We start from the raw sequence: 72,089 nt of genomic DNA, 5'->3' as shown, positions 1-72,089 counted from the left end.
TATGCCATTTCCAGGGATATAATGGATAGGAAGTGCATTGTCACCTTCGCGGTTTCGGCGTAGGAGCGACGTTATGTCTTACGACTGGGGCCATCCGAAAATTTTTGTAACGTAACGCGACAAAATGTGTGACGGATGTGACATCAAATTAGTCGTTACGGTAGGCCTTGGTCACCAAAGATGTTGCTGCTACAAGTTAAGTTCATCTGACGTAGAATTCCAGTTCTCCTTGATACAATATTGAGTTTCATTTATTGAAAGACTTGAAAAATCTACAACCTGTTTTCCAGTCAGTGACCGGGTCAGGGATGGAATGAATGAAGCCCCCATCTTGCGGCGAGGATGGGAATTGTGCCGACTGCCGAAGCCTGTCACACACCTCTGGGGCAATGATTAATTATTGACGGATGAAATGATAGCGGGGAGTGTTACTGGAATAATAATAATAATAAAGACGTATGGCCTCCGGAGAGGCCTGGTGCGGGTCTTTTTTCTGGTAGACGGCCTTTTAGGCGACCTGAATGTCTGTGAAGATGAGAGCCCTACCTAGGATGATTTCTAATGCTGAATATGTCATACACACCCAGCTCCCGAGCCATTGGAATTAACCAATTAACGTTTAAATCCCCGACCCGGCCGGGAATCGAACCCGGGACACTTTGAACCGAAGGCTTGTACGCTGACCATTCAGCCAACGAGTCAGACGTTGCTTGAATTAATTATGACAGCGAAAACCTGCACCCCGATTAAAACCTGTCCTGCCTCCGCTTTGTCCAGCAAAAACCTCACATGAAGAGACCGGGGTTTGAACCACGGAACCCAGCAGTGAGAGGCCGGCGCGCTGCCGTCTGAGCCACGCAGGCTTCTATTGAACGGCTTATTCATGATCATTAGCTTTTCGCAATGAGAAGCGTTTTTAAAAAACCAGTTTCTGCTGTCTTTCGTTTCGTCTAGGTCACAGCAAAGCCCCTTACACACGGAGACGTCACCGAAATCGGAATAATTTTTCTCATAATACGCATCTCGCGAATATTTATGGCTATAAAATTGTGTGGTAAATCAGCGACCATTTTGCTGGACGTTGATCTCGATAGATGAGGCTTTCTTGTAACATGACATGGGAATGTTGTGTACTGGATCAGCTGCCATGTTGTTGGACGTACAGTAGGTAATGATGCTAAATTTTTCTTTTGATTTATCAGAACTCTTAATCTCCTCTGTGGGTGGAGTGAAAAGATACATTATATTATCTGTACTCTCTACATGTCGTGAAAGGCTACTAAAAGGGAACAACCAAAGAATCTGTACTTGCTCTCTGTTCTTCTAAACCCAAAAATAACCATGATTCTATGCGTTTGCGTGTAGTGGAGATATTTACATATAATTTTCTTGTTTTTCATACAGCCATTCAAAAAGTTTCATTTTATTCCTGACGTGCCTTCTGAGAGATTTTACAGAATATTACAATGAATTTGAGTATTATTCAGTCATAGAATATTCTCTTCCTTCTTACCCTCAACTGCTACAACATAATGACAAATACTGTACGATGCCAGAGCCAGGGCGACTTTCACCACAGCTGTCATAACCGGTCCGGTCTCTCTATATTAAGCATGCAGGATGGAAGCAGTACCAGTCATCAAATCCGACAAAACATTTTCTAATTTACTATATTGTTACTGTTACAAGTAGGGAAGGTAATTTTAAATTAATAGGGCTCTTTCATATCTAATTATACGGTCTGAGGTAGTAGGTCTCTAGATCGATAGACATCTTAATGATGGCTGCATGACCTAAGTAATAGTAGGTTTAATAATAATAATAATAATAATAATAATAATAATAATAATAATAATAATAATAATAATAATAATTTGAAATAGAATATGGCAACATTAAATCAGTACCATAATTTAAATACATTGGTGAAAAATTCAGAAAGATCGAATGGAAAGAAAAGTCACCGAAATTAGATGTCAAAGAATGGAAACAGAATCTCATCTTAACCCCCACCCCGTCAAACAAATATGGGCGGGGACAGATGAAGGCTGTCCCGTTGAGTTTTCGTGACGTCACCCGGCGCAAGTGCGACTCCGGGTAAAAGTGAAGGACACATTAGATAGTCTATTCAATCCAATTTTATTTATACGTGGCCAATTATAACTACAGTGAGAGACGGCTGGCATTATAGTAGCACTTTGCAAGCCAGTAAGCAAATACATTGTAATGAATAAAGCCAGATTAACTTTTTTATCTTTACGGTTGATATGTTATTGAATTTACTTTCTGCGAACTACTGTAGCTTATCTGACCGGACGTAGGGGTCGCAGTCAAAGGAAACATTCTTGGCTGAGGAACTTACGGGATTGGGCAGAGGTGTGCCTGCGCCGGAGTGTGGTAGAGTGGCAAGTTCCTTTCCGCTGCTCCATTCCCTTATCCCCACTATCCACCCCACCAACAGCGTGTGGTAACCCATCCAAATCTTGACCACGCCCAATGTTGCTTAACTTCGGAAATCTCATGGAAACCGGTGTTTCAACACGGCTTCGGCCGTTGGCAAAGAAGAATGTGTTAGAATATTTGGTAAATTTCAAAATTTCCTACACAATCTGTCGTCTGAAGGGGATGCCTAGCCGACGTGGTAAAGGCGTGCTGAGTTCGACTTCCAGCCAGAAAGTAAAAATAAATAAATTAAGAAACCAGATTTCTACGTCTGGAGAGAGAGCTCAGCTTACACTAAAAGTGAGGGCGAAGACCCGACATGTCTATCCCACTCAGTGCCTTCCACTCCTCCATGGTCCTCAATGGCCTAAATGGAGATGGCTTTTGCTGTGCTGGCCCCACGGTCTACGTGTAGTGAGCTGGCCTCTAATCTCTCCCCTGAGAGTGGGAGCGATTGAATAATTGACATGGAATCCCCCACCTGGCGTAAGAAGCGACTGAAGGTTGCAGGGGATCTTAATTTGGAGCGTTGGTTGGCGGTCACGGGGCCCTTAGCTGTGCCCTGGCGTTGCTTCCACTTACTTGTGTCAAGCTCCTCATTTCCGATCTTGTTATTTTCGGACCCCGACAGTATCAGGTGTCTAGATCTAGGGAGTCTTTCACTTTCACACCCTTTACGGCCCTTGTCTTTCTTTGGCCGATACCTTCATATTTCGAAGTGTCGGATCCTTCCCATTTTCCCTATGAGTACTGTTAATAGAGGGTGGCAGCCAATTGTACTTCCTCTTAGAGCAATAAGTAGCAAAATGTTAGGTTGGGGAAAAGGGGTCACATAATCCCGCGCGCGAACTCGCCAACTCTCTCAGGGCCGTTTTCCCCAAATGAGTTTAAACTAGGTTTATTATAATCAGGTTTAAGTCTGAGTTTAAACTAAAATTCATTTTCCCCATGTTGGTTTAAACTTTGAATCAAGTTTAAACTTGGTTCAAAGTTAAACCTTCTATACTGTAGGTTTAAACTGCTGTTTATATACAACCTTCTTGACATTTTATTAACGTATCTGTTATTTTCCTAGTAGAAGGGTTAGTTTTGACTACCAGTACTGCAGCACTTTAATAGAAAACGTACTAAAATTAGAACGTAGTATTAGCATTAGAAAAAAGGAAGAAATTATTGAAGTCTTTGGTTAAGTAGGAAATAATTTTGATATTCAAGTGAGGTTAAGAAGCCGCATTCCAACAAATGTCTACAATCTTGGAAAATCGGATGTAACGGAGTATTTTGATGGATTTATAATTCATAAGCGAACAGCAAGGATTGTCTAGTATCAGAGGATTTATTTAAAACGTCAACTGCACGAAATAATGCTGTTCCGCTAGAAGCAATGATTCTGGTTTTTTAAGATATTATGCAGCAGGCAATTTTCTCATTAACAACGGGAACCACAGGCCTTAAATTGCAGTATTTTTATAATATTATTTAAAATACCGTTGATGGTATAAATACTGTAATGTGAGGCATAAAAATATTCGTACATAAGAGCTGTAATACGCCCGCTTCCCGTGCGGTGTCTGGTGGTTGTGGTCGTTAAAACGCTAGGTCGGTATCGTCCGAAACTGTGATTAGACGGTTCGAATCCAGTTCGTCAAGGATATTTTTACCATCAGAATGTTGGCCGGCACGGTAGGAGAGGTGGTGGTATAGAATTTCTAATCACTAGATCATATATTTATAGGATCAGAAAAGTAATAAAATGTTTCATCGTAACTATTGCCAGCAAACCAGCAATAGAAATATTATTGCTATAGAGAGAAGAGTATTATGCAAACAGCACGACATACCGCGAACTTGGTTTAGTTATAAACGAATATAGAATCAAGTAATACATCTCCAAATAATACATCCTCAGTGGTCTGTCTGCTGGATCCGAGGTTTGCGAGATTGATCCCGGCCGAATAGGAGATAGATCCCGAGCATGCTTGGAATTTGTTTACTTGAAATTCACATAAATGCTGATTTTCTGAGGAAAGGAAAACCGTATTGCAGAAAGACTAGGATTTTAATATCTCAACGTTCCCGTGTGTTCCGTAAGACAATACAGACATCAAAAGACACGTATTAGGCCCACGGTAGGCCTAAAGCATGACAGAGAAAAATAAGAAATAAAAGTGCATTCCAAGAAATTGTAGACAGCAATGGCTAAAATACGACACAACACTTTGCATAAATGTAAACAAGTTATTTATCAATAAAGCTAATATCCCGCCGAATTTGTTCTACGTACCACAGCATTAATTCGCCACAAACAGCTGATATTAATACAAAAATGTCGGTCATTGAATCACTTCGCTCTGATTGGCCAATTCCAATCGACCATGCCTTCGACTATTCCTTCAGTGCAGCCAACGCTAGCGCAAACTTGACACCATTAATTTAAACGGGCGAGCTGTCGTTTAAACTAAACGAGTGTCAGAAATTGGTGGAGAAAATGGACTCACGTTTACACAAGGTTCTAAAGTTAAACGGGCTTAATTTATCCCAGGTTTAACTCGATTTGGCGAAAATGGCCCTCAGCAGGTAGCAGAGGGTTAAATCATCCAAAAGATCGATTCTCTGAGGCGACCTTGAGTTATTGCAATGCAGGCAGGAGACAATACCGTTCCAGGGGTTACTAAAGACCTGTGGGCCGGTTCACGGCTCTAACCTGAACCTTTTGCCTGGCCCCAGCACAACAGTCTCGTCGCCTGTCGGATTTAATCAATCCAGCCCAATGGTCTTGTCATTAGCCGGACTTAATTTCCTAAGTTGGCTGCCTCGTGTAGCGCACTGTGACGTCATGTGAGCCTTGCCATGATAGATATCGTCGTTACGCCTGCGAAAACCGCACTGTGGTAACATTTTTGGAGAAATATTGACCCGCAATACCTACATATTCAGTATACCAGGCGGTACGGCCTCGCCGTACTTTCTACTTATAAATCCTCCGCATGCACAAATGATGAATGCGATGTCTACTAATTGATTTTCACAGGGACACTACTACCAGTAGGCAGATTACGTCAGAATGTACAGAGATAACAACCGGGCAGTCGCTCGAAGCATGTTTCTCAGCTCTACTCGGCCAAAGCAACCCTTTTTATTAGTAATCCTACTTTTCGACTGCATACTACTAGTCTGGTGCTTGGTAGAGCAGCACTACACTTGCTGTCAGCATATCGGCAAAGGCTAGCGTGTTCAGCAACACAGACATCATTTTAATCTATGAAGAATTTGGTCGGAATGCAGCCGAAGCTCGTAGACGGTATGCACAGGTGTGTTTCCAAACAGATGTTTGCCTTCTACACACGTATTTCGCCGAACGGTTTTAGTTTTTGTTTCATACAAACAACTCTTTTATGTAGTCTATAGAGTGGAATGTCTGCAAGTGTATAAATTAATGTTATTAATTTTCCTTTTCTGCATCTTTGGCGTATTTACAAATGAACACTCCACTTCCAAAACTGCTTCATTCCACTTTAAAAAGAAAATAATGGCAGTTTCAGTCTCTCAACAAACTCTTCTAACAAATCTGTCACTCATTTCATGGCCGAACTTGTTCTTTCTCTGCGTAACTTGACTTTAAAAATTATGCATTTTTTCAAAATTCTCTCCTTCCACCATGTAGGCCTATAGGGCCTACTGCTCCCAATCTATCCCTTTTCCTACATGAATTATATTTAGAACTTCTTCAATCCATAAGCAAGTTTACTGCTATTAGTTTCACAACATCCGAAATACAGCACGTTGTAGCGCTCCTTCGAAAACAAGTTATTAGGCATCCCATACATCGCTAGTGCATGCGGGACACTTGTAAGTACAAAGTACGGCGCTCATGGGCCGCCTGGTATATTATGAAGAGCGAGAATTCTTTGATAATATTCGCACAGTATTGAACCTTAGATGACAGAACATTAGCAGCCAAAGTTTTAAGGTAAAATATTTCGTATAGCAGTTTTTCCTACGACGGCATCTAAGTTGCCGAGCTCGTGCGTTTGCTCAGGGGATGGTTTTGGAACAGTTGTCGAATTCGTGCGTTTGATTTTACCAGCTCAAATTCATAAGCGAACAATACAATCCCGGAAAAAACTGGAAATCAAGCAATATACACACATCCATAATTACATTAAAATACAGTTTAAAACTAAGGACGCGTAAAAAAGAACCACTCAGCGAGTTAGCTGCGGGGTACGCGGCAGGTAGCTAGGCGGCATCGCTCCTTTTTCCTTATGTAGGCCTACTATTTCGGTGCGGTTTCGTTAATAGATTTCTCTACTACACAAGACAAACCCACGGGAGTTTACTTGAAGTTCAACTCCTGATAACACGATAAGCCCGCTGTGAGCATAGCCTTTTACTGCAACGATAAGCACGCTGCCAATTAACGTCGTACAATTACTTCTACCGGCATGTGCAACTTGAAACGTTTAAAAATTGTTTTCCTTTACTAAGTTCATTTCAATGAAAAAGCAAAGTACAAAACATTGAAATATTGAGAGGTTGTCCTATTGTCATTTGGTGACACATTGTGCTATGAGTGGCGCCCACCAACCAGCGTGGTGTTGTTTGAGAACCAGGCACGTTACTGGTAATGACGATTTTAAATGCTACTAATAGGTACGTCAATTTCCTACCGATTGTGAAGACCCCTAGAGTGGAGGAAAGTAAATGCTTTCGCTACGTGTAACCTCGGTACCCTTTCACTCACTTTGGTGAGATAATTTCGTGTGGAGTTTGCTAGACTGTAAGACAGACAACCCGACGAGGGTGGGTGGCATGTGCTGTGTATAGGAAACTGTGCATTGTTGTGGTGGAGGAAAGTGTTGTGTGTGAGTTGCAGGGATGTTGAGGACAGCACAAACAGTCAGTCCGCGATCCAACGGAATTAAGTATTTAAGACTGAACTCGCCGATCCAGCCGGGAATCCAACCTGGGGCCCTTTGATCCAAAGGCATTACGCTGGCCATTCAGTTAGTTACCGCAACACTAACTTCTTTGGAGGCTGGATGAATTTAAGGGTGCTAATTCGTCGTGTTTGGGCATAAGGTTATATCTCACAATTCTCTTCCCATCCATTATTTCCCTTAACACTGGTCACGCCTCCCAGCCACATATGGATATTTAGTCCATCAGAACAATATTCGTTGTGTTCATTTTCCTATGCGTACGTGTAAAGAAAGATGAACCTTACCGTACTGCACTCTATGTATGTATGTTTGCATCACTTATTTACGCACTCCTACAGTATGATGTACTGAAAGTTCATTTTCCTTTACACGCTAGCATACGAAAACGAACACAGCGAAAATTGTTCTGATGGACTGCACATTCATGCGTGGCTGGTAGGCGTGACTAGGCTCAAGGAACGTAATGGATAGGAATAGCATTGTGAGATATGATCTTTTGCCCGAACAGCGACAAATTGGTCTCCGGCTCCCAAGACAATTAGTTTTATCGATTGTAAATGTTAAAAAGATAGACAGGCACTTATACAAGTGGAGGTACATATTTCCCCCTGGTGCACTGTCATTGCATTTTCCTACATAGGAGGCTTGCACCGGTGTCTAAATGCCGCTCTAGAGCCAAGCGTCATGGAAAGATATAGGAGTCCAACTGACGAGCCTACTGCAACGATTGAAAGTGCCTGAAGTGCTTGAATGTTTTAAGAAATAATTAATTTTCTCTTTATTTACAAATTAGATAACAGACCGACCCCAGGATGTTTAGAGCCAGGCTGAGTGGCTCAGAGGGTTGAGGCGCTACCGAGCATGTTGGCCGTGCGGTGAGGGACGCGCAGCTGTGAGCTCGTATCCGGGAGATAGTGGGTTCAAATCCCACAGTCGGCAGCCCTGAAGATGGTTTTCCGTGGTTTCCTATTTTCATACCAGGAAAATGCTGGGGCTGTACCTTAATTAAGACCACGGCCGCTTCCTTCCCATTCCTAGGCCTTTCCTCTCCTATCGTCGTCATAAGACCTATCTGTGTCGGTGCGACGTAAAGCAAATAGCAAATAGCGATAGCAAGGTTGAGGTGCTGGCCTTCTGAACCCAACTTGGCAGGTTATATCTGCCTCAGTTCGGTGGTATAGGCTAGACGTAAGGTGCTCAGATACGTCAGCCTCGTGTTGGTAGATTCACTGGCAAGTAAAATAACTCAAGCGGGACAAAATTTTGGCACCTCGGCGTCTCCGAAAACCGTCAAAAGTTAGTTAGGTATTATTATTATTATTATTATTATTATTATTATTATTATTATTATTATTATTATTATTATTCAAGAGTTTTAGAGTACCCTTACACTTTTATACTTCTTCTACTACCACTTTCCCCATACCTGTGTGATCGCGGGTGCGAACTGTGTGACACATATATGGATATGGCCCTGTTTTACGGCCTGATGCCCTTGTTGACGCCAACCTTATATGAAAGGATGTAATCACTATTGCGTGTTTCTATGGTGATTGGTAGTGTAGTGTGTTGTCTGAATATGAAGAGGAAGGTGTTCGAACAAACAAAAATACACAGCCCCCGAGCAAGAAGAATCAAGCACGATTAAAATCCACGACCCGGCCGGGAATCGAACCCGGGACCCTCTGACCTGCAGGCCTCAACGCTGACCATTCAGTCAGTGAGTCGGACTACTCTTACACTTTTATACGAGGGCTGTAAATAAAGTAGTGGCAGTATTGATAGAACACAGTGTTCAATGAACTAACAAATACTATTGCATTGCATTCCTTCAGTCTAGTCACCAACAAAGTCACCTTTTGCCAAATGTCGGGAAGCCGTTGCGAGCCGTTGGCAAGGAGTTCTCTGTTGATGACAGCGACAGAGCGCGGCACTGTGGTGAGTACACTTGCCACGTCAGGGAATCGGCGGGCTCGGAGGAGTTCGTTCAACTTCGGAAACAGATCGAGTCACAAGGGCTCATGTCCGGTGAGTACGTAGGGTGTTCTAAGATCTCCCAATGCCTAATTCCGACCCGCAAGAAACGCCTTTACCCATTGAGCAATCGTCCTATGCGATAATGCATTCTTGCCACACGCTTCACGTAATCCTCGATAACATGTTTTATTCATTTTTTCCACGGGCCACCTCTATTTTAATCCACGAACGCTGATCACTGTTTGAGAACATACTTTAGGGCGGTGAAATCGACACTCCTTACTTCAATGCCACACAGCAACAACACTCCCAACTGGATGCCTGTCAAATGCACGCTACACATCGACAACAGCGCCACTGACCGCTCCCATATCCCATTTCTGCAAGTCCAATCTACGGCGAGTGTCTGGACTACGTTGCCACTTTACAGCCCTCGTATGTTTTTCCCTTCTGGTATAAAATCCGAATTTTATCCTAACGTGATGCTGGTCCTTAAGCGACGATATATATTGAGTTCAGAGTAATTTGCCATTCGTAAATCGTTATTCTATATTAATGTTATAACCTGGGGAACTAAACTTGTTCCAAAATATTTGAATAATGACTTCCATGTAATTTCACTGTGTTAACAAAGAAAATTATATTAATTTATGATTAGTGATGATGATGATGATCATCATTGTTGACCATCTCCAGTTGCCCGGGTGTGGTGTACGAGCCCCCTCCATCTTTGTCTGTCCATGAACCATTGTTCTCTTCTAACCTTCTCCCAGTCTTGTCCTCTCTCCTCGACATCTCTCTTCACCAGATCTGTCCATTTCCCTCTGGGTCTGCCCATTGGTCTCTTTCCTTTTACTTCTCTTTCATATTCTCCTCTTGCAGTCCTGGTTGCACTCACCCTTCTTACATGGTCACACCACTTCAGTCTTGCTTTCTGAATCCTCTGTAGTAGGGAGTCTCCTATTCCCACCTCCTCTCGGACTTTTTCATTCCTGAACTTGTCCTTCCTTGTTTTCTGTATCATGGTGCATAGGAACTTCATTTCTGCAGCTTGGAGTTTTGAGCTGTCTTGTCAGCGTGGTAGTTTCCAAGCAATATGTGAGGATGGATGTATAATATGATTTATATAATGTCATCTTTGATTTTAATGGTACTTGTTTACCCCACAGAAGTTGTCTTACTTGGTGGTAAAGTTGAGTTGCCTTGCTAATTGATTGATAAAGTGGATGATAGTTGAAACAATTTTTCTCACTCATAACACTGAATAAGAAAATTGCAAGAACTCGAGTCTTAAGAACAATTCTAAGACACTGAGAGATACTGACGGGACATGGGAGAAAAGGAAGAAGGAGGAACTTCAGAGACACACTGAAAAGCATGTCTCAATGTGGAAGCGAAGGTTGAAATCTATGGACATCTGGTTAGAAAGGAGGAGAACCGATTGACGATCTTTATGATGCGACCAAAACTTTTAACGACTAACAAGCACACTTAATAACACATTTTCGTTCTCAGCAGCAGAAATTGGTGACTAAAATGTAATTTTATGAGCACAATGTACAATTCCTTCTACTATGAGAAATATTCTTTCAATCAATTTTGGAATTTCGTAGATATATATAATACTTTCCATTATGTGCAGGGGAGTCACTCACCGTAGCCATTTCAATGTCACAGAGTGCAAGTCATCACAGAAAATCAGGTATTCAAAACAGTGGTTGTATAATGTACACGCATTTGACATGTTCCTTATAAAATTTATGAATATCAATATTTTTCAATGATTCCTTCTAAAATCTACTTATGCTGGTTATGTCTACAATCTCTAGGATAATAAGAAGTGAATTATTTGAAGTATTAATATATTTATTTTCCAGTTGTTTTTAAGCACAAACATTTTGTTCAAATTTCCATCAAACATATTTTTAAAAAATTAAACTTTAAAAGACAGGTCCTCAGTTCTACTACGCGTTGTTATTTTCTACGCACTTCAGAAGAGTAAAAAATTCACTGAGTATCTAGAAAACTCCGGGAGTTATCAGGGAAACAACTTTGAAAAACACATTCTACAGAAAACGAGTGACAACCTCACTGAAGTGTTGGAAAGCTTCTAGAATTCAAAAGGCTAAGGTGAGTGACTGCCCTGCACATAATGGAAAGTATTATAGATATCTACGAAATTCCAAAATTGATTGGAAGAATATTTTTCATAGTAGATGAAAAAATAGAAAAATGAAAATTTTGGACCCCAAAGGGGTTTTGTCCCGTCTTAAGTACATCGTAGTATTGATGGCTACAACGAAGTGGGTGGAAGAGTTCAAGGGGGATGCTGAAAAAATTAGACGTACAGCAGATGTGATCAAATACAGAAAGGAGTTCTCAAGCCTAAATTGACAGCAACAAGGCATTCGAAGTGAATCCACCAAAATGTAGGCATCACCACACCGTATCACAACATAGATTATGTTTTTGTTGCTGGTAGTGATGACGCGATTTTGTGGAAAACAAAGCAATTACATAAAGGGATAGCTTACGTTTCACTCATCCCAAGGAAAAATCAGATAAGTAATTTTTTTCAGTTTTATTTTTTGCAGTAACCTATTAAGTGTCCGCCTCTGTGTTGTAGTGGTTAGCGTGATTAGCTGCCACCCCTGAAAGTCCGGGTTCGATTCCCGGCTCTGCCACGAAATTTGAAAAGTGGTATGAGGGCTGGAACGGGGTCCACTCAGCCTCGGGAGGTCAACTGAGTAGAAGTGGGTTCGATTCCCACCTCAGCCATCCTGGAAGTGGTTTTCCGTGGTTTCCCTCTTCTCCTCCAAGCAAATGCCGGGATGGTATCTCACTTAAGGCCACGGCGGCTTCCTTCCCTCTTCCTTGCCTATCCCATCAAATCTTCCCATCCCTCCACAAGGCCCCTGTTCAGCATAGCAGGTGAGGCTGCCTGGGCGAGGTACTGGTCATACTCCACAGTTGTATCCCCCGACCAAGAGTCTGAAACTCCAGGACACTGCCCTTGAGGCGGTAGAGGTGGGATCCCTCGCTGAGTCCGAGGGAAAAACCGACCCTGGAGGGTAAACAGGTTAAGAAAGTAACAAAAAACCTATTAAGGACACTTATAAGGTCGCCACATTTTACTGCCAGATTATTCAAAAATACAAACAAGTTGCGGATAAGAACCAGATAAATTGAGTTATCTTGTTAATATTCTGAATATTGTAAATAACAGTTGCTTCAACCAGATAAATTAGGTGGTGCTGATTAATGTTTAAAGAGGAAGTACAACTAGGCAACCATCCTCTATATAACACTAATCAGAGGGAAACAATTGGAAGGGATCCGACACTTCGAAAAATGAAGGTATCGGTGAAAGGAAGACAAGGGCCACGAAGGGCGTGAAAATGAAAGACTCCCTAGTATTCGCAAACCTAATACCGTCGGAGTCGAAAAGAACAAAGAGTTGACCAAGGGAGGTCGGATAGGACAGATGAAAGTGACGAGCCTGACACAAGTAAGTGGAAGCAATGCCAGGGCACAGCTAGGGGCCCCGTGGTCGCCCACCCACGCTCCCAAGTTCAGAGCCTCTAGGGTCAAAGTCAGTTTTGTTTTATGTGCACTATATTTTCTGTGGTTATTGTGAGCGTGGACATTATTTCCTTGTAAATTAACTAATGACAGTGAATTTACAGAGCTACTTCTGTTAAGGAAAACTTTTCAACCTTACCAGCTTCTTCTTTTCCTTCTTCTTAATCTGTTTACCCTCCAGGGTCGGTTTTTCCCTCGGACTCAGCGAGGGATCCCACCTCTACCGCCTCAAGGGCAGTGTCCTGGAGCTTCAGACTCTGCGTCGGAGGGTACAACTGGGGAGGGTGAGCAGTACCTCGCCCAGGCGGCCTCACCTGCTATGCTGAACAGGGGCCTTGCGGAGGAGGATGGGAAGGTTGGAAGGGATAGACAAGGAAGAGGGAAGGAAGCGGCCGTGGCCGTCAGTTAGGTATCATCCAGGCATTTGCCTGGATGAGAAGTGGGAAACCACGGAAAAACCACTTCGGGGATGGCTGAGGTGGGAATCGAACCCACCTCTACTCAGTTGACCTCCCGAGGCTGCGTGGATCCCGTTCCAGCCCTCGTACTACTTTTCAAATTTCGTGGCAGAGCCGGGAATCGAACCCGGGCCTCCGGGGGTGGCAGCTAATCACACTAACCACTACACTACAGAGGCGGACTACCTTACTAGCTAACAATACAGAAATGTGACTTACAGGCTTTGGCTTATTCTAGTCCACATCAGAAAGCGCCTGGTCAATATCAGTTTCATTCACGATACAAAGCAGATACTACATTCGTTTTTGAATTAAACAAAATACACTGACTGACAGAGCAAATGCAACACCAAGAAGGAGTGGTCAGAACTTTATGCCAATTGCAGGGTAGACTGACGTCACTGAGGTATGCTCATGATGTGAAATGCGCCGCTGTGCTGCGCACGTAGCGAACGATAAATGGGACACGGCGTTGGCGAATGGCCTACTTCGTACCGTGATTTCTCAGCCGACAGTCATTGTAGAACGTGTTGTCGTGTGCCACAGGACACGTGTATAGCTAAGAATGCCAGGCCGCCGTCAACGGAGGCATTTCCAGCAGACAGGCGACTTTACGAGGGGTATGGTGATCGGGCTGAGAAGGGCAGGTTGGTCGCTTCGTCAAATCGCAGCCGATACCCATAGGGATGTGTCCACGGTGCAGCGCCTGTGGCGAAGATGGTTGGCGCAGGGACATGTGGCACGTGCGAGGGGTCCAGGCGCAGCCCGAGTGACGTCAGCACGCGAGGATCGGCGCATCCGCCGCCAAGCGGTGGCAGCCCCGCACGCCACGTCAACCGCCATTCTTCAGCATGTGCAAGACACCCTGGCTGTTCCAATATCGACCAGAAGACCAGAACAATTTCCCGTCGATTGGTTGAAGGAGGCCTGCACTCCCGGCGTCCGCTCAGAAGACTACCATTGACTCCACAGCATAGACGTGCACGCCTGGCATGGTGCCGGGCTAGAGCGACTTGGATGAGGGAATGGCGGAACGTCGTGTTCTCCGATGAGTCACGCTTCTGTTGTCAGTGATAGTCACCGCAGACGAGTGTGGCGTCGGCGTGGAGAAAGGTCAAATCCGGCAGTAACTGTGGAGCGCCCTACCGCTAGACAACGCCGCATCATGGTTTGGGGCGCTATTGCGTATGATTCCACGTCACCTCTAGTGCGTATTCAAGGCACGTTAAATGCCCACCGCTACGTGCAGCATGTGCTGCGGCCGGTGGCACTCCCGTACCTTCAGGGGCTGCCCAATGCTCTGTTTCAGCAGGATAATGCCCGCCCACACACTGCTCGCATCTCCCAACAGGCTCTACGAGGTGTACAGATGCTTCCGTGGCCAGCGTACTCTCCGGATCTCTCACCAATCGAACACGTGTGGGATCTCATTGGACGCCGTTTGCAAACTCTGCCCCAGCCTCGTACGGACGACCAACTGTGGCAAATGGTTGACAGAGAATGGAGAACCATCCCTCAGGACACCATCCGCACTCTTATTGACTCTGTACCTCGACGTGTTTCTGCGTGCATCGCCGCTCGCGGTGGTCCTACATCCTACTGAGTCGATGCCGTGCGCATTGTGTAACCTGCATATCGGTTTGAAATAAACATCAATTATTCATCCGTGCCGTCTCTGTTTTTTTCCCAACTTTCATCCCTTTCGAACCACTCCTCCTTGGTGTTGCATTGTCACTGTCAGTCAGTGTACAACCAAAATTGTTACTCAAAAAGCTTTTTCATATAACGCAGAAGGGTTTGATAGATTTGGTGACTCGGTGATGTACTGTTTAAAAACAAAGAATGCTTCCCCTGAGAAATTTAATTTTTTGACTTATCTTGCTATTACCTGGGATGAGTGATTTAGCAGAGACAGGAACGGACTCGGCCGGATCTTCTAAACTCGCTTGTGGTATACAATACTGTTCCACACGAACGTTTGTTGGTTTGCCGCTACAGTCAGGCGGAAGACTATTTAATTTAACCTACCCCGTTACGCAGTTTGAATGGGTGCAACTATCACCCCTCACTATCGACTTTAATGTCCGACTCGTTGGCTGAACGGTCAGTGTACTGGCCTTCGGTTCAGATGGTCCCGGGTTCGATTCTCGACCGGGTCGGAGATTTTAACCTTAATTGGTTAATTCCTACGCCACCAGGGCTGCGTGTATGTGTTGACTTCATCATCATTTCATCCTCATCACGACGCGTCAAATAGAAAGACCTGCACCTGGCGAGCCGAACCCATGCGTGGATATCCCGGCACTAAAAGCCATACGACATTTCATTTATCGACTTTAATGTAGGGCCTGCAGGTTATGTGAAATCGAAATAAGTATAGTCTCGGAGGGTTAACCGGGCGTCTTATATCACAACTAGAAGTATTCTCTAAGTGTGTCAAAATGGCTGTCACGTAAGCACGTATTTGAATATTTCGATAATCTGCCTTCTAATAAAATATTTAAACTGATGCCTAAAGTGACTTTGAAGATATTACCAGTGGATTAAGCACGTATGATGCTGGGTTCTGCATGGAAAATTTGATTTTACAAAATTTTTCATTTCAACATTACTAAAAGACAGTATTACACAAACGTGTTACAAATAATACAGTTGAACCTGACTTATACGTATTTCAAGGGGAAGAGAAAAAACTACTTGTAACTCAGAATTACTTAGAAATCAGACTTACGCAATACATCACATATTTACTTAAAAAACCAATGGAATAGACCTACATGTCCAAATCGTTGCAAATAATAAACACATTAAGACAGAAAATATTATTTTGAACTTAGTCCAGCTTTAAAGAAATCAGATAGTTTGGCTTGTTTCACTTTTTTTGCATTAAGAGTATAAACCCCCTTTTGCAAACTTAGTAATGAATTCAAAACATTTTCACTACAAATTTTCGCATTGATGTAACTCCTACACACATCGATTGCACTTAACACTTCACTCAGTTCAGGTGTTTCAAAATTCAAGATGTTATCTCCATCTCCAATGTCACTATCGCTTGTAGCTGGTCCATCACCGCCGCGTTGTTGGCATACATCAGCAATAATCTCTTCATCCGGTAGTTCTCCTCATACAGCCAGATTGTCATCGAAATGTACAAAAGTATCGACTTCTACGCCTTCCGGTAGCGTTAGCCCATTGCCAGACAAAACTTCGTCCCCATAATCATCATTAGAGGCAGCCTCTTCTAGTAAGACAACAGCTTTGCGGAAACAGTTGCTGGTTGTGGAGGATGACTCCTGCTTCCAGGCAGCCGAAATAAAGTCCATGGCTTGTAGCAAATTAATGGAGAGAGGTTCATTTCCTGCATCAATCAGTGTTATCGAATGTTGAACCAGCATTTTTCTATAATGCACTCTGAAATTTGCAATGATACCCAAATCAAGCGGTTGTAGAACACTGCTACAGTTAGAAGGGAAAAATTCAACTCCGACATTCTCCAGAACGATTTGAGGTGTATGTGCTGCACATCGATCCATAAGAAGAAGGATCTTCTACTGTTTCTTTTTCATTTTAATGTCCAGTTTTTCAACCACTGTGCCATTGGATTCATATTCCGTAAGTTTTGTTTTCGCACCCTTAAAACACCTCGGATTCTTCGATTTTCCTTTCACAAGTGGAGGAAGTTTGTCAGATCCATCTGCATTGGTGGCGAGAAGTACTGTTACACGAATTTTACTTTTTTTCTTCCCTCCATGGCATGAGTCATTTTTTCAGCTAATGTTTTATTAGGAAAGAGATTGTAGAATAGGTCGGTCTCATCACAGTTGTAGATGTTTGGAGGCTGATACTCGCTTACGATACCCGGCAGAACCTCTTCTTTCCAGTGTTGCACAGTGACGTCGTCCGCAGATTTTGAGTCGCCGCAAATTGTTCTCCCTGTGATTCCTTGATAATCTTTAAATCCTTGCAACCATCCTGATGAAGCCTTGAAATCATCAGTGATACTCATCATTTTAGCTAAATCTATCGCCTTTGCCTTCAGCATGTTGCCACTAATTGGTAGAGCTGCAGCTCGTTTTTGCCGGAACCATGTGAAAAGTGATTTCTCGAAATCTGCCTACCATCCTTCTTGCTGACGGCTGCGCTTTGCTGATTTTGAACCCAGTTTTAGGAACTCATCCAAAATAGCGTTTCTTTTACTGATGAGTGTACATAGCGCGGTCTAAGCAATTTCCGTTTTTGTTTTGTGTGGATTAGCGTCCACTTCTCGTATAACTTTTCCTTTTTCTGTTCTCCATGGCTAATCAAAAGCAACTGGATGACAAAACTATTGTTCAACAGTGAACACCAGATACTGGCGCCGTGGATATTTTACTTCACCGTTGTTCCCACGAAAGAAATTCTCATATTCAAACAAATTTACTGTATTTTCTTTGTTTCCGCACCGAAACCGCCCACTTTGTTTATAATGTATCTTAATCTTTGGCGGCGTGTCAAAAACGACGAAGGTAGAGGAGGAGTGAAGAGGACTTGCCTTTGTTAAGCCGCCAGTAAGTAAGGGTCAACAATGTCACTCGGCGAAACTCTGTGTGTTCTGTTTCAGCACCGAAACCCGATCGCTCTACTTCCGCCTATGCCGGCAAAGAGGAAACTTCGTAAATACAGTAGTTTCTTTTTAAAAAAAAGCACGCTCTCTTTACAATTACGCAAAACTCAGTTATATTTCACTGGCACTTAATACGTATAAAACCGAATTACGTATAAACGGATTACGTATAAATAAGGTTTAATTAACACGCTTTTAAATTATATTTTGCCGGGACCTAAAGGAAATTACGTACAAATACGAATTACGTAGAACAGAGTTACGTATAAAGCAGGTTCAACTGTATATGCATCATGTCGAAGTTAACTCAGATATAAATCAAAGTTACTTAATTACAAAATGCAGCAATTAAGTTGTAAATGTGTTCAAACGACTCAAAGCTATGATGAGCCACACTGTTGCGAAAATAAATCAGCATAACATTATTTATGTCACATCGACTCAGATTTTACGGCGGCCTGGGATGAGAAAGGGCTACGAGGGGGACCGAAGAGGCCTTGGCCTTACTCAGTGTATAACTCCAGCATTTGCTAGTGTGAAAATGGGAAACCACGGAAACCATCTTCAGAGCTGCCGAAAGTGGTGTTCGAACCCACGGTCTACCAAATGCAGGCTCACAGCTACGCGACCCTAATCGCATAGCCAACTCGCTCGTCCATAAAATTACTATCTGGAAATGTTTAGCACACATAGCTCGATCTTGAAACCCTTTTTGTTGAGTTAATGAAGAACTGAATACAACTTAAAACTCCTGAGCTGTCTTGGTTGGTCTAACAACTACACTGAAATGGATCACAGTAATTTGGACTATGGACTGTATGAGGGTAATGGCCCTATGTTGTACCATTACGTGATCATCAAAATGCTGGAAACATGCTAAATGCTATATTATTGCACGTCTGCAACAGTCTGTAAACTCCGTGACAGCGGTAATTGGACTTTCGTGCAGGTTCTTTGTTCCATGAGACAACTGCGGCCAAGAAACTCGCCTCTCGTCACCAAGCCGTGGCAACAATGACCATGAGACCGTTTCTGTAATCAATTACTTTCTTTATGTAGCCAGAGGAATTCGGAGGCCAAACGGTTTTTTGATTACTTAATGAAAGTCTCCCCAAAGTGCTGTGCACTGCTTTGCTAAACTCATTGTAACGCTCTAAAAAGCCAGGTCCTGTAGCACATGCAGCCTATTAAGGGTGCTGGTATGCGAGCTTCAGTTACCTCGACGTCTCTAAAAACCGTAAACGTAGTTAGTGGGACGTAAAATCAATAACATTATTTTTACGCTTCTTATTCTTCTTCCCTGACTGTATATGTGCCCGCAGTGTGCGGATTTCTGAGAATCACTCACGGTCATCTCTTTTAAGGCGACACTCCCGAGATAAAAATCGATATTTTGGCTATTTTGGTAATTTTTTTTAATGGCTGAAATTGAAAGGATTGAGTTATTCCGCTGAATTCAAACAATTTATCACTTAATAATGCTTTGTTTGCCAATTGTAATTTTACTTTTATATCCCATTTTCTCCCATAATATTCTGCCAAATGTAACACAATTTCTATGGTATATGTATCACAGCTATATTAAGAAACCTGTGTATGGAATTTTTGATTGCAGAATTGTTTTTCAAGTAGTAGGGATTTTTAAGTCCAGAATTTTAGAACGTAAAATTAACCAACTTTGGTACGATATGAAAATTAAAACCTACAACCTTTTTTCCAGTCTTTGTCCGGGTCAGTGATGTAATGAATGAACCATATATAGGCTATTATTACAATGGGGTCGCCAGTCCCAAAGTGATTAATGACTGATAAATGCTATGAAATGACAATGGAGAGTGTTGCTGGAATGAAAGATGACAGAGATGAAAGATGAGAGAGCATTCTCTCCGCTTCTGTATCTAGGCTACTGGGAATGTCCTCTTTTTTTCTGAATGCGTTTTAAGCTATTCGCCTCCACGCTGTTTTAGGACGTCTTTGTACTTTCCTTGGTTGAGCTGTGGCAAGCAATTTCCGTGCGGGATGATCTCCACGTTGGCGGATGCAGAGTGGGTCTCTGCCCTCGTAGTCCGATGATAGCTCTGCACTCCGACCGGCCAACCGAGCAGAGCAGGGGTGGACACGGCTCTACTGTGGTTTTACGCCTCTGTATTTGGGAGACGGAGAGGGGCAGGTCCCCACCGTCGGCTGTCCTGAGAATGGTTTTCCGTCGTTTTTCATTTTCCTGTACTAAGACGAATGCCAGGACAGTTTCTAGTATAGGACACGGCCGTCAACCCTCTCACCTTCTTTGCACCTCTCCTCCTCCGACACAAATCTCCTGGCCTAAAGGACGGCGTCACCGTCAAAGAGGCCCGCCTCACCCCTCAGGGGAGAAAGGAAAATGTTTAGTTGTCTCTCGTTCAGATTCTGCTGAAGTATTTTCACACGTGCTCATTACGCACTCAGTCCGCCGAAACAACAACCCCGCAGCATTCGAATCTTTGTGGAATGCATAACTTAGGGTACGTCCAAGATGCACGCTGGTTTTCTGAGTCAGACAGTCGGCGCCGAGTCGACATAAGTATGTCCTGTGTTTTTAAGCGGGACTGGCCATAATGCACCTGCGCGCAGGAAGCCTGCGTACTGGTAGTCTGACTCAGATATTTACCGGAATGATTCGTTCATTCTGGTTTCAGACAACCTGCCGCGCAGGCTGTTGATTTTCATGTTGAGTGTGGTAATTCGCCCAGTTCTTCGTAAGCCTGTGTTCAAATTTTAACAAAATAAAACAAAACGTATCCGAACTCATTCTGAAATATTCAAAAATCTGTTTTCTTCGACAAGTAACTGTGGAAAAAGGTGTTTGTACTCCCAGTAAATATATCTTAATTCATTTATTGGATGTGTATCACTTCTCATTCGTTTTAACTTGGTTGTAGCATTGTCACTTAGCAGCAATAGAGCTGCAGCCTGTTCTCTTGTTAGTTCCATGCTACACTGATCAGTTGTATTTCATAGCTTTTCTTTTGTGGCAGCTCTGTCTGCGCTGACAACCAGCTTTCATAATGGCCACATCCCACCTGCCACTCGGAGTCAGACATTCAGCGCCGACTGTCTGACTCAGAAAACCAGCGTGCATCTTGGACGTACCCTTACGCTCATTGTGCTTCTACCTTGCTCGGCATTCGGAGCCATACATGAGGGCAGGTCTGATGACCAACTTGAAGACTCTTCCTTAAAGTAAAATTGGCATCCGTCTGTCACGCAGCGATCGCCAACATTCGCGTGGTGTTTCTCATTGTCATCGATTATGGTGTTGGCAGTAATGATAGAACCGTACCTCTCAAGAATAATTACGTGGCCTACTTTTTAAACTTGTGTATGATATTTACTAATTTCTTGTATTTTACAAGTAATGAATTCAGAAATAACTTTAATTTTGTCGAGTGATATTGTCGGCAGCCCTGAAGATAGTTTTCCGTGGTTTCTCTTTTTCACACCAGGCAAATACCGGGGCTGTATCTGAGTCAAAACCATGGTTGCTGACTACCCACTCCTGTTGTCGCCATAAGACCTATCTGTGTCGGGGCGACGTAAAGAAAATTGTAAAAAAAAAGGAAAAATTGTGGAATAAACTCTTATTTTTGTGATTAATTTTTCCGAGTTTATGGTTTTACCCCCCAAAATGCGCTATTTTATCAATCTTATTCAATCATTGTTTTAAATATTTGTCCATGTAAATGTCTGATAAAACTTCCTCATTCTCTTTTCTATCAATCAATCAATCAATCAATCAATCAATCAATCAATCAATCAATCAATCAATCAATCAATCAATCAATCAATCAATCAATCAATCAATCAATCAATCAATCAATCAATCAATCAATCAATCAATCAATCAATCAATCAATCAATCAATCAATCAATCAATCAATCAATCAATCAATCAATCAATCAATCAATCAATCAATCAATCAATCAATCAATCAATCAATCAATCAATCAATCAATCAATCAATCAATCAATCAAATGCTTTCATTCCCCACCCTGAAGGGGTGGGGCGGGCCACCTAGAGGGTGTCTCTTTTCTATTAACATTCCGAAAATCATTTTCTCGCTGCATATATAGTAGGAGAGATGAAGCAATTTATTAGGGCACTGAACAAACCAAATACATTTCTAGATTCTTTCCTGGAATTATTATGGAAAAAATTAACGCAGAAATCGTCGATGGCCCTCGAATTCTTAAACTCAACAATTTAAATTTCACAAGCTGCATGACCGATATTGAAACTTATGCCTGGCGCATCTTTGTCCATAGTTGCCGAGAATTTGTCTGATAATCATAAGGAACAAATTACTAAGAAAGTTTACAGTACATGTTCTGATAATTTTACAGCCTAGAGGCTGATATGATTAGAAAGATAAACTACTTCCATAGCCACATACCAATATTTCCTGAGAATCTGATTTGGTTGAGGAACAATGAAGGACCACCATCCCCATACGGTGTAAAATATTATCCTATGACATGTATCTGTGGTGGGCAGTCAGTGTGATGTGTTGTGAGTAGCGGGCAGGTACTGATGATGTAAAAATCAATTAGAATGTCCTTATATTTATGGAAAAGTGCTCTAGAATTAATAAAAAATGACTTTAAAATATTTTACCAAATTAATTCTGCTGACTGTGTAGCAATCCCTGATCTATTCACTGCACTGTTATTGTTTTAGTGCACAATTTGCAAAATAAAACCCGCCCCACCTGTTGTAAACACGACTTTTCCAAATTCATTCACTAGCTGATTTAAAAGTACACTTGGTGTTGGTTTCAATTTTCGCGTTTTCCTTGCAGACGATAATAGGGACGATAATTCTGTACTAAAGCGGAAAGTTAACTTTTGTTTGTTTACAAACACTTTTCCTTTGCACATTTTTTTCTTTTTTTCTTGCTAGCTGCTTAACGTCGCACCGACACAGATAGGTCTTGTGGCGACGATGGGAGAGGGAAGGGCTAGGAGTGGGAAGGAAGCGGCCGTGGCCTTAATTAAGGTACAGCCCCAGCATTTGCCTGGTGTGAAAATGGGAAACCACGGAAAACCATCTTCAGGGCTGCCGAAAGTGGGGCTCGAACCCACGATCTCCCGGATGCAAGCTCACAGCCGCGCGCATCTACGCGCACGGCCAACTCGCCCGGTAGTAGCACTTTTTCTTGGCTTTGGGGTGAATGACTGCCTGTTGGGCGGGTGCAAAATCTGGTGTAAGCTATTCCTTGTGTTTGCGACACGTTAGGAAATTTATCAGCGTTCTATACTGTCTTCCTGGATGCACCTCAAAAATACAAGACTCATGTCGTCGGTGAAGAAACCGAAGCTCGTATATTTTCGTTGTGTTCATTTTCCTTTACACACCAAAATTGTTCTGATGGACTGCATATCCATATGCGGCTGAGAGGCTTGACCAGTCTTAAGGAAAATAATGGGTGTAAAGAGCATTGTGACATTGGTCAGATAGACTGTATTGTTTCTTAAACGACGATATATATAAATACATTGCTTAACCTTTCAGAATGCTAGTATATCCAAACCAAACCAAACCAAACCCCATGGCACAACAGCCCTTGAAGGGTCTTGGCCTACCAAGCGACCTCTGCTCAGCCCGAAGGCCTGCAGATTACGAGGTGTCGTGTGGACAGCACGACGAATCCTCTCGGCCGTTATTCTTGGCTTTCTAGACCGGAGCCGCTATCTCACCGTCAGATAGCTCCTCAATTCTAATCACGTAGGCTGAGTGGACCTCGAACCTGCCATCAGGTCCAGGTAAAAATCCCTGGTCTGGCCGGGGATCGAACCCGGGGCCTCTGGGTAAGAGGCATGCACGGTACCCCTATACCACGGGGTGGCCAATACTAGTATATACTGACCTTAAACCGTCTTAAAAGATGAAATAATGACTGATCAGCTCAAATCGGCAAAGCATGCAAAATAAAAACACGTAATTGAAAACAAAAGACCACAGGTTGTTTCCAGTTTCAACCAGGTCAGGAATGGAAAGAATGAAGTCCCATATTGCGGCGAGAATAGGAAATGTGCCGACTGCCGAAGTATGTCGAACTCCTCTGGGGCAATGATTAATGATCGATAGATGAAATAAAATGTTAGTGGAGAGTGTTGCTGGAATGTAAGGTGATAGGGAAAACCGGAGTACCCGGATAAAAACCTGTCCCGCCTCCGCTTTGTCCAGCATAAATCTCGCATGGAATGACCGGTATTTGAACCACGGAACCTGGCGGTGAGATGCCGGTGTGCTGCCATCTGAGCCACGGAGGCAATAAAATCATGTAACTATCCTTCGATATATCGTAGAATGAATTTCTGTACTACTGAGCAACGTTCAAATGTAAAGGGAAAAAATAATTATTTCGAGAACATTCGCCCCCTATGAAAAAGTCCGTCCTCAAGGTTGAGGAATTTACCAAACTCGGCTAAAAGCTCATCCCAGTCAATATTCGATCCAGGGGCTCACTATCCTGACCATTCAGCCAAGGAGCTGGTCAGAGATGGATGCAAGTTATGGAGCTAAGGAAAGTGGTTTACGAGGTATAGATACAATGTTTTCTTGTCGAAGTGTAGCGAAGCAGGCGGGCCGGCCTGACCACTTTCTCGCTCAGTAATCGAAAGGTCACTTAGACATGTCATAACTTAAAAGACTACATGTGTAATTTAATTAGTAGACGTGAAATGTGTGACAGGTGAGAATGATTCTGGGTTCGAGTAGGTATGGGTCAAAGACCAGTCCTGTGTTGGAGTTAATTTTTTGCTAAGTTGAATTTCTACCTGCCAGAGTTTACAGGTAGGAGAGCCATAACTTAGTAGTAAGAAGATGGGGGGTGGACTAGAAATGTTCAATAACCATCACGTGTTCAGCACTCTCACGAGCTTACAATACTGTGATTCCGAGCTCGATAGCTGCAGTCGTTTAAGTGCGGCCAGTATCCAGTATTCGGGAGATAGTAGGTTCGAACCCCTCTGTCGGCAGCCCTGAAAATGGTTTTCTGTGGTTTCCCATTTTCACACCAAGCAAATGCTGGGGATGTACCTTAATTAAGGCGCTTCCTTTCCACTCCTAGCCTTTCCCTGCCCCATCGTCGCCATAGGACCTATCTGTGTCGGTGCGACGTAAAGCAACTAGCAAAAAAAAAAAAAATATATATATATACTGTGACTCAGAAATAATGTTACTGTTGAAGATTTTCATCAGAGACTTGGATCATATTTGGTCTGTGTACTTGAACGCGTAATTGTGACATCTATAGGGCCTAGTGGTTTAACTATCTGTATATTTATTACTATTATTATGATGGTTATTAATATTATTAATAAATCAATATATATATATATATTACACTTGTGATATATTCCGGTGACAATGTCTGTTCAGAGTAGCAAGGCAGTGAAATTAAATGAAAAATAAATTATTCTGTTTAGGGTCATTAGTCCATAGACTGTTTTGATGCTGCAGCCCATGTCACCCTACCTTATGGTAACATTTCTATGTAACCACTGCATCATACATCTACTATAATCTGTTTGTCATATCCATGCCTTGCTCTACCTCGACAGTTCTTACCGCATACGCTTCCCTCACAAACTAACAGAATAAGTCCTGGGTGTCTTTAAATGAACCCCGTCAAACTATCTATTCTCCTGGTCAAATTTCACCAAGTCGTTCTCCTCTCAACAATTCGATTCATTACCTCTTCATTCGTGGTTCAATCTGCTCATCTCGCCTTTAGCATTCTTCTGTAACACCACATTTCAAAAGCTTCTATTCTCTTTCTTTCTGAAGTAGTTGCTTTCCGTGTTTCACTTCCATACAATGCCACGCTATAGGGGAAGTTCCTGAGATACATCTTTCTAATTCCTATATAAATCTACAAAACGAGCAAATTTATTTCCTTAAGGAAGGACTTCCTTTTTGTGCTATTCTACATTTTATGTCCTCCTTACTTCTGCCGTCGGTTTTATTCCACAACTCGCCTTCTTCCTTTAATATTTCGTTTCCTAATGTAATATTTCCTGCTTCACCTGGCTTCGTCCAACTGCACTCCACTCTTTATTTATTTACTTTCATCTTGTACTCCTCCTACAACACTGTCCATACCATTCAGCAATTTCTCCTGATCTTCTGTAGACTCAGATAAATAAGAATATCATCGGCAAATCTCAGAGTTTTCAATTCCTCTCCTTGGATTGTGCTCCTCTTTCGAAATTCTTCTCTGACTTCCATCCCGCCTGTTGTGTATAAACATATTAAAGGAGAGAGGACAAACTGTAATCTTGTCTCACTCTCTTCTGGATTACTGCTTGTTTTTCATAGCCCTTAATAAATTATATAATAACTACATGAAAACAAGATATTAGAAAAAGATATCGAATCAAGAACTTCCCTGATAACGTAAGAAGGGGAATAAAAATGGAATGTAAGAAAACATGACAATTACAATTAAAAATGACTTACGTTTACTGTACAGAGAATAAGTTGAAATACCCACTTTGCATATCGCGTAACGTAATTACAACGCAGTCACCCTAAAATCAAGCAATGTCCTTTTTTACAACTATGTAAGCATCAAGTAACAATACATTTGAAGACGTTATTTTTCAAAGCATTGAACCCCCAGATATCCTATCTACCCCCCCCCCTCCGGGGAGAGAGGTTCAGACGATTAAAGCGCTTGCTTTCTGAGGCCAAGTTAGCAGGTTCGACCCTGGCTCAGTCCGGTGGTATTTGAAGGTGCTCAAATACGCCATCCCCATGTCGGTAGATTTGTCGGCACGTAGAATAACTCTTGCGGGATAAAATTCTCCGTCTCCGAAAATCGTAAAAGTAGTTAGGGTGCATAAAACCAATCATTATTATTATTATTATTATTATTATTATTATTATTATTATTATTATTATTATTATTATTATTATTATTTTAACCTACCGCCACTGCCTAATGACATTCATTCCTGTCCTCTTATACAACGTATTTTATTGCTCATCCGCTAAGCGGATCAGATAGGAAGAAAGAACTGCGCCATACTGAAGTTCATTCCCAGGATTCGTACAATAACGCTGATAAAATGGTCAGTCTAAGTCCAACTTTCGTCTTGTTTAACTTCAAACTTCACTGCAGGCAGAAAGTGAAATTATATCTTTTACTTTCCATTGCTATAAATAAATTGATAATTTAACTGAACACAACAGTTATGTAAAGAATGTCCATACGCACGAAGTTTTCGGAGCTTATAAGCGGACAAGCAAGACTTACGGTCAAAAACAGATCAGACGTAAGGCTTTTCAGGCGTTTGCTCTATTAACCAGCGTTTTGTCTTAGGTCTGATACTAGACTCATCAGAGTGGGATGTGTCATACCCTACCCACTGACGCTGGGGTGTATGCAGGTGAACTTATCAGAAGCCCTTATAAGAGGTACAGTCTGATAACAGCATACGGGTGATAAATCTCCACAATGGAATTATTGCCCGCCTAGCAATTCGGAATGGAAAATTCTAAATTCCCATGGAGGGAATTAGATATTTTTCACCTAGACATGCTCTATTGATGAAAAATATCTAATTCCCTACATGGGAATTTAGAATTTTCCACTAAGATTTACGGTGTCAATCCGAGTACGATAAAGTAGGCTATGTCAGCCTCAGAATATGCATCACCAGTCTGGAATGGTTCTGCACACTTGAAGCAAGTTAACATAGCACTAAGCGTCAACGCTCGAAGCGAAACTGTTTGCCTAAAGCTTACACTTGTCCAGGAGCTATGTTCACTTATTGGTGCAGCTCCGCCACACATCCGGACGGTTCTAGCCGCAGGCGCGGTGCGGTCAAAGCAGGAGACAGATCCCCGTCATTCTCTACTCGGTCACCGGCCAATCAAACGTCGAGTCAGTCAACGCTGAAAGGGATGCAGGAAGATAAAGCGAGCTGGATGATCCTTTCCTGAAAGCCAAAGAAGAATTGCTTCCCCCCGCCATCGGAGAGCTCCCTTATCCGCTATGGAGAGAACTTTGATTCGCCTGTGTGGGAGTATGAAGGTGCCAGGTGAGTGAGAGGCCTCCTACCATGTGAAGCCATCTGTTAGTATGCTCTCGTCTTGGCGTTCCCTGCTCCATGGAGTTGCTATTGGACACTTGCAGTTGAACCATTTACGGGAAGAAGAAGTAGCGAAACAAATAGCCTAAGAAACTTTCAGTTTTACTTGACTGTCGATACATTGTGACCATAGCCACGGGACCTTCACCTTGATAGGGAATCCGAGCCAGGAGAGAGTGATAGGCTACTTCAATTCAAACATGCATCGGCCGGGATTTGAACTTCAGCCGTCTTGGTAAGAAGCCAGTGTTAATGCCAGGAGACTTTCACGCCTCCAGACTAGTGAGCAACGATGTCCCAAGTCCATGAAATTTCCCCTGCAAGGGACTTGACCACCTGAGTCTGATGTTGATTCAACTTATTTCTGTCTTGTTCAACGTCCATTGGTTAATTCTAAGTCTTTTCCAACTTCGGCGGTATTATATTTACTACTATGCCTAGAGGGAAAGTATTTAATTTTCTCGCCATTCAACTTTTTCGTTTAGCTGATACTTTCGCTACTCAAGGGAAGAACATCTTCCTTTTCTCGTGTGGTTATTATTAAGATGGATTCCCAATCCCGTTGTGTTTTCCTTTAAAGCATCAGTCACCATCCTTACAATATACTTTCCTCTTATTCTTCTCATTCTACTTCCTATTCTTCTTCTCCTTCTTATTGCCATTGATGCTTTCACGGCTCGTAGGCCTACTTGTAGGCATGATATAGGCTTTTGGGCTTATGCCATTTCAAGAAAATAAGGTGAAATTCTTTACGTTTATCAAAGAACTTTGCTCAGCGTCTTCAGAAGAAAATCTCGACTGTTCTCTGCGAAACATAAAGAATTTCACCTTATTTTCTTGACACGGCATAAGCCCAAAAGCCTATATCATGTTTATTATTATTATTACAAATTATTTTACAGTTTTATTTTATGAGATGTTGAGCCTCCGTGGCTCAGGCGGCAGCGCGCCGGCCTCTCACCGCTGGGTTCCGTGGTTTAAATCGCGGTCACTCCATGTGAGATTTGTGCTGGACAAAGAGGAGGCGGGACAAGTTTTCTCCGCATATTCCGGTTTTCCCTGTCATATTTCATTCAAGCAACACTCTCCACTATCATTTCATTTCACCTGTCATTCATTAATCATTGCCCCAGAGAAGTGCGACAGGCTTCGGCAGCCGGCACAGTTCCTATCCTCGCCACTAGATGGGGCTTCATTCATTCCGTTCCTGAACCGATCTAATGACTGGAACCAGGCTATGGATTTTCATTTTATGTGATGTTCCGGAGGCAATGTCTGCTTATAACAGTGTAACAGGAAGAAAAAGCATGATAATAGAAAATGACAACACGTTACACGAAAATAAAATATTACGATAAATTATCTCCAAATAAGTAATTACCTGAGAGGAAGATAAAATAAATGCATGAAAACTAAAATAATAAATTAAAAGTAACTTACAAGGAGGAGTGGTTTAACGTCGCACTAACACATCGAAGTCCTTTTAGCGACGCAAGGATGATAAAGTACCGGCCGTGGCCTTAAATAAAGTACAGCCCCAACATTTGCATGTAAAAATGGAGAGCTATGGAAAACCGTCTTCAGGGCTGCCGAAGGTGGGATTCTAACCCACCATCTCCCGAATGCAAGCTTACAGCTACGCGACCGTAACTGCATGAACAACTCGTTCGGAGGAGTCTAACGCAATAATTACAAACAACGTAGGAATTCACACGAAATCAACTAAGCTATAATAATAATAATAATAATAATAATAATAATAATAATAATAATAATAATAATAATAATAATAATAATAATAATAATAATAGCGTGTGGCCTCCGGAAAGGCCGGGTGCAGGACTTTCAGTTTGACGCCGTATAGACGACTTTGGAATGGGGTTCTATCCATGATGAATTCCAATGCTTAAGACGGCACACTCACCCAGCCCCCGAACCAATGTAGATTCAAATCTCCGAGCCGACCGGGAATCGAACCCGGGACCCTCTGGACCAAAGGCCAGCTCGCTAAACATTTAGTAATGGAGCCGGACAAACTCGTGTCCTCATCCCGAGGTGGTGCAGCTCTTTTCAGGTACACCCCCAATGGAGGTGAGCTGCATGTACCATTTCAACCACATACCATTCTTCCTGCCATTCTTAAATTTCTGGCAGTACCGGGAATCGAACCCGGGCCCCTAAGGACGGCACCTAATGGTGCTAACCGTTACGCTATGGAGGCGGACAATGGAGGTGGACACGAAATTCACTTAATGTAACGCAAAATATTCCTTCACAAGAATCACAACGTAATTGTAACGGAGTCCGCCTCTGTGGTGTAGTGGTTGATAAGCTGCCACCCCCGGAGGCCCGGTTTCGATTCCCGGCTCTGCCACGAAATTTGAAAAGTGGTACGAGGGCTGGAACGGGGTCCACTCAGCCTCGGGAGGTCAACTGAGTAGAGATGGGTTCGATTCCCACCTCAGCCATACTGGAAGTGGTTTTCCGTGGTTTCCCACTTCTCCTCCAGGCAAATGCCGGGATGGTACGTAACTTAAGGCCACGGCCGCTTCCTTCCCTCTTCCTTGCCTATCCCTTCCACTCTTCCCATCCTCCACCAAGGCTTCTGTTCAGCATGTCAGGTGAGGCCGCCTGGGCGAGATACTGGTCATCCTCCCCAGTTGTATCCCCCACCCAATGTCTCACACTACAGGACACTGCCCTTGAGGCGGTAGAGGTGGGATCCCTCGCTGAGTCTGAGGGAAAAACTAACCCTGGAGGGTAAGCAGATTAAGAAAGAAAGAATTGTAACGGAGTCATCAATGTTTTAGTTTTAGTCTTCATTTACCGTGATTTTCTTCCTTTTCTTCTTTTGGAAGACAGTTACTTGCTTCAATTTATTTAAGAAGTCTTTGTTTCACAACTAAAAAGAAGAACATGCGTAAAGTTCAAATTATTATTCACAAAGAAAATAGGCGACTATGTTCTCTTAGAGTGTTACTGGCGTAACTAAGCAATACATGTTCCATACGGTAGACTGGATGACTAGAAAATTCCTTTACCAGCTTTGGGACCAATATTATTACCATTAAGCTACCTATGGATCTATCTCACAATAGCCGGGCTGAGTGGCTCAGACGGTTGAGGCGCTGGCCTGCTGACCGCAACTTGGCAGGTTCGATCCCGGCTCTGTCCGCTGATATTTGAAGGTGCTCAAATACATCAGCTTCGTGTTTGTGTAAAAGGACTCCTGCAGGACAAAATTCCGGCAACATGGTGTCTCCGAAAACCGACAAAAGTAGTTAGTGGGAGTGAAAATAATATTACTAATATCTCACAATAGAACAATATCTTCAAAGATATACCCTAAAAGAAGTACTTCTTCGTTACGAGTTACTGTATCCTGTATAAAAATGTAGCTTGTGGAATGTTCACACTTGGACCAAAAACCAAACTTAATTAAAAATATAATTAAACTTTTTTCATGAATCATGTAGAATCTTCTGTTACGAAAGAGGAAAACCTCGAGGAGAGCGGTAAGTGTATTCGACTTTGACGTGGTAGGCGGTGAGGAGCCGTGCCTTGTAGGTGGTATAGTCTCGGTCGAAAGTAATTGCATACCTACTGGATCTTCCTAGTAGTGAGTGATCTGGAGATAACGGGGAAGTGTTAACGAAGTAGTTGATACTGCAAGTTAGGACAATATGGCAAGTGATGGCGATTGCTTTTTCAAGGAGTAAAAAATTGAGATAATATAAAGCCCTGTATTTAACGTCCCGCCGGACGAGTTGGCCATTCGGTTAGGGGTGTGCAGCTGTGAGTTTGCATCCTGGTGATAGTGGGTTCGAGCCCAGTGGGTTGTACCTTAAGGATGGAAAATTCTAAATTCCCATGGAGGGAATTAGATATTTTTCACCAATAGAGCATGTCAAAAACATATCAGATGTAAGGCTTTTCAGGCGTTTGCTATATTACCAGCGTTTCGTCTTTGGTCTGGTTTTTGACATGCTCTATTGGTGAAAAATATCTAATTCCCTCCATGGGAATTTAGAATTTTCAATTCGGAATTGCTAGGCGGGCAATAATTCCATTGTGGAGATTTGTCTGCCGAATGCAGTTATCAGACTGTGCCTCATATATAGGCTTCTGATAAGCTCACCTGCATACACCCAGCGTCAGTGGGTAGGGTCTGACACATCCCACTCTGACGAGTCTAGTGTCAGACCTAAGATGAAACGCTGGTAATAGAGCAAACGCCTGAAAAGCCTTACGTCTGATATGTTTTTTTACCTTAAGGCCACGGCCGCTTCCTTCCACTCCTGTCCGTTCGTCGTCACAAGACCTATCTGTGTCGGTGCGACTTAAAAAAAAAAGGTAAAGGAAACAAAAATAACGCCCCCTTCAAAGTCTATCAGCCGTGAGAGATATCTCCGTATCTGCGTACTAGAATTTGCGCTCTGAAGAAGAAATTATTTAAATTTCCTGTAAATCTATTAACAGGAATCTCTCGTACTTAGCGGCTTTAAGTGTCTTGCTAGATCAGAGATAGAGGAATTCACTCATGATCCGAAATTCCAGGCCGAGATTGTCGGTTGTGAGCAACAATCTTGGTATATCGTGCCATACTCGTTAACATAATAATGACCTTTAACGGTCTACCCTGTGTCCACAAAATACAATTATCTCAGCCTTAGGAACTGTCCATTGGACTTCTACAATCGGTTGTAGAGGTTGCTATAAAGGCAGCCTAAATGATATCACTTCAACTCAGAGTTGTCATGTTTAAGATTTTTGGAAAGGTGTTTGGAGGTGTAAATGCTCTTGCACGAGTGGTAAACCTCTCAAACTTGGCGTATCTGGTGTCAATTGCCAAAGTTTCATTCTCAATAGCTGGTATCCACTCCCCTAGGTACTTTACTGCAGGAACTGGTGGCACCTTCTAGTGTGACTGTAGATGGGGCTCCCTTAACATTAGTCGTGAACTCGGATTTTTGTATTCTGACATTGAGACTGGTCTTAGCTGCGATTTATTATTATTATTATTATTATTATTATTATTATTATTATTATTATTATTATTATTATTATTGGCGGCCCAGTGGTGTAGGGGTAACGTGCTTGCCTCTTACCCGGAGGCCCCGTGTTCGATTCCCGGCCAGGTCAAGGAGTTTTACCTGGACCTGAGGGCTGGTTCGAGGTCCTCTCAGCCTACGTGATTAGAATTGAGGAGCAATTTGACGGTGAGATAGCGGCCCCGGTCTAGAAAGCCAAGAATAACGGCCGAGAGGATTCGTCGTGCTGACCACACGACACCTCGTAATCTACAGGCCTTCTGGCTGAGCAGCGGTCGCTTGGTAGGCAAAGGCCCTTCAAGGGCTGTAGTGCCATGGGGTTTGGGATTATTATTATTATTATTATTATTATTATTATTATTATTATTATTATTATTATTATTATTATTATTATTATTATTATTATTATTATTATTCGTTCTCCGTTAGGGTCTTCTAGGGACCACCTGTCAATTTGAACGCTTCATCCTTTGTTTTTTTTTCTTCATCCTCCAATATTCTTTCCTCTTCTCACTATGTCACCTTTTCCTTTCCTCGTACCATTTTGAGCCTGTTTTCTTTCCTTCCCGACCTTGGAATCCTTCCACTTTTAACAGTTTCTTTCTAAAAATCTCATTCTCTCAGTGTCTTTTTTATCCCTTGTATTGTTTCTTTCGAAATCTTTCTGGACTTCATGATTCCAGGTTGTTGTTGACTTCTCGTTCCAAAGATAATTGAAGATCTGTTTGGTTAACGTTTTGTCATCAATTATGTATAGGGCCTAAATGTCAAAAAAATCAAACGCCTCTTCCGTATTGTTTCTGTTATGTTTTCTGTGTTCCGATATATTTCATCATCTTGATTTCTAGAGTTCTGTAGTTATTAGGGGACTGAGTAGTGTCTTTCACATGCCCCTGAGGTTCACTCAGCCTACACCAAAAGTGAGTACCAGGTTAAATCCTGGGGGCAAAGGCGGCCGGGCGTAGAGCTAACCACTCTACCCCACCAAGTGCCGAGGTTACATTACCTTCCACCCCTCCAAGGGCCTTCATGGCCTGTACGAAGATGACTTTGATTTGCTTGTAATTGATCAGCTTGTAATTCAGTACTAGATATTCACACGCGTATAGTCACTCCGGTTTGACTACTGTGTTGTATTTTGTTTCGATAAATAATTTTTGTTGTATATATTCCGAGTTATACATTACGGTCTTTCCATCTTTTTATCCTTTCTTCTACAGCGGTTTCTTGAATTGTTTCCCCCAAACATCTTTATTTCTTTACCTTCCTTATTCGACCAATTTCTGTTATTAGAAATTCTGAAGCATTTTTTAATATTTGACATAAACTTGTTTGTTTCTACAGAAGTTATTAAACCTGTCTGTACCCGGCGAGTTGCCCGTACGGTTAGAGGGGTGCAGCGTTGAGCTTACATCCGGGAGATAGTGGGTTCGAAACCCACTGTCGAGAGCCCTGAAGATGGTTTTCCGTGGTTTCCCATTTTCACAATAGAAAAATTAATTAATTAATTAATTAATTAAGACCACAGACGCTTCCTTCCCATTCCTAAGCCTTTCCTATCCCATCGTCGCCATAAGACCTATCTGCTTCGGTGCGACGGAAAGCAAATAGAAATAAAACCTGTTCCGTTGGCTGTCTCTTCCAAGAGATTGACTTGTATTGCTGCATTTGTCAGGTTTTCTCTTTTAGTTTGACATGACTGACGAAATCGTGCCACTGGGCCTCCACTTTAGGAGTAATTCGAACTACTTGGTATTGGTCGAGATTTGAACCTGTTAGTTTCGGCTCCCGATAACAACAATAGTGTCGCTACTCGCGCCTGGGGCAGTAATTACTGTGGAAGTGAGGTTATGTTAGGTGCTGAAAGGTGGCGGCTTCTCTGCCTGGATCTAATTACAGTTCACTTTCCTACACGTCATGGAGAGAAATAACCTAATGGACCGATAGCATCAGCCGCAGGGTCAAATTCAGTTTACTAATAACAGAGGCCCAGCCACGCCAGCTCACTCTCTGCTATCGAAGCGTACTCCCGAAAATCGTCAGTTTTAATCGAGCCAAATACATAGCAGAAGACTTTTAGTGTTGAAAATTGCATTTATATCGCGGCTAATTACAGTTTGAGGTTATAGATGACTCTTATTATGTTGCCATCTCCAATTATATAGTGTCTATACCCATTTAGAGGGAACTAGATCGAACTGGGGAGGGAAGATAGCAAACCGTCGGAAGCACGAACAGTTCTTCGTAACAACATTAAGTTTATTGCCTTCTCCGATGTGAAAGGAGAGGTAAAAGAAAAGAAAAGCAGACAAGTTGCTACACAGTTCTTGTTGCCTACCTGGCTGCCAGTGACCCGTATGGGCTTTGGCTTTTTGTAATAACTACCGGCATAATTAGCACTGGCTCTCGATACCGTTCAAGCTCTCTCCTCTTAGTAGCAAAGGAACACGAAGCAAGAGCGGAAGGAGGGAAAGAACGAAAGGAAGAAAGTAATAATAATAATAATAATAATAATAATAATAATAATAATAATAATAATAATAATAATAATACATGGTTTTTACGTTGCACCGACAGAGATAGGTGTTATGGTGACGATAGGTGAGGGATGGGCTAGGAGAGGGAAGGAAGCGACCGTGGCCTTAATTAAGGTACAGGCGCAGTATTTGCCTGGTGTGAAAATGGGAAATCACGGAAAACCATCTTCAGGGCTGCCGACAGTGGGGTTCGAACTGGATATTGGCCGCACTTAAGCGACTGCAGCTATCGAACTGGATAATAATAATAATAATAATAATAATAATAATAATAATAATAATAATAATAATAATAATACGACCTGCCATTGTTCAAGCGTTGAGGGACTTTGGATGTACAGTCTTCGAGGAGGTTCATGGTCTCTCAGGCATCACTCGTCGAATTGACATCATAGCCTTCGAAGACCAGCGAAAGGGCTTTATAATAAATCCGACGATCAGATTCGAGACATGTGAAACACAACCAAATAAGGTGCATGAGGAAAAAACCACATATGAACTTACCATCCCATTCTATCAGCAAGAATACCGGCTAATATCGAACCATTTCTCTCTTTTTCGTCCAGTTCTGGAAATCATTGAACCTCAGTCAGGCATTAATAGAAGAAATTGCAGTAAATGTCTTGGAATATTCCGTCCAAATCCTGAAGAACCATATCTCCTAAACGTTTTAATGCAACAACATACAGTGTGATGTCAAATGTGCTAACCAACTCACAATTACTTTTATCCCCACTGTCGGCAGCCCTGAAAATGATTTTCCGTGGTTTCCCATTTTCACACCAGACAAATGCTGGGGCTGTACCTTAATTAAGGCCACGGGCGCTTCCTTCCCACTCCTAGGCCTTTCCTATCCCATCGTTGCGAAAAGACTTATCTGTGTTGGTGCGACGTAAAGCAACTAGCAAATATTCATCTTGTCTTTTCGTATACCTTTTCCTCAGGGCCAATCTCCAGTTGGGGAAAGCCGAAATGAACGAATAAATATATCCACCTCGATAGCCGCAGTCGCTTAAGTGCGGCCAGTATCCAATATTCGGGAGATAGTGGGTTGGAACCCCCCTGTTGGCAACCCTGAAGATGTTTTTCCGTGGTTTCATATTTTCACACCAGGCAAATACTGGGGCTGTACCTTAATTAAGGCCACGGCCGCTTTCTTCCCAGTCCTAGCCCTCTCCTGTCCCATCGTCGCCATAAGACCTCTCTGTGTAGGTGCGACGTAAAGCAAATAGCAATAAATAATAATAATAATAATAATAATAATAATAATAATAATAATAATAATAATAATAGTGTAACGTCACTTCTACTATTGTCTGTTTAAAATGACTTCACAGTGCTGGAGTTATTTATTTATTTCATGCCTTCATTTGTGGCGAAGTTAAGGCTCACGGGCCTCTCTTACACTTAACCACATATCTAATAAACTTCATAAAACAGAATAGTGAAATAATATAACAAAATATAAATCCTAACCTCATTCATTCTTCCATTCATACAAGCTGGTTATACATTTAATAGGTAATCTCGGCAAGACCGCTTGAAAGAAGCTAAGGAAGTGCAATTCCTAACACTAACTGGAAGGGAATTCCATAGCCTTGCACCAGACACTTGAAAGGAGCGGTTAAATGAAGATGAGCGATGAACAGAAATTGAGAGTGTAGTACTCGATCGTGTGTTGTGTTCATGAGAGGAGGAGATTAAATTAAACTTTGAGGATAAATACTGGGGTTTAGATTCATGCAACGGACGAAATACGAGAGTTGCAATGTGAAGATGTCGTAGTTTATCGATTTTTACCCAGGAGAGAATTTCATAATAGGAGAGATATGAGTTGAAAATTTAATTGAAAATATAAACCTAATGCATGAGTTCATTGCCCTCTGTAATTTTAATGTCTGTTCCATGGTGGCATCTATCATTACATTGTACTGATTAGGGCTATTTTGAAGTTGAATTAAAAACAGCTGATACTATTCTTTTGCATATGCACACTATTGCACGACATCCACCTGCACCGAGTCATCTTCAACCTTTAACGTAAGAAGGGAGCGTCCAACCAAGTGGCCCTACGTTACGGATTCGACCGCGAACTACCACCGTAACATTTGCATGCTTATAGGTCTATTGCGTCCTGACATCCATACCTCACTCTTTGCTCTAAGTGTGATGGCATTCCTTCACATCTTCCCGCGTAAGGATGACGTCATGACAACTACCTGTTCTCCCAAGAAACACATGATTTGGGAACGCTAGACTCTCTCCTCTTTTATTAAAAAAGGAGCAAAATCGTTAATAGAATAAATTAATAATCTCAATTAGATTTCGAGTCTTAAGCCCACGGGATGCATCGTTTGTCTGTTATTAGCTTTTTTTCTGCACTGTAATGCTTTAGATTATGTGAACTTATAACTTTAAATCACATATCGAAGATTACATAATTAACTTTATGAGCATACCTTGCCCGGCTGGCTCTCATCGCCACTCACAGCCTAATTGCAGGTTGGGGCCTGTTTTAGGCAGGGCCAATTTTAATAATGATCGGCCCCGACTGCCTGCCCCTTAATGAATTCCGTTTATTACTCACTCCACAGATACATTAATTATAGGATAGTTATGACCGCTTTTTATCGGTAGCTTGCTTGGCCATGTTTACCTCCAACACTTAACACGTACCGAACATGACAGCAACTTGTTCTCATTACTGCTCATGTACAAGTTTGTCCAAATGGAGCGCAGCACTCCGTCATAGACGCTAGGTACAGTTCACGTCGTACCATAAATACTGTATTGTATATAGTGCGGGTAATGGAATGGCGTATGGCTTTTAGTGCCGGGAGTGTACGAGGACAAGTTCGGCTCGCCAGGTGCAGGTCTTTTAGATTTTAACGCTTGTAGGCGACTCGCGCGTCGTGATGAGGATGAAATGATAATGAAGACGACAGATATGACAGATATACCCATCCCCCATGCAAGCGGACTTAACCAATTATGATTAAAATTCCCGACCCTGCCAGGAATCGAACTCGACACCCCTGTGATCAAAGACCAGCACGCTAGCCATTTTGTCATGCAACCGAACATACTGTGAGTAAAGCAAGGAGATGAGATAATCCCCGCTTTGCCCAGGCAAAGCTGACATTAACAGACATCTTTGAATCAAGCACGGAATGTTTTTTAATTTCAGTTTCATTACGAGCTTCACCTGGGTAAAGCTCAAACTATAGATATGCGCTTAGGTAATTTCGGTTTGCAGCCAGAAGGAGGGTGATAAGGATATAAAAGTTGTAACTGGAAATGTCAAACAAAGCAATGTGTCGAGCTGCTGGCATGTTTTGCACCTTAAAATGTCATTCCAGATTACCTTGTTTGAACAAGTACAAAAGAACAGTAATGTACTCTTTAAGCAAACAATGCATGGTCACTATCTTGATTACTGTTTCTCTCTTTTTGCTTATTTATTAACTTACATAATATGCCTTAGCAGCCCATATTCTTGTTCCATATTTTACTTACATCTCTTATTATTTACCTAGTTATTTTACTAACAGTTACCCCCTAGATCCGCCTGCAGTGTATGGCGTTTTATATGTTGCAAATTCTCGAGGTAATGGAATAATAAACATGATCTCTTGTGGCAATAGAATATTATGCCGTTGCGCCTAGAAAAACCGCTATGTGAATATATTTTAGTTTAGAACTCTGAGCAGAAAAGTCCTGTCATCTAAGGTTCAGTACTGCATGAACCGTTTCAACGAATGTTCGTCTTAAGTGATACATGTGCTGCGGGTCAGTATTTCTTCCACCAACGTTATCACATAGCGGTATTTTAAGGCGCAACGGCGATATTAACTAACGCTTGAAAATATATTATCGTCGCTGAGGATCCCAAATCGCAAATATGACAATGCTCTTCCTATCCATTATTTTGCTTAAGACTGTCACGCCTCCCAGCCACATGTGGATATGCAGTCAACAGAACTATTTTCGTTGAGTTCATTTCTTTACGTGTGGCATTATCAGGACCGTAAAAGTATAAATTCCTTCCAGTTCCAACCCTGGAGCCAGGAGAAAGCTACATATAATTGACCATGAGGGAAACACGGAGTTTCCAAATTAATCCATGCTACTTTCAGCTATTTTCCTTGAGCCTTGTTTATAGTCATCGCGAAAGATAGACGTAACCTATTGTAAATTGCAGTCATTTGAATTCAAACGGCATGTCAGAGGGTTATTTAGTATCTGTGGGATGAGTATGTCTTTTCTCTTCGCAGAAACAATCAATATCGTAGCCCTAATGACAGTGAAAAGTAATGTTTTAACAATTGGCCTAGTTCCATTGTGAAGTCTAAGTGGATTCAAATTTCGGAGTAAAATTTTGGGTGACGGAATTTTAAAGATAAAAAGATTAAGAGGCGTTCCTGGTGGATCTAACGAGTTAAAGAATTTTACAGGATAGTTCACTAATTATTCTGTATCTAATATGGCAATGACTTATACACAGTAGTCTGTACTGGTAATTTTATTAGAATGAGGGAATTAATTTTATTCACATTGTCATTTCTTGACGTCTGAAAGCAATCACTCAATACTCATTCCAGACAATGAATTGCCACGTTGTACCATAGGGCAAAATCTGTCACCTAAAAGCAATTGCTATGTTGTATCATAGAGCAATATGCGCCACATGTAAGCAATGATTTGATACTCATTTATAATAGAAGTGAGGTTCATTTTTGTGCTATAAATGCCTTCAGCAATCAGTAACTCCTCTGCTGCTTCTTCGAGGAAAATATTCAATAAATATGGTAATAAATGAACACCCATGTCTTACTTCTGTCTTGATTTTAATCTTGCACATACTCCCATGCGTATCAGTGCTTATACTCTGATTTTTGTACAGGTTTAAGATTGCTTTTCTAACTTTCCAAGCCAAGTGTATATCCTTCTCTCATTGTATATTTTTGAATCTTCTTCTTCTACTTTTTCTACAGCTTTTCCCATATTTGTGGAGTCGCAGGTGCTAACTGCGTCGCATATGTGGATTTGCCCATGTTTTACGGTTTTATGGCCTTCCTGACGCCAACTCTATATGGAGGGATGAAATCACTATTGCTTGTTTCTGTGATGGTTCGTAGTGTAGTATGTTGTAGAATATGAAGAGGAAAGTGTTGGGACAAACACAAACACCCAGCCCCAGAGCCAGAATTATTAATCAGAAGCGATTAAAATCTCCGACCCGGCCGGGAATCGAATTCGGGGCGCTCTGAACCGAAGGCCTCAACGCTGACCATTCAGCCAATGAGTCGTACAATTGTACATTATAAAATATTTTCTCTAAATCAATGGAGGCTATATTAGAGTCTATAATTATTTGGCATTCTTTCTTCCTAACAGAGTTTTGGAGCTTCCCTTGTTCATATTCCCACTACCAGACTACCGACAATTTTGTTAAGGGTCCGGGGAATCAAAGTCGTGTCTTTGTGTATGTGTAAATCATGTGTGATAGATAATCTGTATTTTTGTAGTGTCTGTATAATGTGTGTGTAACTACAATTATTTCGATCCAGGATTACGATAGGTGTTTCGGGACAAAAGTTAAACATCATCTTTGCTGGTGCGTGTGTGGAAGTACTGTATAATCGTTCCCAAGATTATCAACGTAAAAGCTTCGTGACACGACATCGAACACTGGTCCTTTTGTGGTAAGTTATTAAGTGTTCATAGCTATGGAAGGAAATATTATCTATTTATTATTAATTAATTAATGTATTTATTTATTTATTTATTTATTTATTTATTTATTTATTTATTTATTTATTTATTTATTTATTTATTTATTTATTTATTTAATACTTTAGTTAATATTTGGAATGAACATTTATGTATGAACATCTTCCGGTGAAGCACCGAAGTTATTTCAAAGACAAGATGCGTAGCACAATCGACCGGTTGCTAGCATTCTACTTGGTCGGCCGGGATTTGAATCCCGGTAACTTCCACCTGGTAATTCATTGAAATATCACGTGGCGTCAGTAAGAACATTTCAACTTAAACATAAAAGTACCTGCGATAAGATTAAGAACGTTCTTATATTTTAAAAATCGGAAATATTTGGTTATTTCTGGTGCGTTTAATGGTGCGTCGATACTCGAGTGTTGCGAATTAAAATCATTATCTTTTCTTCACAATATGGGGGACAATTAGAGATAAATTAACATACTGGGCTGAGTGATTCAGAAGATAATGCCCACATTGGTGGGTTCGATCCCAGCTCAGTCCGGTGGAATTTGAAAGTGCTCAGATATGGTAGCATGGTGTTGATAGATTTTCTCGCACGTAAAGGAACTCCTGCAGGATAAAATTTGTCAACCATCGGCGTCTCTGGAAACCGAGAATGTGGTTAGTAGGATGCGGATCAATAAATAATAATAATAATAATAATAATAATAATAATAATAATAATAATAATAATAATAATAATAATAATAATAATACCGGGCGAGTTGGCCGTGCGCGTAGAGGCGCGCGGCTGTGAGCTTGCATCCGGGAGATAGTAGGTTTGAATCCCACTATCGGCAGCCCTGAAGATGGTTTTCCGTGGTTTCCCATTTTCACACCAGGCAAATGCTGGGTCTGTACCTTAATTAAGGACACGGCCGCTTCCTTCCAACTCCTAGGCCTTGCCTATCCCAAAGTCACCATAAGACCTATCTGTGTCGGTGCGACGTAAAGCCCCTAGCAAATAATAATAATAATAATAATAATAATAATAATAATAATAATAATAATAATAATCCAGAGCTGGGTGATTACCAAGGAGGTTTCAGGAAAGGACGGTCATGTATGGAGCAGGTTATGAATCTGAAATCTGTCCTTTCACATCTTCAACTAAGGAGCAAGCCTTCTGTAGTAACGTTCATCGACTTTAAGAAGGCCTATGATTCAATTGATAGAACTACCCTACTTCAGATGTTAAAGGAATTTGGCTTGGACTGTAAAACAAGAGTGATCATCCAACAGACTCTCACCAACACCATCTCAAAAGTGAAGTTTAGAGGAGAGATTTCAGAGGCCTTTGAAATACGGACAGGAGTTAGGCAAGGAGATGGTCTCTCACCTCTGTTGTTCAACTGTGTTCTTGAGAAAGTGATCCGTGAATGGCGCAGAGAAATGAGTTATGAAGAAGTCGAAAGCGGAGTCAGACTAGGCCACAAGAACAAGAACCTTTCTATTGACTGTCTAGCATTTGCAGACGATCTCGCGGTTTTCGCTGATTCCTTGGATATGGCCACGAAGCAGATCAACCAGCTTCAAACACAAGCTGCAAAGGCGGGCCTCCAAATCTCCTTTGAGAAAACGAAATTCATTACAAACATCAAACTGGCGCCACGTGAGCTAGAAGGGACTCACGGAAAAGTCAAACGAGTTGAAAAATTTAAGTATCTTGGTGAATGGATAGAACCTAACTTGTCCGCAAAAGAAGCCTTTTCTTCACGCATGAATAAAATGGAAATGGCTTACCATCTGACTAAAAATGTCTATAACAAAAGATCTATATCTCTGAATGCAAAAATCAAACACTATTGCACTGTTATCCCGCCAGAGGCTCTATATACAGCGGAATGTCTCGCCATGAACAAAAAAAGGCATGATGGAGAAATTGGAGGCCAAGGAAAGAAAGATTTTGAGAAAAATCTTAGGTCCAGTCACAGACAACGGCGAGTTTAGGAGACGGCACAACCAGGAGTTGTACTCGCATGTGGAGAAAATAACTGATGTGATGCGAAAAAGGAGGATTACTTTTTATGGACACATGGCCCGAATGAATTCAACACGGTTAACCAACCGCATTTTCACTTTCCTCCAAGAGAAAAAGGCAAAGGGGGCATGGTTCGGTAAAGTACAGAAAGATCTGCAGGAGATTGAGATCTCATTTGAAGATATCCAGGAGCGTGTCCCACTTAAGAAAAAACTCCAAGAACATCAGAGTTTCCTACCAAAGCCGAAGATGAAAGCTGGAAAGGCATGGACGGAAGAGCGAAAGGAGCAACACCGTATACGAATGAAGGAGTACTGGACCAACATTAAAGCTCAAGGGAAACAGTTGAAATGACGTGGTCCTTAGGTGGCCGAAACGAAATAATAATAATAATAATAATAATAATAATAATAATAATAATAATAATAATAATAATAATAATTTAGGAGTCCATTAGATCAATGTTTGATGTGTTCATTGTAAAGGAAAATGAACCTTAAATACAGCATACTAGGCTATAGGAGTGCGTAAGATTATTGCGCAAACATACAATCCCAGAGTACGGTACCATGGTACGATGCCACAAAAATGGTTCTGATGGACTGCATATTCATAATGTGTGGCTGGGAGGCGTGACCAGTCCCAAGGGAAATAATGGATAGGAAGAGCATTGGGACATAACGAACTATTGTTTCTTCAACGACGACATGTAGACATTTTGATATTAAAAGTCACTTACCCGTGGTTTGAGTTCAATGTAAAATTCTTTGTTTCATTGCTATTGTAGGCTAAATATGATATCGAGAGTCACATTGGTAGAATGCAAGCTATTATTCACTTGTAATCAATACAATGTATTACTTGTGGGAATGTGTGATGGAAAGGTGTCGAGACAGTTTGTGGCCTATGCCACCTGATGGTCCGTGCAGAGAATTTTGAATTCTGGTACCAGCACAAGGAGTGCGCACATGTGGATGTCGGAAATGGACTGGTCAGCCATGCGGGTCTGACTTCATTATCAGTACATACACGGCGTGGCCTTCAATTAACTCCTAAGTGAAGAACATTGTAATCAATTTCACCTAATCACTACTTACAGGAATCGCGTGTTCTGTACTTCCTTCGACCCATACTAACATTTCGCCTCCAAATGAAATTCATCGGATTCTCCCTAAAACTGTAAACAGAATATATCTTCGTTGAAGAAAGAAAACCCGGTATGTCACAATGCTCTTGCTGTGCATTGTTTTTCTTAAGACTGGTCACACCTTCCAGCCACATATGGATATTCAGTCCATCAGAACAATTTTCGTTGAGTTCATTTTCCTACTGTTGATAAACTTAACCATAATAGGAATTTATATTTGTTCCTGTACTGGCTTGTCTAACGCTATTATAATAAAATCTATTAAATAGTATGTGTTTGGTCCACATCGTCAATACAATTTTATAATTGAAAAGTAAATATTCATACATGTTTCAGGAACATACTACCTACATTCCCTCCATCAGTGAAGTCCAATCAAAGATAAAAATAATATAACACTTTATTTTGTTTAGCCCATGTCAATGAATAAACTAACACTAGTTATATATTATGAAAATTATCGTTATATAAACTGTTAATATTTAGATGAAATTGATCAGAATACCTAAGTAAATTTAATATCTTCAAGTTTTATCTTTTTCTTACTTTCTTTTTTCTTCCTTAAATGATTATTTTTGAGCAAGATGAACTTCTAAAGTTTCTAAATCATTCACCAATCTCCCCCTTTTTATTTTGTGCTAAAACATCACTTTAAATCAAGTGTGAATGAAGGAAGTACAGATGAGAACCCGGTGTATAAGCTGGCGTTTAATCATTTAAAGAAGGAAAGAGTAAATAGAAGATAAAATTGGAGGACCTTAAATTTATTTAGGTATTCTCATTCAACATCTTCTAAATATTAAAATTTTACATAATGATAACTTTCATATTATATCACTAATGTTTGTTTATTCACTGACATGGGCTAAACAACAGGAAGTGTTATATTGCTTTTATTCTTTGACTGGACTTCACTGATGAAGGGAATGAACTATGTTCCTGAAGCATGTATGAATAAATAATTTTCAATTATAAACATGTACTGACAGGTGGACCAAACACAGCCATATATTAAAGAGTTCAATAAAACAGCTTTGGCAAATCAGTCCGTCCGTTCGACGAGACCGATTTTTTCTTTTTTGTTTTATTTTCTCCGGAATTACTTGCCGGTGAATCATGAGACATTGATAGTTCTATAAGTTCAGCCAACTTTGAGTAATCATAAAATAAAATAATTAAATGATCACTCCAATAATTGCAGGCGGCGGCTTACCCTAACCCACAGCAGGTTGCTAAGAGACCAACACTTTCATTAATATTATATGTGATTTGCATCCTTAGTAATGTCAATGCAAGCAGCTATGTTCGATTACTACCTGTCAAGCCGGATAATTATACACTTCCTCTGATCACGGAAGACCACTATCCCCGGTTAGATACTCTTTCATTCTCCAAACTTTCCGAGCTTGCTAAGAGGAAAAATGTCTACATACGCCTTAGACATTATCTATGGAAGGATATCTTAGCTACACTAGGAAGAGTGAAGGCCATGTATCTTAAAAAAATTCTCTGCCTGGCAAAAAGCGCACCTTTGAGACTAACCTATGAGCTCACGAGACAACTGTTCTATATAGAAGAACTGCGATTAAGAATACCATTGCCTTCTACGACCCTATACCAAGCTTTACATCAAGAACTACAGGATAAAAAAGCAAATAATATGGATAGATTGTTTACCAGACGGCATGATGACGTCACAGTGGATGAATTCCGACTACGAACTGAGGTATACCATAACGCGCTTCTTATTAAATGTCCATAAGACCATTGAAAAGGGCAGAAAAACAATATTATTACGACAGGCATATCAAGACGAGTTAGCTGACCTATTTATAACGAAGGCTGCGGAACAGCACGGGTTCTCTAGTTTTAAACAATTTTTAATTGTGTTCATTTTCCTACGCACAGTTGTAAAGGAATTAACCTGGTACTCACTTTTGGTGTAGGCTAATTGAACCTCAGGGCCATATGCACCTCCGGAAGTGGAAATCTCGTTTCTTAAATTTTACGACTTCCTGACGGGGATTCGAACCCACGTCCTTCCGGGCGAACCGAGCACGCCTTTACCGCATCGGCCAGGCATGCCCATTCCTTCACATATAGCCATAAGAAAATGAAAACAACTATTGTAAAATTGTTCTGATTGACTGCGTATCCATATGTGGCTGGGAGGCGTGACCAGTCTTACTTTCTCATTTCTTACTGGCATATTTTTGGTTCTTCTTACTACAGTCGTTGCCATATAAATATTTCTGCAAATAACGTTGCTGATCTTGTTCATTATTTATTCTGAACTTCTGTTTGGACAAAATAGCACTGATACTACCTTGAAGACATGTTGTGGTGAGCCACTATATCTACGCCAAGTGGCCGCGCAGCTGTGAATTTGCATTTGGGAGGCAGTGGTTTCTAACCCCATTGTCGGCAGCCTTGAACATGGTTTTACGTGGTTTCCCCATTTTCACACCAGGCAAATGCTGGAGCTTTACCTTAATTAAGGGCACGATCGCTTCCTTCCTACTCCTAGCTCTTTCCTCCCATCGTCGCTTAATAACTACCTGTGTCGGTGCGACATAAGCGAATTTTAAAAAAACGTCAAAATGTGTGCTCTAGAGCTGACTACAGTAGTTAGCTAAGGGATTCAAGTTCATTGGTTATTTCCTCAGGCTTGGGATTGTTTTCAACATTTCATTCTACCTACGGCTCCATCCTCACAGTCGCGCAGGTGACCCATGGGAATCAACTTGAAAAACCAGCACCAAGCCCATCTGGAGGCTATACATCATTAAAAGCCCTGTATGTACGGAGGTGTATCTTTAATTATCGTTTCTGAAAGGGAATAGAATTCAACAAATCTTAATTCGTTATCTTAGGACGAACTAAATTCACGAGTGTGTTTACTGTGACCTGCAAAACCTCTGAATCTACAATAAAATAATGTTTATTTTATATTTTGTCAGAGACAGAACTTCCTGGGAACCCTGCTTCGGTGACTTTGCTTTTGTTTTATCATTAATTTTACGAGTGCCGCTGTGAAGTTGTTGAGCGCAGATGATGTCGCCTATGGCAGAGAGTTTTAACGAGGAACAGACATAGCCTGTATTTTGTAACTAAAAAGGAGCCCTGCCTCTTACTAAACTATTGACATGCTGTATGGAATTACTGTTCTGGGGTTTAAACGAGTGCGTGTAATTTTCCATGGAGTGTGTCGCGTAATTTTTTCATGGTCCTCCTTATTTTGCCTCAGCGTATTTCCTGAACTACGCACACGGTTCATCTTATCCGAAATTTTGCAAATAATCCGGAAAATAATATATCATAATATATCATCGTTGCGCCTAGAAAAAAGGGTATGTGATAAGATTTCATCGTAGAACTCTGACCAGAAAGGTTCCGCCATCTTAGCTTCAGTATTGCATGAACTATATCAATGAATTTTTCTTCTACGGGGTACGTGCGCTGCGGGTCCGTATTCCTCCGACAACATTGTTATATAGCGGTATTTCGACGCACAATGATGGAATTTTTTAGGTCAATACTTGGACAGTTCCTTCTTATTATTACTCTAATCAGAATCATTGCTGTAAATGAATGCTACAATTATATTACTTTAAAAATAAATAAAATATCTCAGATTAGATGATCTTCCACAGAAATGGGGCACTTTGATTGCGCTATCACAGCCCACCTTTAACCCTTGTGTTGTGCAAGAGTATGGACACAGTTCGGAGGTATGCAGGTGTAACATTATCTGTCTCTCCCCACACTCACAGATATCAGCACCCTGTAGTTATCCCCATTGATGTAAATTCACCCTACAACTCCCCAGATCGCCAGATTTCCCAGTTAGTGTCGTGACCTGAAGGAAGGCTTTCTTTGGCCTTAATCTACTCTATTGGTATAGTGGACTGCCATAGCTGTGTCGTGGCTACCTCAGGTATTGCAGTGAGCATTGTTACTCTCTGGGCAAAGTACCCTCTGGTTTAGACGTGATATCGTTTCGGATGACAGATAGATATCGCTCCATTTTAATGTAGAGACATTACATTTTTATCTGAATATTCGTTACATTTAGCACACCGGTCAGTTTTTCTGTTTGTCTGTCTGTTGGGTCATCAGCCTGAAAGCTGGTTGGATCTTCAAATTGCACAATCGAAGTTTATGTGGTTACAGAAGCATCGCAATGATCAATGGCTGTGTCAAAATGAGGCGTACTATAGCTCATTCCACGTTCAGAAAACAGTATTGTTCTTACAAGGAGTGATCACACCCCCTCTTAGACAGCCATAATTCCACGTGATCAAGGGATATTATCATGTAATTTACGAATACTGTATTATGAAAGAAAAAAGGATTAGGCATTTGTTGCCCGTGGGTTATTAAAATATCTATTGAAGCTTTTCTATTTCATAATAACATTCCCAGGGAGGACGCACAATGATAGGAACAGCCATCGCATTGTTGCCTGCCTTCATTTTCATTCCATGTCGCTCTGGTACATGTGACGGCTTATCCGTTACTCTGTGAATCCTGGCATCTGATTACTGTTGTAGAGAGGTCGTCTATTCTGTGATGCGTATGTTTTTAGTCCTTGTACTTGTTTTGTGCTGAGTGAACGTTATGCGATTAATTAGCCTACGTGAACAATATCTTTCTTCAACGTTAACAGGGTGATTTATTTACTCAATAGAGCAGGCTGGGGATAAACCAAAGTAAACTGCGCATAATTTGCAGCTTATTTCCTTCGCCTTTTTATCTTGAACTTGGAGATTTGCAAATGTATGTTCCACCGTTTTCCCGTGATGCTGTTGAGCAGAGGCGTTCGAAACGGCAACCCCATTGCCAGCAAGACATAGATTCTCTATCAACCAGCCCCTGGAGAAAGACATAGGCAGATCAGTGTCTCCATCGACGGAGTGAGCCTTCAAGTAGTGAACTCCTACCCTTACCTTGGCAACATCCTCTCGTCAAGCGCAAATATAGATTCGGAAATCCAATTTAGAATCAACCGTCCTGGAGCATCCTTTGTGATGCTATGATCCCGAGTAGATGTCAATGTTGCAACTAAGATCCTCGTATACCGATGGCCTAGATTGAATACCTCGTATCTCACAAAGTTCTTCCTATCCATTATTTCCCTTAAGACTGGTCACGCCTTCCAGCCACATTTGGGTATGCAGTCCATGAGAACAATGTTCGTTGGGTTTGTTTTCCTGTGTTTACGAGTAAAGGAAAATGAACATTATAAAAATTATACTCTAGGAGTTAGTAAATACGTCACGCAACATAATTTCCTATAGTACGGTACGTTAAGATTCATTTTTCTTCACACAACGGCATAGAAAAAACACAGCGAACATTGTTCTGATGGACTGCATATCCATGTGTGGCTGGGAGGCGTAACCAGTCTTACGGGAAATAATGGATAGGAAGAACTTTGTGAGATACGAGGTATTCAATCTAGGCCACCGATACAATTCAGTTGTAGTTCACAGCTTACTATATGGATCTGAATCCTGGGCATGCTACAGATGGCATATTAAAAGGGTGGAACAATATCACCAGTGATGTTTAAGGAGAAATTTGCATATAACCTGGCAAGATACACGCGCATATGTCAGCGTACTTGAAGAGTCACAGACCACCAGTAGGCCTATAGAAGCCATAGTTTTAAGATCACAGCTACGATGGGCATGTTATACGTATTCCCGACAATCGCATTCCAAAGCAAGTGTTTTACTCTGAGGTACAGTGGGTAAATGTTGTTTGAGAGGTTAGAGGAAGCTATTTAAGGATGTAATTAAGTCTAACATGAAGATATGCCACATTGATGTTAACAACTAAGAGACCTTAGCTCACAAGCGTTCATCCTGGAGATCTCTAGTTTATCGCGGCACACTCCTTTTTGAAGAAAATCGTAGGCAAATAGCGAACGATAAGAGGTAACGAAGGAAGGAAAAAGAACGAAATAGGAGAACAATGGCTTCTCTACCTGGGACTATCCTCCATCGCTGCGGAAAATTCTATGTCTCCCGTATTGGTCTGTTTAGTCACCTACGGACTCACAGATGAAGAGGAGTTCTGATTGGAAGACCAGCCTACTCGTTTTCGGGTGTTTGCTATTGTACTGAAATGAAATGAAATGTCGTATGGCTTTTAGTGCCGGGATATCCCAGAACGGGTTCGGCTCGCCAGGTGAAGGTCTTTCTATTTGACTCCCGTTGGCGACCTGCGCGTCATGATGAGGATGAAATGATGATGGAGACAACACATACACCCAGCCCCCGTGCCATTGGAATTAACCAATTAAGGTTAAAATCCCCGACCCGGCCGGGAATCGAACCCGGGACCCCCTGAACCGAAGGCCAGTACGCTGACCGTTCAGCCAACGAGTCGGACTGCTATTGTACTGTTTACTTAACACGGAATGACATATAGGCAGGATGAGGGGTGAGGCAGTTTGGCATTGCTATTGCAGTCAGACTGTCCCTATAACTAGCAACTTTCATAACATCCGGGGACGCACTAGTCGTGCTCCAAATTTCACCACTTATACCCTCAGCACCATTCATAGTGTCACACCATAAATAAGACTCAGTCTTAAGGGGAAGCTGCATTTTTCTCTGGTCTATGCCAAGATACAGGTGTAAAAATATTGCATCCACCAAGAAACAGCAAAGGCACAACACAGTAATCAACACAAACAAGGACAGAGTTACTTTGTATGAGCCGAGGTTTTAATGGTTTACAGTATGGATAACTGCACCCTGTAGCATGGCACCATGTGTCCTGAGGATACGTAAAGGATGTAAAACTTCTGGCATCTGTATCTAATAAGTTGCTATCACAACCACGTTGTTTGTGGTCTTGTCGATAGAGGAGGTACTAAGGGACAAAAATAAAATATCCAACGTGCCTAAGTCATTCTACAAATCGGCTTCTTTAATAACAGTAATTTCATTACATACTGTACTTGTTGTCCCTTTCAGACCGCAGTCTATAATCCGCTGACAATAAACCTAGCACCTCTACGTTTCTTAAGATTTAAACGACAAAATCGTTACTGCTGTTGCTTTATTTTAGAGATAGTGTTCTTATTATGAGTGAAGTTGTGTAGTTGTTGCGTGTGTACTGTAACTGACAAAGGTTAGGAAGGAAGTGAATAGAGCCTGTAGAATGTTAAAGAATTTTTTCTCAAACTTCGGTACCGCCCTTCCTTCTCTGCCATTTCCTCCACTCGTTCACATCCCAAGAGAGCATTTCCTCTTCTCAATTTCTTCGCTCTTCGTATTCTGAAAGAGCGTCTCCTTCACCATTTCTTCCACTGACTTCCTATTCTAACAGAGCACTTCCATTGTTCCCATCGCCGGGCTGTGGCTGGTCTTCTGACCACAACTTGGCAGGTTCGATCCTGGCTCAATCCGACGGTATTTGAAGGTGCCAAAATACGTCAGCCCCGTGTCGGTAGATTTACTTTCTTTCTTTCTTTCTTTCTTTCTTTCTTTCTGTCTTTCTTTTTTTACCTGTCATCTTTTATGCTTCGTTACTACGACAATCATATCAACGTTTGCATGGTCACGGATATGCCTATATTTCTTTTGTAGCCATTTTCATTTTCATGTTACTGAAATCTACAAGCTTATTTGCCTGTCAAGGTCACAGAATTTACTTCGCTTCACCTGCGATCAGATATGTCAAGGACTAGTACACGTAGCTCTAGCATGAATGATACACTACAAGAGAGCTTTACTGCAGTATTTGAGTAGTAGGGAGTTGTTTGAGTCGAAATGGAACTCCTCAAAGCAACGTCCTGGAGTAGGCCTAATCATTTTTGCCCTACGTAGAAAGAATTAAGGATCTCCGGGTAGTGAGCCAGCCTCTTACCTTGAGACTCCGTTTTCGATTCCTAGCCAGGTCAGGGCTTTGTACCTGGATTTCAGGGATATATTTTTTTTGCAAGCTGCTTTACGTCGCACCGACACAGACAGGTCTTATGGCGACGATGGGACACGAAAGGGCTAGGAGTGGGAAGGAAGCGTCCGTGGCCTTAATTAAGGTACAACCCCAGCATTTGCCTGGTGTGAAAATGGGTAACCACGGAAAACAATCTTCAGGGCTGCCGACAGTGGGGTTAGAGCCCACTATCTCCCAAATACTGGGTACTGGATACTGGCAGGGATAGTTTAGGGTCCTCTCAGTGTATGTGAGAACAGTGAAGGAGCTATCTAGCGGTGAGAAAGCGGTCTAGGTCTAGAAATCCAAGAATAACAGCGAAGAAGTTTCGTTACGCTGACCGCGCGTCACCTTGTAATCTGCAGTTCTTTCAGCTGAGAAGCAGTCACTTGGTGGACTAATGGAAAATGTGGGTGGAAGCGGTAGAATAACATCCACGGTCCCACTGCCTATCGTAAGAGGCGACTAAATTGGGAGTGTTCGTTAGCGACCATGGGGCCCTTAGCTGAGTCCTGACATTGCTTCGGGTTCACTCGTATATAGGCCCGCATAAGATTCTCGTAGTTTCCACTTCCAGATCATTCTGGAGCCTGCTCCATTGTTCATCGGCTTCCAGCTTCTTCGAGGAGCTTCCTTATCGCGAGCCCCAAAAATTCGCAGGTGCTATTGTTCCCTCGCTGCTCGCCCGCCCACATTGTTGTTGCTTCGCCGGTACTACCGTCATTCGCCGTACCCGCACACTCTCGACCTTCATAGTCACATTATGTATTCTTCCTAGGGAATGGACTTAAGCACTAACAGGTTACAATGCAAACGTATTTGAACAAGGCGCAAGCATCATCTAGACTCTCTACAGTAATGTAAGGTGAGTTGCATAAATGTTAGGGGTTCTGATAGTTCAGATCGCTAATATTTATGCAAATCTCACTACAGAACCGTTGCGCGGGTAGAAGACGTTTGCATCCTAAACTATTAGTGCCCAAACATAATTTCCCTAATTATTCCTGTATATAATCCAAATGAGGCTACATGAAGTGTGTGGTGCTTCGTTCACTGAAAGGAAATGCCGTAAACTGCTACTTTATTAGACGAAAATTGGGGAAACCATATATATATATATATATATATATATATTGCTAGTGGCTTTAAGTCGCACCGACACAGATAGGTCTTATGGCGACGAGATAACCATATTAACGAGGTTGTTAGGAAAGTTTACTGAGCTCTTCACATGGTTTTGAGAGTATTTAGGGTTGTAGTAACGATGTAAAAGATAGGGCGTATAAGTCTCTCGTAAGAGTGTATGGTTCCAGTGTATGGAACCCACAACAGGACCACTTGATACGAGAACTGGAAAAGATCCAAAGGAAAGCAGCACGAATTTTTCTGGATGATTTCCGACAAATGAGTAACATTACGAAAATGTTACAAACTTTGAGCTGGGAAGACGGAGACGAGATGCTGGACTATGAGGTATGTTTAGAGCTGTCAGTGGATAGACGACGTAGAATTACATTAGTAGACATGCTTGAGGGGAGCTTTTAAAAATAAGAAAGGTAGGAGGATAAATTCGGAATTCAAGTGGTCAAATTAAGCCAAATATTAATTTATAGAAGGAGGAGGAAAGGACTGGAATAAATTATCAAGGAAAATCTTCAACATATTTCCAAGTTCTTTAAAAACGTTTAAGAAAAGGCTAGGTAAACAGCTTATAAGGAATCTGCCGCCTGGATTCGGATTAGATTGGGCTTGAATTGAACATAATAGAAATAAAATGCACTCAAATATCTTACACAAAATGAACAAGAACACACGAAGGAAAAAGAAAGGACACTTAGTTACACGTTGAAGTTGGCCAATAGGCTCCCCGTATTACCACTTCCTTTAAAAAGTTCAAACAAACAGTGGATAATGTATAATCACTTCAAAATGAAGACATACATTATTTAGTGTCAAAGCTTGTCACACGGTGTTCAAGTTCACTGGCAGTAGTCATAATCTTCATCGATTGAGTCACTAAATAACTGGTCTTGAGGTAATCTTTTCAGACGTGTGGGCTGGTGGGATTTGGCGTCGATATTAAAGTTGATCTAGCTGGTTGAAGAATTTCCTCGACGTTAATTGAATATAATGGTGAATTGATGAAATACTCGTTTCTTTGTGCAGTTGCTGGTTGGACCTAGGACCTAGAGGAAGTTTTCATTCAACTCCCCGAAGGGGAGGCGTGGGCCACCTGGAAGGTAACGCCTTCTCTCTGGCGAGGAGATTTGGCGGGTTTGGAGGGTTGATAGGGTTTGAGAGAGGGGGGATGGGGCTTTGAATCGGTGAAGGAGTAGGGAGGAAGTTTCGACCTCTTGGCTAAGTGTTTATTGATCTTTTCAATTTGTACAGTAAAGTTAAAATTTACAAATTTTCTGTTTTTACAATTTGTTTTTACATTGTTATAATTGATTCATGCGCTTTTTCCTTCTTCTTGCTGAGTTGTTGTTGATTTGAGAATTTGGTATTATTCGGTTACAATACGGTATTTTACAATTTGTTTTTGGAAATATATCCCTTACCCCCGGTTTTTTATTTATTTTAACTTTATTGGGGGGCTATTAGGATATTGACAGTAAGGGTTTACAAATTCTTACAATTTTTACAACCTTTTACAGTGTTTAGTTAAGTGTTATTTTCAGTATTTGCCATATTTACAATAAAAAGTTTTTGATTGTGTTTGCTGTACTATTTACAATTTGTTACTTTACAGTATTTATAAATTTTTAAGAGGTTGATTATTTACAGATAGTACATTCTAGTTCTCTGCTGGTTGGTTGCCGGGCTGAATGGCTCAGACTGTTGAGGCACTGGCTTTTTGACCCCAACTTGGCGGTTCGATCCTGGCTCAGTCGGGTGGATGTTTGAAGATGGTCAAATTCTTCTGCCTCGTGTTGGTAGATTTACTGGCACGCAAAAGAACTCCTGCGGGACAAAATTTCAGCACCTCGGCGTCTCAGAAAATCGTCAAAATATAGTTAGTACGACGTAAAAGCAATAACATTATTAATTATAGTTACTGGTTGGCTGCAAACCAAGGAGCACTGCTAATCACGCGGATAACTTTATTCTGGAAAATCTTTGGACGTTTTGGTTGACTGTGCGATACTGCTCCACATACAGGGCAGGCATACGTGATGATAGAGTGCAGGAGAGATTAATATAATATAATAGAGCAGTTCATTGCGCGTGAGGTTTTTCTGTTCATTGAGGGGCACAGTTTGCGAAGACGAGCGTTTGCCGGTCTTGTAACATGAGCATGACACGTAAGACGCGTGTCTAGGACAACCACGAGCTATTCGGTCTATAAGGGAGTTTTTTTTCTTTTTCGTGGGGGGCCCCGAAGCCCGCTCCCCCCGCGTGACCATCGACTCAATCTACATGGCCTCCGACATGCTATTATTTCTAAGAAGAAGAAAGAGATAGCAGGGAGGAGTGGGAGGTGATACAAGGAGTATCTGCCGGTTTCCGAGTCAGACTCGCTACCACGGCAAGAGTTTGTGTTAGGTATATGGTGTTGAAGTATGGTATTGAAGGGTCAGGGAAAAACCACATAGGCAGAAAGAAGAAAGAGCCTACATGTAAAACCTGACTGAACGAGTTCTCATATAAGAGCCGAACGTGAGATCGTGTTGTCGCAACATACTCTGGATACCGGCGCTAAGGGTAAACCACTTCGTCCCGAGATCGCAGTATATTTTACTGAACAATGGGAAAGTTCGCTGGTGTGTCCTCTTGTATGCTCGACAGGAGGAGAAGAAAGAGTTCACAGCCTTACAAGGTGTGACTGGACAAACACAGACAATTAAACCAGTTTGATAAAGTGACGAATGTGCACTAAAATAACCCGAGTGTGTTATAAATTATCCCTCTTATCTGTGAGGTAATCCTTGCGAGTTCCGCTCTGTAAGCAGCGACACTTTTGTGAGGTAGGCTGAGTACGAGTCGCACAATGACTTGTCTCATCTCAACACGTCTGTCTAGGCTCAACTCTGTTCAGTGAGACAAGGGATAATAATGTTACTGTGCTAACGTCCCACTAACTACTTTGGCGGGTCTCACAGGAGTTCTTTGACATGCCAATAAATCTACTGACACGAGGCTGCAGTAGCGGCGGTAAGAAGCTCGCCCCCCCCCCTCCCAACGCAATAATTGAAAATAGGTCTCTAGTTTCCTGATAAGGAAAGTTACAATTTATTTCGTAGTGCGGGGTTGTACATTATGACAATGAACAACAACGACGCAACGATAATAATAATAATAATAATAATAATAATAATAATAATAATAATAATAATAATTACATAATTTAGTTTTCAAATCCGAAGGAACTGAAATAATACACTTAGGCTATATGGTACGAACACACGCACAAGAAATGCATATTCTAATGATAGTAACCAAGACACGCTGACCGTCACAATATTAAGAAATAAGCTCGTTCCTAGCACCTACTGTTTGAAAACTCAACCGCCCATCGTAAGCCTACTTAGCTAAACTGACTGCCGACAGTTTTAAACAGTCTGAAACTTCAGTATTTGGAGTTTATATAAGGAGGCTGTCTTTGTTATCACATCTTAGCTGACTACAGGGTTCTCGGAACTGGCTAATTAGTTCAAAAGCCTTGTTGATTGTTGTGAGTGGCAGCAAGGGATGGTTATTATTGGAACAGGTTGGGAAACATACATTCTTTCAGAGATAACTACCGTACTCCTATTCATGAAAGAAGCTCTGCACTACGACGGCTTAAGTTTGGAATAACCCTCTGTAATACAAATAATATTGTGTTGTGTGCTGTAGCTTTATCAATATTTAACATTACTCTTCAGCTACTGAATTAAGAAACAGACAACGGCCCCTCACAAGCCATGCCCCCCGCTCCCAAACACGCGAGGTCTACATGATCCTTATCGCCGCCCCTGCGAGGCTGACGTATTATTTGAACACCTTCAAATACCACCGGACTGAGCCAGGATCGAACCTCCCGAGCTGGAGTCAGAAGGCCATCGCCTTAACCGACTGAACCACTCAGCCCGGCAAGAGACTGAAGGAGTTGCAGATAGTAACTGATTCGAACAAACCATCTAGTCCGTATCTCACACAATCGGTCAGCATGTGATAAATGCGTGGAAGTTTTGGCAGACGATTAATTTGAACAATATAAAAGAAGTTGTATTTCTTGCCTTTTGGCATTGAAAATATTCGAATTAAACTTTTTTTACAAGTAGATTTAAGTCGCACCGACATAGATTGGTCTTATGGTGACACTGGGGCAGGGGAGGACTAGGAGTGTGAAGGAAGTGGCCGTGGCCTTAATTGAGGTACAGCCCCAGCACTTTCCTGCTGGTAAAACGGGAAACAACGGAAAACCATTTTCAAGGCTGCTAAAAGTGGGGCTCGAACCGACTATCTCCCGAATACTGGATACTGAGCGACTGAAGCTATCGAAGTCGGTAAAATTACAATGTTAAGGGCAGGTATGACTAAATTTTTCAACTTCCACAGTTTTCATCATATAATTATCAAATTTTAACCACTTGCATAGATTAATGTTCTAATTTATGATTCGATATCTTTATTAGTTTTTGAGTTATAGCCATTTTTTGTTTTTAAAAAGTGGTGGCATAAATGGCCCTTGCGACGAAGTGTTTGATCAAGGTTATTTTTAAAACACATATAGTTAAGATGTATAGAAACAATAATTGTAATTTGTTTTGGTGTCACACCCAGTGTCATACCCTTCGCCCTCCATTCCTTTACGGTGTTGCAAAAATCAGTACCAAGGCGCTTAGAAATATGATATATGCATTCGTCTTTATCAGTCGCTTGTTCTGACCGCACTTCTATTTCATTCAAATGGGCATAGGTCTTGGCATCCCCGTCTGGCAAAATTGATGTGTAACGGAAACCATTCTCAGTGGATCTCTTCCTTAGGACCTCTCCAATGTCTTTACAAATGCATTAAAGGATTTGTGGGTGTAGTTCTGGGCTTTTAAATGTCCTGTGGGCTCATATTAAATGGCTTGTATAAGCTTAAAAGCCGGAATGACTAAAGTAATTCAATTCCTGAAAGAGGAAGAATTGGACTATTTTTGTGTGAATAAAAAGAAAAAACGGTTTTTGGCATGCCTCCTCTTAACATAGTAAAATCCGGCGATGCTTATATACCCAAAAAATTGAAATAACTTATGCACTTTTTCGTCGGTTTAAGATTTCTCTCATACACATTTCTCCACCCCATCTTTCGTTCATTAAGTCCTCTTGATGAATTCTTCTTTCCTCATTGTCCGAGTACACTTTTATAACAGGTGTCGAAATGTTTGTTTCTTCACTTCAGCAGATTCCGCATTTTTGTAAAATCTTCTTTAGCCGAGTACCTGTTGGCCAGAGCTTCATTCCTGCACACGAACCTGGCAATGATTTTGTCTTGCTCGAGTCCTCATCTGCGTGGGTATTGCGGCAGATTTGGCAGTACTCGGCTTTCTCGATCTTGTTGCTGCGCGTCTTTGTCTTGACCCCACCTCCTTCTGAATTCTCCTGCTGACAGGCCGTTTCGGTTGTAATATTCTCGTCGTCTTGTTTCCCATTTCGATAGTCCTTCTTTCATACCAGCTATTTCTTTCAAGCATTCGATCAGTATTGCTATGAATTTTGCTGCTCGCATTGTGATGTCTGTTCTGACGTCATCCCGTTTGCATTCTTCCTGTATGATATAATTTGTCATGCATCTGTCCAGTTCCAAGATCCATTTTAAGCAACCTACTTGTGTTCTGTCGAGATTTGGTTGCTCCGAAATAGAAGTACTCGTATATATATTGTGTGTACACTTTTTACTTTTTCCCATATTTCTTTTACAACACCGAAGATTTCGTTTTTTGGTTTTGGCAGAGTGAATTTCTATGAACAGTGCAGTGATTTGTTCTTCATTCACTCCTCATGGTGCAATTTGAGATGTCAATGACAATTGAACCACTTTGATAAAGTGAAATATGTGCACTAATATACCTCGAGTGAATTCTTTCGTGAAATCCGACGACGTAACTACTACAGCTAATGTTCTTGTTAAGATGCAGATGAATTTCACACCACATCTTGTGTCCAAGATTTTCCGTTAGGAGCTAATACTGTGGTATGTCCTGTGTATCTGTGAGCTTGCATTTGGGAGAAGATGGATTCAAATCTCTGAAGGTGTTTTTCCTGATTTTTCGTTTTACACCTTAATTAAGGTGAAAATGGGAAACCACGGAAAACCATCTTCAAGGCTGCCGAAAGTGGGGTTCGAACCCACTATCTACAGAATACGAGCTCATAGGTACGTGACACAAACCGCGTTGCTAACTCGCTCGGTACTTCGCTATTGTACGTGTGGTATAACGTTAAGAATTGTAGAAAGTGTGTGTAGAAGGGGCTGGATTGTTCTTGAGCACAATCCGCACTAAGTTGTTAAATAGCGTGCAGCACGTACATTATCCCTCCGCTCGTTAAATTTAAATGGTGAGTGACAACGGAGGTGAGTGGTTTTTTTCTAAGACCATCGACTGAAAGACCATTATCCCTTTTATGTGTCATGTAACTGTTGTCTGTGTGGAGGGCTATCTCGGAACAGCTACATCCGTGGAGTGGCTGACGGTGACTGGCGGAGTCTGCTACGGTACTACTAAATGATGAACTCCTACTTTGCTGGAGTTAAGCCTCATTAACGATAATAATTCCGTGTGGTTATTGCTAGCCCGGCCCACCTCTGTGGTGTAGTGTTTACTGTGGTGAGCTGCCACTCCCGGAGACGCGGGTTCGATAACCGACTCCGCAACGAAATTTGAAAAGTGGTACGAGAACCGGAACGGAGTCCACTCAGCCTCGAGAGGTCTAATGAGTAGAGGGGTGTTCGATTCCAACCTCAACCATCCTCGAAGTGGTTCTGCGTGGTTTCCCACTTCTTCATCAGGAAAATGCTTGGATGGTACCTGACTTACGGCCTCGGCCGCTTCTTTCCCTTTTCCTTGCCTATCCCTTCCAATCTTCCTATCCACCAGAAGAACCCTGTTCAGCATAGCAGGTCAGGCCACCTGGGTGAGATACTGGTCCTCATCTCCAGTTGTATCTCTGTCCAAATGTCTCACGCTCCTTGACACGTCCCTTGAGGCGGTAGAGGTGGGATCCCTCGCTGAGTCGAAAGGGAAAACCAACCCTGGACTGTAAACGGATTAAATAATAATAATAATAATAATAATAATAATAATAATAATAATAATAATATTCTTATTGTTTGCTTTACGTCGCACGGACACAGATTATGCCGACGATGGGATAGGAAAGGTCTAGGAATGGGAGGGAAGCGGCCGTGGTCTTAATTAAGGTACAGCCCCAGCATTTTCCTGGTGTGAAAATGAGAAGCTACGGAAAATCATCTTCAGGGCAGCCGACAGTGGGGTTCGAATCCACTATCTCTCCGATGCAAGCTCACAGCTGCGCGCCCCTATGCGCGCGGCCAACTCGCCCGGTATAACAGTAATAATTTTAAATCTCACTATCTACCTTATCGGAAGTGCCGGAAATTTATCCTGCTGTGTTCTTTCACGTTCCGGATAATCAAGTGACACATAGCTGGTATATTTGAGCATAGCCTATTCAAATACCACCGGACTGCGCTAATTTCGAACCCATCAAGTGGGACACAGAAGGCCAGCGCTCTATCGTCTGAACTTCTTTGCCTGGCGGATATACTCTACATTTCCACCTTTGGTGTTAGGAGGAGAGGGGGTTCTGTCAAAAATATCCAACCTTATCACATAATTTTCTTCCTCTTCTTCTTCTTCTTCTTCTTCTTCTTCTTCTTCTTCTTCTTCCTAATCTTCGTTCTAGTCTCTTCTCAATTACTTGGGCTCGTCACTTTAAATGCACAAGGACCAGTTTTACGGTTGGATGCCTTTCCTAACTCGAACCCTATGTGTAGGGTCGTATTTACTATGACGTACTCTGTGGTAGTTGATAGTGTGCTGTGTTGTATACAAATGAAGATGTTAATTAAAACGAACACAAACGCTGAGTACCTAAGCTGGAGAAACTAACCAGATGCTATTAAAAACAGCCGGGAAGCAAACCTCGGGATTTGTGAACCAAAGGCTACTACGCTAGCCATTCAAAGAGCAGTAATTACTTTTAATAAAATAATAATGTTATTGTTTGTACGTCCCAGTAACTAATCTTGACCGTTTTTGGAGATGCCGAAGTGCCGGAATTTTGTCCTGCAGGAGGTCTTGTACGTGCCAGTAAATCTTACGACACGAGGCTGACGTATATGAGCGCTTCCAAATACCATCGGACTGAGCCGGGAACCTGCCAAGTTGGAATCAGAAGACCAGCGCTTCAACCGTCTTAGCCACTTTGCCTGACGTAACTAATTTATGAAGTTCTGAATTTTAAAAATATGTATTTTTGTTAAATGTATATATTCTTTGAGACAGTTCTGTAATTGACATTTCCACTTTAACACTGTCATTTCGAACGTTTTAATTTTTCTTCAGACATTATGACAGTCACATGTTTGTGCTCATTAATGACCATCAATTTACATAATTATGGTTGGCTGCGCTATAAAGTGTATTTCGCCGCCCGAGATGCCACAAGGAGATGTAGATACTTTGTATCGTATTGTTTATCTAGCGTAATTAGGCTCATTACAAAAAAAGTATAATTAGTGCAGCACCTGAGCGGAACTAGTGTCGCAACGGAGGAAGCGACCATCAAAAACACATTAATGTCGAGCTGGGTCTCACCACCTCTGGTTAAGCTTAAGATTAATTTAAACGTGAGGTTAAGTTCAGATGTCCCTATTGTGTGATAACATCTTGGATTATTAATAAGTTCAGCCCAGTGTTGACACCTCGGGTACATCTGCCTTATTAACGACCGTTGTTGACATGTGGGATTATCAGAGTGTCAGCACCTCATGGGGACAAACAATATAGTAAGGTTCCTTCAAGTAGCCGAAATATTAATTAGATTGCATAGAAAATTGATTGTAAAAGATTTCGTAAATAAATTACTAATTTAAACGAAATTCAAATTTAATTCAAATTAACTAATTGAGAAGCGAAACGTAACTGCTTAGGATGCCAATTTAGTGATCAAATGACTTGGCTGTAGAACTTTTTAATTAGCCTCTAACGATTATAGTTACACGACATGTGTTGGGTATTCAGCCCGAAGGCTGGTCTGATCCTCCGCAGTTCCACCAAAGGCTATAATAGATAGCCTAGGCGTCACTGAAGAGGCATAATAGGAAAATGAGGAGTGAGGTAGTTTCCCGTTGCTTTCCTCACCGAGCCAGAAGTTGCTATTGCATATCAGTCTACCAAGTCCACTGAAATGCATGCACCAACTAACCCTATGGGCGATATTATCACAACAGTCATAACAGGGACTGGCTGCATAAGGAATGGTATTACTAGCATCGCTCATACCTCGGTCACTTTCATATTGTCAAAGCCAAGGATGAGACTGAGACAGGTCAATGAAAGTAACAAATTTGATATAGCCCATACCAGAAGACATCGCGCACTGTAATCACTACATCTCGCCAGCGAGGGCAAACAAGACATGTAATAATAATAATAATAATAATAATAATAATAATAATAGACTCACCAAAATATTATTTAAAGTAATCAACTCGAAAAAGATGAAAATAAACCGGCTAGAAGGAACTAAGGCGTACCTCCAAGAAATGAATACCACTGACGACATCATATAGGATCGTGGAGCCTTTAGTACAATAGCAGCCAAGCACAAATACGTGGAGAAACCTAAAAATAAAACTGATAGGAATTGGTCCACAGAGCGTAAGATGCAGCACAGTGCATTCTGAAGAGATATTGGGAGGATCATCATCATATTCGAAAGGCTAAGTCTTGTCGCTGCAGCCGCAGTTTACTATCTTGAGCCAGTCTATTCAACTCAGCGTAGGTCTTGCACTTCATCCTCCAAAGCAGCTTCTTGAATTAAGACACTCTGGGTCGTCCTCTTCGTCTTTTTCCAGCAATTTTTCCTTCAATGATATTACAAAGGAACTCGTCATGCCGCAGAATGTGACCAATAAATTTTATTTTCCGTTTTTCAATTTCAGTTATCAGAGTCCGTTCTTCTCCTATCACTCTAAGGACTTCGGTATTGCTCTTCATTTCAGTCCAACTTATCCTCTGCATTCTTCTCCACATCCACATTTCAACTGCCTCTAGTTTTTTTCTTTTCTTGCATTCCTAATGTCCAGCTTTCGCAACCATACAGAAGCACGCTCCATACAAAGGGTTTTGCAAAGGCCTTCCGAGTTTGAATATCTGTATGTTTGTTGGCCAGCAGATGTTTTTTTTTATCTTGGAATGCTCTCTTTGCCATGGCTATCCTCTTCGTGACTTCTGACATGCTCCGATTATCACTCGTGATCAGGTAGCAACAATTTCAAACGAGCATAACGAAATAATAATAATAATAATAATAATAATAATAATAATAATAATAATAATAATAATAATAATAATAATAATAATAATAATAATAGTTTCTTTGATCGACTGCGAGCAATCGTGCCAGGTTGACAAACTGAAAGTAAATGCTGTATTTAGAGTGATCACTTTAAGTGATTACATTCTTACGACTCGATAGGAGAATGAATTGGCTGGAGAAAACGAGAGGAGACCTGGATTAATTGAACGTCGGGGAAGACATAATGGGAAATCGCAAAGTATTCAGGACCTAAGTAAATAAACAAACATTTATGATAAAAACTACCAGCAGGACTGGTACAAAGAGGTTAGACGAACGGAAGAGAGAATACAGTGAGTTCACGAAGAGATGTTGGAAGAATAGAAAGGCGAAAGTCATCAAGCAAATGAATAAGTTCCAACACGCTCTATGAATGGGCATAACGAAACAACAGCAACAGCAGCAGCAATAATAATAATAATAATAATAATAATAATAATAATAATAATAATAATAATAATAATAATAATAATAATAATAATAATAATACCGAGCTCGATAGCTGCAGTCGCTTAAGTGCGGCCAGTATCCAGTATTCGGGAGATAGCAGGTTCGAACCCCACTGTCGGCAGCCCTGAAAATGGTTTTCCGTGGTTTCCCATTTTCACACCAGGCAAATGCTGGGGCTGTACCTTAATTAAGGCCACGGCCGCTTCCTTCCCACTCCTAGCCCTTTCCAGTCCCATCGTCGCCGTAAGACCTATTTGTGTCGGTGCGACGTAAAACAACTAGCAAAATAATAATAATAATAATAATAATAATAATAATAATAATAATAATAATAATAATAATAACAATAATAATAATGTGACGATGGCCTGGAACGCGGCACACGGAATAACCAATATGGTTGACAGTTTCAAATATCTGGGTGAATGAAGACAATCATACGAAAGGAATTTCCAGTCAGAATGCTCAGAAAAGTATATATTAAAACTTTTCGGTATACTGTCCGTGAACATTGTATCTACGTATCTGTAAATATTTGAGGCTGTGGTTGGAGAGGAAGCAGGTCTGGACCTGGATAATATTTTATAGCAGAACGTCAGGGCGTTTAAAGCGTCCGTGGCTCAGGCGGCAGCGCGTTGGCCCCTCACCGCTGGGTTTCGTGGTTCACATCCCGGTCACTCAATGTGAGATTTGTGCTGGTCAAAGCGGAGGCCGGACAGGTTTTATCCGCGTACCCTGGTTTTCTCTGTCATCTTTCATTTCGGAAACACTCTCCAGTATCATTTCATTTCATATGTCAGTCGTTAATAATTGCCCCGGGGGAGTGCGACAGATCTCGGCAGCCGGTCACTGACTGGAAAACAGGTTGTAGGTTTTCATTTTTACGTCAGGGCGTTTAAATACGCCAGGGAAATTATTCGGTGTTCAAGGTGGGAGGAATATGGAAAACAATTTTACTAGGTCTGATATTTGATAATATGAAACCTTAGTTTCTTACAGAGTTCTCCACTCTGTTTTACACCTTCGAATTAAGTTAAAATTCATGGCAGCATGCTGTTCTGCTAACATCTAGACCATGGCGATAAAATGTTGCTTACAATAGAAAGAAATATTTTATCTGCAAGTGAAGTGCCCATTTTTTTACTGTCAAAAGTGTACAGCTTCCTGGATAAATGATTAGCATTCTGGAGTTTGGTGAAGGGGGATCCAGGTTTCCATTCCCAGCTGGATCGGGGATAATTTCAACGGCTCGGGGCCTGGGTGTGTGTGTTGTCTTCAGCATTAGAATTCAGCATAGGCACTGCCCCGTGCTCACAGTCGCTCAGGTCCCGTGTACAGCCAGGCCATTCCATATTATACTGTCAAAAGTGCAGACGTAGTTGATAGTTAAACTGTTATTATGTCCAGAAAATTTAGAAAAACAACGGTGACAACATACTTTCATGAAGGAAAACATTATATGGTTTTTCTTATTTGAAAATACTGGGCCTTTTAAACGGACTTCGGAAAGCCTCAATCATTTCATTTCCTTCAAGATGTTCCAAGTGTGTGAGTGAAGGCCATTCAAGAGCACTAGGGTGTAGCTGATTGTATCTGGAAACAAGGAGTCGAAATAATAAACAGTCAATTTATATTCAGTACAGTGATATGATCTTAAACAGAGGCTTGTTGTGTGTTATACCCTCGTGAACTTGACAGCATAACACACTGGAACTCATATTAAAGTGTGGTGATTTCCACCTAGCTATATTAGGGCTAAAATACGCTAATTCAAACATAAAACACATGTATTAACATACGAGAAAACCGGTAGCCGTTTTAGGATTGTGTGGCAACTTTCACATCGGTGTAGTAATATAGTGAAGTGGTAGTAGTCCAATCGAAATGAAAATAACATAAAACGCAAATCTCATTATGCCATTAACTCGTATGTTTAGTAACTTTCATGGAACTAGTATTAGCACAAATATAAACATTAATTTAAACACAAAACTAAAATTACAAATATAAACGTACCATTAACTCATATCAGTGTGTGTTCACGGATATACTTTAATATAGAGATTCACACTGATATAAACACAAAACATAAACATAAAACATAAACCTAAACATAACATTAACTCGTATTAGTATGTGGTAACTTTCACGTAGAGATACCACAGACCTACAGATAGACATTAAAGAAAGAAAATATAAAAGGCAAATCTAAACTAAACGTTACTCATATTTGTTTGTAGTTAACTCCGATTGTCGTGCATCAGTTTACGGATAATCACTAATCCAATCACAAACCAAAAACTTAAAGCACAAATTCAACATGACATTATCTCATATCTGTATATGTTATAACTTACCATATTAACACAGATATGCATTAAAACCGAAACAAAAGAGGCATAAACACATACATAAACATGTTATATTAGTAAGTTATATAAGGTAACAACAAACACACAAATTTCTATCAGTGTGTAGTAACAACCAGGTAGCTGTGTTAGTACTGAGAAACACACTAAATCTAATACAAAAACCCTAGCGGTTTTGGCAGGCGCAACATGTTAACTCAAATTGAAGCGAGAAATGTCTTCTACTATAAAAAATCAACTCCAAGTAACCGAAGAAGTTGGCTCTGAAATATTGATATCTGTCCTATCAAGGAATGCGAACGATTTTAAAAATGCTCATGAAGTAGAGTATGGAAGTGTTAGAAAAAACAGCATTTTAGAATGTGCAACTTGGTTTTGAAAAATATAATGAAAAAGTGTTTATTTGTCACCCTTAAAACCGAAAGACTTAAGTAATACGAGCCGTTTAAACACAAACATTTTGTGTAATTAAGCCAACAGCCATAGCCGTGTTGAAACACCGGATCCCGTGAGATCTCCGAAGTTAAGCAACATTTGGCGTGTTCAGGAGTTGGATGGGTTGCCACGCGCTGTTGGTGGGGGTAGGGGAATGGAGGAGCGGAAAGGAACTGGCCACCCTACCGCACGTAAACTCCGGCTCAGGAACACCTCTGCGGAGGTTCGGACCTGCCTTCGGGCACAATAACCCTTACCTTACCTGTGTAATTAAAGTTAAAAAATAATTTTTAAAGCAAAGGAATTAAACAAAATTACGGTTATTTATTTATTTATTTATTTATTTATTTATGGATTTATTTATTTATTTATTTATTTATTTATTCATATTTATAATGCAGCGAAGTTAGTGCTCTTGACCCTCTCTTACACTTAACCAGATACAATTTTTAAATTTTTACAGCATTAATTTAAAATATCGTGGTGATCAATTATAGTTACTGGAAAAAGACGAATAAATCAGGTATGGAGTAACAATAGTACAATTAATTAAGATTAATATTGATGAAGAATGCCTTTGCTGGCAGGGCCACAGTGCACTATGTTTTCTGGTATGGTCTGGAGCAATTTTGTTACTTTCATAGATCTGTCTCTGTCTTATCCTTGGCTTTGACAATATGAAAGTGACTGAGGTATGAGCGATGTTCGTAATGCCAACCCTTATGCAGCCAGTCCCTGCTATGAATGGTGTGAAAATGTTGCTCATAGGGTCGGTTGGTGCGTGCATTTCAGTGGGCTTGGCAGACTGATATGTAATAGCAACTCCTGGCTCGGTGAGGAAAGCAACGAGAAACTACCTCACTCCTCATTTCCCTAGTACGCCCTCTTCAGTGATGCCTAGGCCATCTATGACAGCTGATGGCAGAGCTGTTGAGGATCCCACCAGCGTTATTGCTGACGGACTGAACATATACATTGATGAAGAAAGCATAGGATAAATAGGGACTAGACAATAACAAATTAATAACTAAAAATGTATCTACTAAATAGCTTACAGTGAAGACTTATTATACCCCATTGTATTATAGATCTTGAAGGGCCGTGGCCTACCAAGCGACCGCTGCTCAGCCCGAAGGCCTGCAGATTACGAGGTGTGGTGTAGTCAGCACGACGAATCCTCTCGGCCGTTATTCTTGGCTTTCTAGACCGGGGCCTCCATCTCACCGTCAGATAGCTCCTCAATTCTAATCACGTAGGCTGAGTGGAACTCGAACCAGCCCTCAGGTCCAGGTAAAAATCCCTGACCTGGCCGAGAATCGAACCCGGGGCCTCCGCGTAAGGGGCAAGCACGCTACTCCTACACCACGGGGCCGGCTGAAAACTTACTATAATATAAGGAAAATGAAATTTACTGAATATTACCGTGGTACAATCTGTGTTCATTAAGATCTATGTTATGACCTTATCACACAAATTTGTGTAAAAAGAGAAGTGTTATTTTTTAAAAAATTGCTTGCAATTTGTTATTCTTTCTCAGAAAGAACAAAGATATAGAACTAATATTTTTCGTAAAAATAGGGTCCTTCGGTTTCAAGCGGTTAGGGAAACACAGTAATCCACGTACAAAGCGCTAAATATTATTAGGTTTTGAAATGTACAAGTAGCTGGTTTAGGTTTGAGGAAGACAAGCAGACAAACACACACTAGACTATAACTTAAAACATTTTTATCACGCTAACTTACACACCGGCCTGAGGCAAGGTCGCGAGTATTCTCAAAGCGATCCAGTTTTTGACACGCTATTTGCTAACGCTATAAAACTGTGTTCCCTTACGATCTGTAATTGATTGCGAGGGACCTTGGACTGTGTCTTCAGTGAAACACTGGTGCCGAACACTCCTCGTGCGATGCACTGGGTGATAAGAGGAGAGGGGGAAGGGAAGGAGTTCACAAAGGCAACTTGTGAACAGCAAGTGAAGCAGAAAATTAACAACAGCGGATCGCTTCCTGTGCAACTCAATTAGCTACCGACATCGGCACCCCATACTGTAATGAGAGGGTTACTGGTCTAATGCTAGGATCACCTTCTGACGGCTGCTGTCAGGGCAGGACTCACAACACTCAGTGTGATGTCGGTTCGATTCTCATTCAGGAAGTCAAGGAAACGAGATGTGGAAGGATGTATTATTCACTATTGCGTTTTCTGTGGTGAGTTTTGTGTATGTGATCACGCGTGTGTTAAGACAAACACCAAATATCTAGTCCCCGAGCCAGAGAAATTAACCAGACATGGCAGGAAATCGAACCCGGAATCCTCTGAACGGTAAGCTTTGTCGCTGATCATTCAGCCAAAAAAACCAGACGTACAGCGATGTTTTTTATGGACCTTGAAGGGAAAAATCACTTGAATTCGCAAAACTTGGGCGACGTGGATAGAGTCACCGAACGAATTGCCCGTGCGGTTAGGGTTACGTAGCTGTGAGCTTGCATTCGAATCCCTGAATATTCCGCGGTTTCCCATTTTCACACCAAGCATGTGCTGAGGCTATAAATTAATTAAACCCACGGACGCTACCTACTCACTATTTTTACCGAATAACTGGCTGTGCGGTTTGGGTCAAGGAGCTATCAGCTTTCATTCGGGACATAGTGGGTTCGAACCCCACTGTCGGCAGCTCTAAAGATGGTTTTCCGTAGTTTCCCATTTTCACACAAGGAAAATGCTGGATCTGTGCCTTAATTAAGGCCACATTCGCTTCCTTCACTCCTAGCCCTTTCCTATCATATCGTCGCCATAAGACCTATCTGTGTTGGTGCGACGTTAAACTACCACAAAAAACAAGAAAAAACCCCATATATTTGCGAGTAAAAGTCAGCCAGTAGACTGACACAGCACCCTCCAATAACTTGGGAGTGCTCTGGACTGCGGTATATTCCTGCTGCTAGAGTCCATTGTACCATTGTTACTGGTGTGGGAAGAGCCAGCGGACAGAGCGGCCTGTGTTATTATTACACAAACACGCTCTAATCATCTCGTTATATTCTTCTCTAGGAATGGAAGTGAACAATGCAGCGAGGAGAAAGTGCAATGTTCTCCTACAACCAAGAGAAAACTACTGTACATGATGGTGATGATAACCGGAGAGAATGACACAGACGAAGTTGAGCTCATTACAACTGAATTAATAACTGAGCACATGTTCACTTTCTGTTTTTTTACAATTTTGATTTACGTCGCGCCGACGCATAGAGATCTTATGTCCGGCTCCATGGCTAAATGGTTAGCGTGCTGGCCTTTGGTCACAGGGGTTGCCTCTGCCTTCCCTGGCTCATGACTGTCCCAGAGCTCCTGTACCCCTCGGCTTTTATAGCCTGAGCGGGTATCGCGTGTAAATTTGAGGAGCACTGGGCGCAGCCCGCGAGCCAGCGAAGGCAAAAGCGACAGGCCCTAAAAGAGTGACCTGCCAGTACTTTTATTAGTCATATTTAAATTATTACAATTCCACCTTAGAAAATCCTCCCCTAAGAGAGGTTCACAATGTTAATTATCTACCTTAGACTATACACTTAGGCCTAAAAGCCCACAAAAGCATAACAAATGTTATCACAATTGAACATAGAAAGAAAATTAGAAAACAACCTAAGCTTATCTGATTGATGAAGGTGGCGTCCTGTTGCTTGGTATAGTCGTTGTGGAGCGCGATGTCCGTTGAGTTGGTCTCAAGTCCGGATCGTTCCTCATGGTGGAGAGTCCCGTTAAGGAGCGGTGAAGAGTCCCAGCCGGGGACGGGGACGGGTGCCTGTTGTCCCGGTGGGTGACTCTTCTCCGTCTTGAGACTAGGTGGGTGCTGTTTGTGCCTTCGTCCCCCGTGATCCGCGGCCCCGTCCTCGGCTCCTGCCGCGAGAGACCTGGGGCTGACGAGGCGTCGGTTGAAAAGTAAACCCCTCCGGGACCCATGCCAGGGTCTCGGAGGTGGCTTGATCCAATTGTATGGCATGGGCCCATCCTCGACTTGTAGCGACGTATAGCAAGTTTGCCCTGGTGGCAAAATAAGTCTTCGATTCCCGGCAGGGTCGGGAATTTCAACCATCATTGGTTAATTTCGCTGGCACGGGGGGTGGGTGTATGTGTTGTCTTCATCAGCATTTCATCCTCATCACGACGCGCAGGGCGCCTACGGGAGTCAAATCGAAAGCCCTCCACCTGACGAGAGGAACATGTCCTCGGACACTCCCGGCACTAAAAGCCATACGCGATTTCATAGAGGTTTTATGGCGACGATGGTGTAGGAATGGACTAGGAGTGGGAAGGAACCGGCCGTGGTCTTATTTAAGGTACAACCCCAGCATTTGTCCCATGTGAAAATGGGGAACCAGGGAAAACCATCCTCAGGGCTGCCCACAGTAGGGTTCGAACCCACTATCTCGCGGATGCGAGTTCACAGCTGCGCGCCCCTAACCGCACGGCCAATTCGCCCGGTACATGTTCAGGTTTTGGCTCTGAAGTTGATCGGTTGAGAAATGTCCTAAGGTCTATACAGACCTTCTTGAATTTCCACAAAATCAAACTAACAAGCAAACCTGTAGCGCAGGGGTCTATTAAGAGCCTTCGCCTGCCAAGACAACTGCTGCCCAGCCAGTTGGCTGGGTGATGAATGA

Source organism: Anabrus simplex, chromosome 7 (genome assembly GCF_040414725.1).
Source record: "Anabrus simplex isolate iqAnaSimp1 chromosome 7, ASM4041472v1, whole genome shotgun sequence".
In the NCBI taxonomy this organism is placed as follows: domain Eukaryota; kingdom Metazoa; phylum Arthropoda; class Insecta; order Orthoptera; family Tettigoniidae; genus Anabrus; species Anabrus simplex.
The sequence above is the reverse complement of the archived record's forward strand: the minus strand, read 5'-3'. Positions refer to the sequence as shown.